The sequence below is a fragment of the Nyctereutes procyonoides genome, unplaced genomic scaffold (assembly GCF_905146905.1).
Source record: "Nyctereutes procyonoides isolate TBG_1078 unplaced genomic scaffold, NYPRO_anot_genome, whole genome shotgun sequence".
NCBI lineage: Eukaryota > Metazoa > Chordata > Mammalia > Carnivora > Canidae > Nyctereutes > Nyctereutes procyonoides.
Window position 1 is genome coordinate 39,857,207 of NW_026575030.1, and position 72,089 is coordinate 39,929,295.

The following is a 72,089-nucleotide window of genomic DNA, read 5'->3' on the forward strand; positions in this document are numbered from 1 at the left end:
GCTGTCAATAGTCCTTTGAGTTCTTAGAAGTGCCGTTATGGAAACTTGCCCAGAATGCTGAGAAGTGGTTGCTTTGTCAAATATAGAGTTATAAATAAATAAATAAATAAATAAATAAATAAATAAATAAATAAAACAGTGTGGCCTTCTTATAAATTAATGGAAGAGAACCTACTAAATTGTTTTTTGAAGTATTCACTTTCAGTGTTCATGAATTTACTTTAATAGTAATATTTTTGCTCAAAATAATTTTAGAGCTCCTTTTAGTAACTGTCTTCAAAACAAAGCTACTAGACTCAGAGAAACAGTTTTTATTCTACATTCACCATGTTCTCTCCTAATAGTTTATTGATGATTTTTAGGGAACCTGTACTTTGTAGTGATTTTCTAAAATACAATAATAAGAAAGTTGTTCTTTCAATGACCAAATTAGTGTGAGGAAGCACATGCAGCAGGGCAGGTGCATGGAATCCATTTTCAATAATTTCCCAGGAGTGAATGTTTTCTAAATACTTCCTAAGCACCATGAAGTGTGGAATATGTCTTTTAAAAAAAAATATTTATTTATTCATGAGAGACACAGACAGAGGGACACGAAGACAAAGACAGAGGGAGGAGAAGCAAGCTCCATGCAAGGAGCCTGATGTGGGTCTCGATCCCAGGACCTCAGGATCACACGCTGAGCTAAAGGCAGATGCTCAACCCCTGAGCCACTCGGACGTCCCTGGAATATAAGTCTTATGCAAAGTATAGCTTGTATCCTTTATGGATTCCTTTAAAAAAGGGGCTTTGGACTAGAAGTTATGATGTGTGTTCAAATTCCCATTCTACAAAAATATAAGAAATATATTTATTTCACTCTTTCACAGGAATATTAAAAATAAATATATAGAAGAGCATGGGAGAGCTAGTTAAATGTCCAACTCTTGTTTTCACCTCAGGTTATGATCTCAGGTTGTGTGATTGAGTCCCGTGTCAGGCTCTGTGCTCAGGAGACAGTCTGCTTGAAATTCTTTCTTCCTCTCCTCTGCTCCTCCCCCCTCAAATAAATAAGTAAATCTTTAAAAAAATAAAAATAAATATGTAAACTCATATCACAGCCTATCATATAACATACTATATAACTACCATACAACAGACAGGTTGACTATTCTTTTAGGTACTCCTACTTTCCATATCACAGTTTTTTTGTTTTGTTTTGTTTTGTTTTTCCTGCTGTTTGTTTTTGTTTTCCCCACCATAAGGCAACAGAGAGTTATCACGTACAGGCCTTTATTTCAAAATGAGTAAAGTGTAATATGCCATTATCTTTTTTTTTTCTGATTTTAAAATCAATTGTTGAATATTCTCTGAGATTTCATATATCTTGGAAACTAGATCAGGGAAATATTTTTTAATAGATTGGCTTCCACGTAATATGTCTTCAAAATGACGGTGATCACCATCCCATTTAGTTTATGTTCTGTCCTCCTGAAGGAGGATCATTTACATTTTAAGTAAGGTGATAGGAGCTGAAGTGGGAAGAATATAAATAGGCTTATCCTGTTTCATACAGCAGAAAGGATAGCATACTATGCAATAGCTTTTTTTTCCTTTCCTTCATTTTCTTTTTCTTGCTCCTTCCTGCCTTGCTCTTTTCTTCCCTCCTTTTTTCCCCTTAAAGTTTTTAGATGAAGGAAATTTGCAATCTTAGCTATCCACTTGGGGAAATGATATAAAAATAATCAAGGATAAGCTATAATCTTAATCAATAAATCTTTCTTTGAGCTGAATATAGGTGTGGCTGAAGAAAAAAAATCTAAGATAAACTAGAGAAGTAGAACAAAGGTCTTATCTACATTGAACATGAATTTATGTAGAGAAAGGACGCTTACTCTCCCTTTTTAAATGAAAATCCTATTATTTTTGAATAAAGATAAAGTTATTAACATGATATATATGGAGAGATATAGATCTATTTACACATGTGTGTATACATATATATGGATCTATTTATCATTCATTAAATCTGTTGAAAAAAATGACCTTTATACATTTACATGATATCATTAATTTATATCAAACTGCATTTATAGATTTAAGGAAACTCTATTTGATTTTAAATAGCATTTAAAGAGGTGTTTTTGTGAAACATGGAACTTCAGATTATCTTTATAAAGTCAAAGGTAAATAATAGTGGGTCAGCCCCTTTTTTTATCTTAAATGTATAAGCATCCAATTTAGTTTTCTAAAGAGAAAACTGGTTTGATCCCTAATAGGATTATAATGCCTAATAGGATTATAAGCAAATCATTCATTTTGCTTCTCTCAAGTTTGATCTGTCTGAGGATCTCCAGGTTAAGAGATGTGAAGTGATTCTTTTTTCGCTTAACTGTTATGAAACAAAACTAATGGAAGATTTTATTGCTTGAGTCTGAAAAATGGTAGATAGAATTAAATATTTGATCAAAGTTTTATGTAAGTTTTTTTTTTTTAAGATTTCATTTATTTATTTGAGAGAGAGAGAGAGAGAGAACAAGTAGGGGAGAGGCAGAGGGAGAAGCAGACTTCCCACTGAGCAGGGAGCCCAATGTGGAGCTTGATCCAAAGACCCAGAGATCATGACCCAAGTCGAAGGCAGATGCTTTAACCGATTGAACCACCCAGGCACCCCAGAGATAAACTTTTAGTAAAGTACCCTTCCAATGACATTTTCTTTTCTTTTTTTTTAATAAATTAATTTTTATTGGTGTTCAATTCCAATGACATTTTCGATTAACAATACATGTGTTACATGATCTGGTTACACGTATACCTCTGATTATCTGAAATAATTTTCTTTTTAATACAATAATATCTCTCGCATATCATTATCTGCATATTATTATTGAATAGGTATTCTTACTCCTATACTTAGTAGATAATAGAACGTGTATACTTATCTAATTCTTCAATTTGCTCCAATATTATAAAAGTTTTATTTTATCCAGATAGCATAACTAGAAATACTTATTTATAATCATGCAATTTTAACAAGCCGTTGTGTATATCATCATAGCTTTAATGCACCAGTAGTTTCCCAGAAAAAACATATATTAGTCACTCTTGTTATCATATGTATATTTTAGTAAAGGATGTGAAGTACTTAAAAAATTAAAATTCATTTGTCTACTGAATTTCCTCATCTTGCCCCTGCATGACTCACCACAAGAGTTGCAGTGTTCACATTTAGGGCCTATCAAAAACATTTGGGTGAGTGTTTAGAAATAAAAATATTGGTCATATTGAGAGGAATGTGAACCTCTCAGAATAAAAAAGGAGGAGAAGTGGGGCAAAGGGGATGTGGAAGAGGATAGGGAAGAGTAGCCAGGGGAAGAAGGAAGAGAAGAAAGAAAGAAGGAAAGCAAGCAAACAAGCAGTCAGGCAGGCTGGCAAAAAAGGAGGAAGGTAAGCCAATGTCTGCTTTTAGAGGGGAAGTTCATTTAAGTCTTTAGCTGCTAGACCACAAGAAGTCTTCCCCTTTCTACTAGACTATAATGATGTTGTCATTATTCTAATACAGAAGCTGTTGTAAGAAGAAGATGTTGTAAGTATACAAAATTATTAAATGATGACATCTCCTTTTCTAAAAAAAATCCCCAAAAGGTATAATTTGTATTAAAAAAATTCTATACTGTCTCCTCAGCTATATTAAATTTACTATGCTTTACTTTCTTTGCTTCGTCAGTATCCCAAGGTTAATATCCCTGAACAAAATGGATATGGAGAGTAGCCACATTGCTTCAGGCTGTACTTTACTGAAAGAAGGATAAAGCTGAGGCACAATTTACGTTCCTTTTGAGTAGTGTGGAATCTTTTCTCCATAGAGAATCAATTTAATCAATCATTGGTAGTATTAACTGAAAGACTAAAAGTGTCCTCAAAGAGTAAATGTTAAAAAGGATAGCAAGTTAGGTGTGGACACACTAAATACTGCTATAGTCTTGTCCAGAGAGTGCTTACTTCTCAGCAAATATAGCATTCTTCTTTTGTGCAAAAATGTTCAATGTCCTAGAATGTGAATTGTTTTAACTCTAGGTGAGTCTACTTCACTGTATGCCATTTTGTCATTCATTCTGGTGAGCTAGTGCTTTTTATGTGTGTGAAGTCTGTGGAGACATCCATTTAAAATATTTATGGATGTAGGATCATGTGTTTATTTTTTATAAACATTCTAAAACACAGAGCCACAGTCATTATCTAGTACCATCTGTACTTTTAATTATCAATTTTTCTGAAAATACAAAATCATGAACTGCCTAAACATCATGGATTGACCTGAGAAAATAAGATACATTTCAATTCTGTGTTCCAAGGTTGAATCTCATTGCTTTTATAAGCGATCTTTAAGTTTATTTGATTGTCTGAGGGTTAGAGTCTCAATACAAAATATTTCACAACTAATTTCATTTCTATCTTATAAAAGAGAAATAGGAAAAAAAAAGTCAAGCCAAAGGCAAAGATTTAGTGTTTCTCCAATTGCCATTAGACCTAAATGCTTGTAAATCATTCTAGGTCCTTTATTTACATTCATAACTTTCCTATGTAAATACCTATCATTTTAAATAAAATTATAAATTAATTTGGCTCTATGCAGCTCAAAACACTTAAAACAGGACCAGATATTCACTGTTAATTCTAATAAAAATATTAGGTACGTAACCAAACTATTAAAATGCATTCTTTTGGACATGGGGGTAAAATCCCAGTTCCTCTGGGAAATTTTCCGACTTCAAATAGAATTACAGACAGAAGTACATAGCAGTGTGGAGCCTCGCTAACCAAATTTTTTGCAGTACTTTAATAGTGGGGTTAAAGAGGTAGAGTGAAATGGCAAATGCTATGTAGTACCTAAGCTTAAAGTATTACAAGTAGATGCAACTTATTTCTGTAACAGATCTCTAGTTACGCAAATACCTTATAAACCACTACAGCTGGCACATCAGGGACTTTTTCTTTTTTGGTTCACATTATTAATTATGAGTGAAATGAAAGTGCAAAACCCATATTCCATAAATCGTTAGTTTTAGCCACACGGTCAGAGGAGATTTAGCAATCATAGTAGGTTTTAGAAATTTGATACATAGGAATATGGTGGAACAATTTATCATTGAAGAGAATCCATGGTTTCTTTTTATTTGATGCAGGAAGAGGGTGAGATTTAGTAATTATCATTAGAATTATGAATCATTTATAAAAATTTGAATTTTAATGACTGCAACTACCACATTCATCATTCAGGTTGAAAATATTTTATTATTCAATTATTAAACATGTTATGCAGTATTGCATTCAAAATGAGAAATTATCCTGTGTGAACTATTATGCAAGGATATTCGTCTATATATGTTTATTTATGCTAGATTATGCACAGTCTTGCACTTTATTTTCTCAAAATATAAGAATTAATACAAAATGTTTCACATTATGAAAATTCCTGCTGTTTATCCAACATCTGCAGAGTTCTTATCAGTATATCCACCTCATAAAGATATGATTTAATCATAACTCCTTTTTTTAAAAAAAATTACCTGTTCAGATTCGTATCCTCTATAATGGAGACCCCCCCACACACTGAGGGGTCATAATACTGAGTTCTGTCAGAATTACAGAGATATGCTTCAAAGTCATGCATTGTTTATTTTACTGTGTTGACTCAGTGATGACCTGGCCTTGAATTTATATATTTATAAATGAGATTTTATTGAGTATCCATTTACCCGTGGTAGACAAAATAATGGTCCCTTACAGATGTCCACCACATTCTAATTACAAAAGTTATGAATATGTTACTTTAAATGGCAAAAGAAACTTTGCAGATGTGATTAAGAATCTTGAGATGGGAAAACTACCCTGGATTATCCAGTTGGGCTTGATATAATCAAAATGACTCTTAAAGAAGCAGGAAGGTTAAAGTTAAAGAAGATATGACACTAGAAGCCAAAGTTGGAACTGTGCCGTTTCTGGAAGGGACCATGAGTCCAAAAATACAGACAAATTCTAGAAGCTAAACAAGAGAAGCATAGACTCTTCCCTATAGCCTTACCAGCATGATTTTAGCCCATGGGACCTATGTCTGACCATCAAAAGTATAAGATAATAGATCTGTTTTTGAAGCCACTAATTTTGTGGTAAATTTATGATAGTAGCAATAGAAAATGAATACACCCAGATTCCATAAATGATTTTTCTTCTCATTTTCAAATTAAATATATTTTTTACATTTTTTAATTTAAAGATAATTCTTTATACTTTTATAATATCCCTTACGCCTTTTTAGTTACTTATAGGAATTCAGAAAATTAACATCAGTTTGGGCAAATACCTAGTAGTAAGATTTTTTTTTAAATTTTATATCATTTACCTTGATCCCTTTCCATTGTGAAAGAAAGAGATGATCAGGGTAGAAATAACAAAATATGGGTTCCATTTTCTTTTCATCCCTTGGCAACTCTGCAAAAATTGACAAAATAATTTCCCTTATATTTTATATTTTAATTTTAATTTTAATTTATTTTATTATTATTTTTTATAGGAGATAGGGAAGGCAGAGGGACAGGAAGAGAGAGAATCTTAAGCAGGCTCCATATCCGGCATGGAGCCCGATGCGGGGCTCCATCTCACCACTCTGAAATCATAACCTGAGCTGAAATCAAGAGTTGGATGCTCAAATGACTGAGCCACCCAGGTGCCCTGACCCTTTAGTGTAATTTTAGATTCACATATACTTGTAGGAAATAATGTAGACTCACTAGGTATAACCATCCCCAAATTGTAAATGCTTGTCAAAGAATTGGCATTGATACATCCATCAATCTTACTAAGATTTCAGGAATCTACTAAGTTGTATATGAACCATTTGTATGTTCTGCATAATTTTATCACATTTGTAGATTTGTGTGATCACCACTGCAGTCAAGATGCAGAAAAGTTCTGTTACAAGGATCCTTCTTGCTACATTCTTACAACCACTATTACCATTCTCCCCTTGCCTCATAAGCCTACCACCAAGTTTTGTAAGACCCAGTCAGCCTAGTAACCTGTTGAACAATATGTCAAGTATCACTGTAACTTTTTCTATACCTTTGTAATGTGGGCTGGTAATAAACAGTAAATAGTCTTTGAACAGCCCTGGTTCCAGTGGATTCTCTTATCTAACCTAACTCCCTCCAAGCCCTGTGGCAAAGCAACAGCTAAAGACATGTGATATAATTAAAGGATGTGCACATCTTAAACCTAAGAACCTCTCCAAACATCATGGAGTTCTTTAACAGAAATTTTAGTGTTCATGTGTGCAAAATCACTGGCATCCCCAGAGGGGTTTTCAATTATTCTCTTGGGATCCAAGCTATCTCAAAGTAGTAGGTCAGTAGACACTTTGAGTTATACCAATTTTGTTAGAAACAGAGAGCATATTAGTGGATCCTTATGACCATGGTAGGTCTGTGGACTTATACAGTGAGTATAAAATAATTTTCTATGTTTGTGGAATAAATAGATATCTTTGAAATTACATGATGAAAAGGTACCTCTCTAGGTGTGAAGAATAGAAAATCTGAATATATGAGGATTATCCTAAATCACCATAAGTAAAATGATACCTACTCAAAAAATTGAGGGAAAAAAAAAAACTGAGAAAGCTGAAGCCAGCGTAAGAACATCCAGATCCAACATATGTTGGATCAGCTGTCCCAACATATCAGCAGAGCTTGTCTGTCAGTAACTACTTCAATGGTATTCAACTGAGGAGTAGATTTCTTAAAGGTGTCCAATTTAAGAAAGCCAAAACCAACACATCTAGATAGATTAAATCTATTACTGCTCCTTGAGCCTTTTACACTTTGTTCTGTATCACAGAAGATTAAATCGCAAAAACAGGTTTATTTTTACAAAAATGATGCCATTTTATTTCTTTCTAATTTTCTGGTCATGGAAACAATATTGAATTATATTTTTGTCTTTTATTTTTAGTATAAAAACTGAATAAGTTATGAGTACTATTACAATTGTGGAAGTATAAATATCTGTTATAATCTCTAGTAATGATTTTAGAATAGATACAGAAGTAAAAATGCAGCAGATACATTCCTCAAATGCAAGGCTAATTGCAATAACAAATATGAACACTGTGGAGAATAGTCAGATGACTGCTTATCACCCTGCAGGGGACAGATCCTATAGACAATTAATAGGAGGTTAGTTCTAAGAGAGAATGGGCATCAATTGCAAATATCTGATCATATTTCTTGGAAACATTTGATAATATTTCATTCAGAAGATTATTTGATGGATATTTTTTATGCTATCCTGAATTAATTTGGATATTTTAAAAATATATATGTATACATATAAATATAGGGCTTTCTCAATCCATAGAATTATTTTTAAGTCTAACAAAATTTCTTAACCAATCAATTCGTCATGAATTGTGACTTTATACCCTAACAGTAAATCCAGAAATCTTTAAATAGTAGAAACTGCCTAAGAGTTTCATTCTTTTAATACTACTTTTTCTCTCTAACATTTATCAAAATGTTTATTTATTATTTTAGAATTATCAATTTTCTAGGGGTGCCGGGTGGCTAATTAATTAAGTGTCTGACTCTCGATTTTGGCTCAAGTCATGATCTCAGGGTGTAAGATTGAAACTTGTGTCTAGCTCCCACTCAGTGGAGAGTCTGCTTGAGATTCTCTCTCTCTCTCTCTGCCCTCCCCCCACCCCGTGCTCTCTCTTTCTCTCTAAAATAAATAAAGAAATCTTAAAAAAAGAATTATCAATTTTCTGTCTACAATATGGTGAATTTAATGATATAATACTCATACATACACATGTTCTATATTTGTAAAACAAATTTTTACTTTTATTGCTATTGTTATATTTTTTGGTATATGAGATTAAAATGAAATAGAGAAAAAGATAAAGATAACGTATGCAAAATTATAGAAATTTTATTGTTCTTTTCAGGTAACTACATTTTTGTTTCAAATTCATATATTCTAACTTTATTAAGAGATTTTTAAGCTTTAGATATATGTACATACATGTCTTTCACCCTTTTACCTTTTAATTATTTTCTCCCTTTATAGTGATACCTTTGATATGTGCTTTCATTTACTGACTAGTGAACTTTTCATTAACCTGTAAAGGTGTTTTTGTGACTGTGTAACTCTCTTTAAGTAATATGCTAGAGATATTTCAGACTTCTATGTTGCTAATATCTACCCAATTAAGTACAATTTCTGACCTCTCAAACATTTATTAATTCTCTTTCCAAATCCTAAACTTTAGTAGGCATTTTAATTTCAAATCAATTTAAAATTATCTCAAATTATATTTCTGAAGTCAATATCAATAGAAATGTGAAACACAAGAGTAGTAAATATTTTTTTTAAATTTTGTGTGGAGAGTAGAGAACTCTTTTCCTATCTCCGAAAGCATTTAAAATTGGGATCAGTTTAAAGACAGAAAAGAAGCAAGTGCTCAACTGCAGTAGAAAGCTTAAGAGAATAGAAGTAATAGAAAAGAACAGTTAATTCAGTTTATCTGACTATTTTAACTATATCCATTAGAGGAGATTAATTCTTAAGAGGATTTTTTAAATTATTACTACTTTCAAAACAGCTAATTATCTCTGCTTGATGCAAGTTTAATAATAGATATACAGAACAACCTTATTTTAGTCATTTGGATAGTAGAATTGATCACAGAGAATTCCAAAACACTTATTCTGATTCCTGCTGAGGGGCTGGATGTTTAAAGTGACTATGCAAAGCTTACTATTATTATATTCAATTTTGGTGTTTCTCCTTTTCATCCCTTTATATTTTATATTATGCCTTCTTCAACTCATGTTTAAAACTTCCACATCTCAGAAGCAAAATTATGAATCATCTTACATACCTGAGATGACCCTAATTATGGATATAAAATATGGACACTTCTAAATAAATAGATTGTAAGATTCTATGATGTGTCCAGTAACATGTCTAGGTTACAGAAGACAGTTGAAACAGGACGCCAAATATAGGAAAATATTTGATACAATATACATAATATTTTGTTAAGGAAATAACCAAGAAGTTTATAGTCTTTAATGAGGCCTAACAGGCCCTTCAGAGTTAGGTTCCAATGGTGTTTCTCAATAGAACTTAGCGTTTCGTTCAGGATAGGTTTTCATTTTGTCAGTTGATACTGCATGTGGGAAGGTGTGCAATATTTCCTAATTCAGAAATCAAATACAGTAGCATCCCCAGTCAAATGACAATCATAAATTGCTCTTGCTTATATCTGAATTTCTCTGGGTGGGGGGATGTGGTTTAAAGTTGATTGAAAATCACCGGCTATGAAGGGATGTGCATATCTTCTATTCCTCAAAGTTTCAATGATGAATAGTTCTCCTTGTCTCTCCCATCTCACTCATCCCTTCTTAATGAAGAAGGAGTTGGACAAAGAACTGATCATGTACTACTCACTCTCTTGATTTCTTTCTTTTGGAGTATCTTGTCCTCACTAAGTGAATTTCTCCATTTCTCTGAGTAGTAAGCTTTTAGGGGGTAAACTCAAGGTCAGCAAAAGGTTTCATCTGAGACTGAGAGAATAAGTTTACTTCTGGAGACAAATGCCAGGATAAATAGCTGCATATCTATGTTATTTTAATCTTCACCTCTCTGGCAAATTTGGATGGGGAGAAAGATGAATTAGTAATTTAAACTTTCAAGTCTCATCCAGGCTGAGAGCTTGGCTATCAGAAATCTACCTGAGAACACCCTGTGTCCATTCTGTAGGAGGGTATGAGCTTACGCCACACCTTTAGCTTTGCAAGCACATAGGACACACTAATCTTACCCCAGAGCCCACAGATTTCATGGTCATTCCCAGTCTCTATGAATGTCTTCTTTGGCTCCTAAATTCCTAAAGGTATTTATTGCTTTTGGTTCTTAATAACCCAAAAAAGCTGGGAATGTGATTCCTGAACAAATGAAGTATCTTCAATAGTCAATTAATAATTATGTGAAGTAGACGGGGGTCAACTAAAGTAAGAAATAATTTTAATAACACATTTGGGGATAACGTAAATTTATAAGGAATCAAGAAAAATTTAGAATATGCTTTACTATAAAAGGCACATTTAAAGGGGATAAAATGTAATCTCATTTTTGTTCCTTTTTTATTTTTGAAGTTATTAGTAAAACTTCCTCTTATGTGTTTATAGATAAAACACATCACAATATCTATGCTTTCTTCTAATGTCTTCTTGCACTTATTTATACACAGTTCTCAAACTTTAGTCAGCTGGTTTTAGTGACTCCATTTTGTTCAAGCTTTTATTATGTATAGTCTGAGTAATTTGCATTCTACCTCTCCACTCTCCATTCCACCATGTGTACTTCTCCTTGAGTTATCTTCTAAAATATAAAGCTAATAATGCCACTCCATGCTTGGAAAATGTTTATAACTCCTAATTACCTATAAAGTAATACTGAAACTTTTTAGTTTCTTTATGAGCTGGCCCATTACCATCTCTGGAACCTATCCTCCCCTTATTTCACAAATGTTGTCTTGGGTTCTAGCAATTCAGAACTGATGTAGTCATTGAATATGTCCCCCTTCCACTCCATTGCACATGCTCTTTGGTGTACATTGAATATCTGCTCTTTCAGAATTGCCTGGGAAGGTCTTAATGATAGCACTTAAGCGTTCCTTTGTCTGTGAAGCATTCCCTGGCCTTCACCAGGTAATCTTTAACATCCCAATGTTGTGTACATCCGCTGCTCCTTATTGTAGTGTCTGTGCCATATTTTAATCACATACATGAATCATGAAACCTTGAAGTCACATCATTTTAATTGCTTTTTTCTTTATGTCATAAAGTTTATTAAAAAGGAACAAAAGACAGAAGAAGAAGAGAAACCCAGAAAATACTGCATGATCAGAATAATACAAAGTAAATGAGCAACTTCTAGTAGAAAGTGAATTGGGGTTTTTGCAGAAAGAAACATACTCTCATGTACTTCACCTCTTCCCATTTGTTCACTCCATTCTACTCCACTCATTAATTTGCTTCTTTATTCAACAATACTCTGTGCCAGACACAGAAAAAGAGGTGTTGACAGAAATAGAACTGTGTTACTATTCTCCATGGAGAAAATTATCGTTAGTGACACTATTTTATGCATAGAATGATTGAACTGTGGCCATGACCAGAACCTATAATTGGGCAATATTGATTTAATTTCTTATGTGGCATTTTAGGAATGCATTTAGGAACACATCCTAAAAACAATATAAAGAAATACTTGAGATCCTGATATGACATATTGACTTTCAAGGACCATAGAATTTTAGAAATTATTAGTATGTTCTGAGACTGAGGGATATACAAATTAGAGTAGGGCACAATTTATGATTACAAAAATACTTTGCAGTTAGGTAAACTGGTAAAGAAAAAACAAAACCATAAAATGAGAGCAAAGTAAGATAGATATTTGAAATGTTTGTTGTCATATGCATGTCTCTATAAGCTTGGACATAATCAGACTTCGGTTTTAGAAAGATAGATCTGCCAGTAATGTAGAGACTACACATCAGAAACACAAGGCTAAAGAGCTAGAGCTCATCACACTTTTTGAACACAACCAGTGTTATTGTTTTGTATGAAAATCAAGACCAGACAAACTTTGAAGTCCTGCTTATGTATCAGAAGACTTTGAAACCCATGTAGTATTTTTCTCTCTTCCTTGATTAATGTTTTCAGAAATGAAAACACATAAATAGTGCATGAGATGATTCTATAAATAAGTTTGGATTCCATAGATTCTGATATCAAAAAAACGAGCTCCATATAAAATATGGATTATGTAGTAAGTATGAAGATTAGAAACATATATTTGAGTAGAAAGGTAAGACATACCCAGACTTAAAAGAAAAAAAAAAGGTTAATGGATACTACATGCATGCCATACATGCATGCATACATGCATACATGCATGCCATAGAATACATGCATACATGCATGCCACAGAAGAAGGACAATGATTTTTAGTAGTAAAACTTAGAGAATGGGAGCCAGGAGTATTAATTGTGAGTGCTAGAGAGAAAGAGAGAAGTACATATTTTAAAGTGAGAAGGTGAGTAGAATTTTGTAGGTATCACCTAGATCTAGGGTAATGGTGTTTGTAACTAGGATACAACATTAAAGAACATCTTCTTTAAAGAAACAAATCTATGTTTGAGTCATACTTAAATGTGACATGCTTAATATAGATGCATTGTGGAAAGGATATGAATTTATGTAGAATTAAGATTTGGCAGAATTATTTTGACAGTGTACTATAGTTCTGTTCTGAAATAATCCCAGCTTTTATTTTTGGGAACATTCTAGAAAAAATATAAGGAGAAAGCCAAGAGGGTATCTTTATGTTTTAAAGGAAATTTGAAAAAAAAAAAAAAGTAGGAGCCTAAATGGGAAAGTACAAGGAATTTTCACAAAAGTTTTAAAGAAATTTTGATAATGAAAACAAAGGATTGGTAGTTTTATTTGATTTGTGGCTTAAATAGTTAATTTGATATTTTGTCAGAACCCAAGATTAAATAATGGCTCTACTTTATTAAATCTATGTCTAATGAGTAAATCATATTGTTTGAAAATGCACTAAAATATACACTTTGAAAATATACTAAGGTCAATCATATTGGTAAGAAATATATCTTGGATCATCAAAAATGTAGTTTTTACTTTTGTGCTACAGTTTTCAAAGAGTAAGTGAAAGATGTCATGCAGATATTTGGACACAGGAAATAAATCCATGGACTTAACAACAACAACAACAACAAACAATTTGGGAAAAGGATTATGTACAAATGGCTTGACATTTATAAAAAAAATAAAATATATTCCTAGGATTTTCAAGATTAAAACGTAAATACATAGATAGGTTATAATTTTGGAATCTTTTTGCATTTCTATTGCACCACATAAAGGAATGCCCTAATTTATGTCAGATGACTTTGAAAACATACTCTATAGGGATGTATACACTTGTGCCAAGGAAAAGTAAACTTCAATTGAGTATCCTACTTCTTATTGGAAGAGACACTTATCAATTTTTATGTACTTTCTGTCTCTCTTTTAAGATACAATTTAAATGATTTATCATAAGCAGTTTTTCTCAAAGTTTATGAATGTAAGCCCTGGTGTGTGACTAATTTGAAAATTATCCCAGGTTTTATTTTTCTCTCCTGATATTTTAAGAAGAAATTCAATAAAGACTTAAATTAAAAAATCTAAAAGAAAACAGAAAAGAGAATTTAATAACATTAACAGTGTATACTCAGGAGATTGAAAAAAAACTCACAGGAGAAAATTAAAATGAAATCAAAGAGAAATGACAAAAAATATAAATGTGTCATAGAGTATTAAATGAAGAGTCAATTGAAGGAAATATGACTAAAATAAGTTGGAGAAAACTTTTAAAAATATATATAAAAAAGTATAATATGAAAAAATAGAAAACAAATGTCTATATCAAGAAATAACATAAAATTTGAGCATACTTTCTGAATTTATGTAGAAAATTAACTTGATTTTTCCCTTACTTCCTTTCAATACAATCTTATTACCGTTTTTCTCATTGGAAGAAACCATTACTATAAACTGGAGTTCTCTATTTAATTTACATTTGATACATTTTTCCTATGATATATATATATATATATATACACACACTCAATATATATATACACACTCAAATATATATATATAACTCATAACATGCATCAATATTTAAAATTTACATAAATAACAAGTTGTATGTATTGTTCACCAACACCTTTTTCTCAGGACACCTGGGTGGCTCAGCCGTTAAGTGTCTGCCTTTCTCTCAGGGTGTGATCCTGGGGTCCAGGATCCAATCCCACATCAGGCTCCCTGAATGGAGCCTGCTTCTCCCTCTGCCTATGTCTCTGCCTCTCTCTCTCTCTCTCTCTCTTTCTCTCTCTGTCTGTCTCTCATGAATAAATAAATAACATATTTTAAAAAATACCTTTTTCTCATTCAAATCTGAATTTAAAAATATATATTCTTTGATATATACAAATGCAATCTATTTAAATATAGTACATTCATTTTAACTGTCATGTAATAAGTATTCCATCATATCAATATACATAATTAGTTTTATATTCCAAGATTGATTCTGACACTAACACACATGCACATTTCCTGTGTAAATAGAAAATGTCTCCCTTACAAAAATAGTGATTCAAAGAGGCACATGCACCCTGATGTTTATAACAACAATGTCCACAATAGCCAAAATATGGAAAGAACCCAGATGACCATTGACACATGAGTGGATACAGAAGATGTGGTACACACACACACACACACACACACACACACAGATGAAAATGGGGAAGGGAGGGAAAAATAAAATAAGATGAAAACAGAGAAGGAGGCAAACCATAAGAGACATTTATGCCAAGAAAACAAACTGAGGATTGCTGGAGGAGAGGTGAATGGGGAGATGGGGTAATTGGGTGATAAGCATAAGGAGGGCACTTGATAGAAAGAGCACTGGGTGTTATATCCAATTGGTGAATTACTAAATTCTACCCCTGAAACTAATAATACAGTTTACATTAATTAAATTGAATCTAAACATAAATACATACATACATACATACATACATACAACATACATACATAAGAAAATGTCTTCCTGGAAGTAGAATTGCTGGACAAATATTTTTTAAAGATTTATTTATTTTAGAGAGGGAGAGAGAATTCTCAACCAAACTTCCCACTGAGCATGGAGCCAGACCCAGGGCTGGATTTGAGGACCCTAAGATAATAACCTGAGTTGAAATCAAAAGTCAGTTGCTTAGTCAGCTGAGCCACCCAAGTGCACCTAGTCATATTTTACACATTAGAATATTAAAATTATATATTATAAGTATCAAATATACATATTTCACTTGGCAAAAGTGTTTTCCAAAATAATGCCAAAAGCTTATAATATTATTAGAAGTGTAAGCAAGTACCAATATCCTTCAATCTTTCTAGATAATTGCTATGAGAGATTTAATTTTTGACTCTCTTTTTAGCTGTGCAATAATAGTTTTAATCTACATCTCTTTATTAGTCAGATTGAACATATTTTCATATATGTATTATTCAAAAATAGGTTCTCTTCAATAAAATGCTTACTCTTTTCCTCTTGGTATATTCCAGTTTTTACCATTTTCTCTGTTTTAGGATCACAAATATCTTCTATTAGTGTCTGTCTATTATGTATCTTTTGTGTTTATACAGGTTTTATTAGGTTTTGGTTTTAAGTGTTTATATCTGTTTCTATATGTTCTTTTCTGTTTTGTTCTACTGACCTGTATGTCTAATTCTGTACTAGTGACCATTATTTTTTAATTCGTGTAGTTTTACAAACATGGTTACATATGATAAGAACAATTTCCCTGTCTTGTTCTTCTTTCCTTGAGAATTATGTCTTTATACTTTTATACTGACTTAAAATAGTATCTTGATTTCTATGAAAAATAATGATGATTATAATTGAAATTGCAATAGCTTTATTCATGGCTATAAAGCACTGTTATATTTTATAATATTGTAATTTCATATATGCATGAGTCTAGTATTTCTTTCAATACTTAGGTCTTTTACGTCTATGGGCAATATTTTTTAGTGTATTCAATAGGTTCTGACAAATTTCTTCAGTTAATTCCAAGAAACTCTGAAAGGTTGGTTTCTGGCTATTTTTAATGGTGTCATTTAAAAATATTCAATTTTCTACTTTTTTATATGAATGATACTAATTTTTGTGCTTTCAACCTATATTCAGCAATTTTGCCTAATGTTTTAATACTACAAATAGATTTTCTTCGATTTCCTGAGAGGATGTTGTGAGAGATAATTTGGTCCTTAGAAAATCATATTCTTTGCAAATAGGACAACTTTGCCAAGCCCCCCCCCCATTATGTAGACCTTATTTCTTTTGTAGACATCTTGCATTGTCCATAGTATCTAGTTGTTAAGTGATTGTGATGTGAGAAGTTTCTTGGTTTGTTTCCGGTATTACTGACAAGGTCCTTAAATCTTCACTATAGGTGTTACATATGCAAGAGTTTTGGATAGTTATGCTTTATGAGGCTAAGCAATTTTCCTTCTAATTTTATTTTGCCAAAGGATTGCTTTTTGAAATTATGAGTAAATGTTGGATTTTATAGAATTATTCTTCCACATTTGTTGAGATAACCATTTCAGCTTTTGTCCACCAGTCTGTCATTCTGAGAGCCAGTATTTGTTGATGACTTTTTGCCTCATTTCCATGTGGTCATAAAGTTTTCAAATATACAGTTGACCCTTGAACAACATGGATTTGAACTGTGAGGGTTCACTTTATATGTAGATTTTTTAGATAAATGCAGTACTGTACTGTAAATGTATTTTTTCTTCTCCGTGATTTCCTCAATAATATTTCCTTTTCTCTAGTTTACTTTGTTGTAAGAATATAGTATATAAAATACATATAATATACAAAATATGTATTCACTGACAGTTTCTGTTACATTAGTAAGCTTTCTGATCAACAGTAGCTATTCGTAGTTAAGTTTTGGGGAGCCAAAAGCTATATGAGGATTTTCTATTGTGTATGGAGGGGTTTGCACCCCTAGCATCCACTTTGTTTTAGTGTCGACTGATACTTCAGAAAAAATTTTAAATCTAGGATCTTAAGTAAGATTGGCATAACTTTTTTCATTTTATCCTTACCTTGGTTTAGAATCATAGCTTTGCTCCTGTCACCTATTTATTTCCTATGGCTGCCATAAAACATTACCACAATTGGAGTGGCTTAAAACAACAGAAATGTATTTCATTACACTTCTGAAAGTGAAAATCTGAAGTCAAGGTATGAGCAGAGACATGTTTCCTTTGATGATTCTAGGGAGAAATTCTTCTCCTCTCTTGCTAGTTTTTAGAGGTTGCTGGCAATCCTATGTTCATGTTTTGTACCTGCATCACTCTGATCTCTGTCTCCATCACCCCATGGCTTTCTTTCCTCTGTGTGTCTATGCTGGCTCTGTGCCTGGATGTCCCTTTCCTTTCTTTTGTAAAGACACTAGTCATTGGATTTAGGGCCTATCTTAATCCAGTATGACTTAATCCTAACTAATTACATCTACGAAGACCCTATTTCCAAATAGGTCCACATTCTAAGCTTTTAAATGGTCACGGGATCTTGGAAGGACACTATTCAAACCACTAAAATACAAACCTCATAAAATGAGGTGCATACATATCTCAATTTTTTTACGTTAAGATGTTTGAATTTTCATAAACTTTAGGTAAAGTCATATGAGTTTGGAGTCTTCCTCACAAGAGTAAGAGGAATATTTTTTTTCTAATTTTGATAGCCATTTCATAGTTACTATGGTCATTTCTATATTCATGATTTTTTTCTTCCTAACAATTTGAAAATCCATTTTTCTTCAATAATTGGTCGTTTAATCTACACTTTCAGATTAGTGGTATAATTATATTATACCATAATGATTTTAAGGTTTTTGGTATTTATTTTGGTAAAAATGCATGTGTGCATTTTTTTAAAGATTTTATTTATTTATTCATGAGAGACACACAGAGAGGCAGAGACATAAGCAAAGGGAGAAGCAGGCTCCATGAGGGAGCCCGATGTGGGACTCGATCCCTGGACTCTAGGATCACACCCTGAGCCAAAGGCTTATGCTCAACCACTGAGCCACCCAGGTGTCTCATGTGTGTACATTGATGTTTGTGTTTTTTACTTGTATATTCCGTATTGCTCTTTATTAGTCATTTGGCAGGTATGCTTAAACAATTAATCTTTAAAAAAGATTTTTGTGGATCTGTACTTGCTACAGCATAAGTTCTTAATATATCTTACTTATTATAGAATTATTAATGATGATTTCTATATATCTCAAACTCATTTCAAAATTTGGTCTTCTTGAAGCATAAATGCTTCTGAGACTAGCACATTAAAAGCTTCAATAGTGCTTATGAATTTTAATTTTTTACATAATTATATCATTTCTGCTTTGTATCTATCAAGTTTGTATTTAAATGCCTTAGGTTAGTGATTCTTATATATATTTATGAATATATAATCTTAACTAACACGCTTGTCCCTCCTTCTTTATTATTATTGCCTTCTTTTTTTATTATTGCCATCTTCTATATTACATTTTAGTTTTCATATGTTAATATGACTCTGTAAATTCATCTTAGATAATATGTACCTAGTACATTATATTTTTTTTTGTTTTCATATATGCAATTTTTCTAGTTTCTTGTCTTAAATCTGGCTTGGGTACTTTCACTCAAAATATTCAGTTTTTAAATCCTTACCCTGGAAACTGTAGATTTTTGGCCTTAGTCTCTGTTTATTATGTTGCATTTCAATTTCATTTTGATTCACATAAATGCTTTTATGTATTACTATATACAGTATATATATATTTATTTATGCATTACTGTATATATTTCATATTTAAATATATTCTATCATTGTTATATCTTGGAATGCACTTTTCCCATAGTACCCTGTATATTTGCCTGTAACAGAATACTTAAAAAGACATAAAAATATTTAAAATAGTTTTAAAGCTCTAAAATAATTCATTCTGGGGCAACTGGGTCGCTCAGTCAATCATCTAATTCTTGATTTCAGCTCAGGTCATGATCTTAGAGTCCTGAGATCAAGCCCTGCTTCAAGCCCCATGCTCAGCAAGGAGTCTGCTTGAGATTCTTCCCCTTGCTCTGCCCCCCCTTTTCTCTCTATAAATAAATAAATAATTTTTAAAAATAAAATAATCCATTCAAAATGTTAAAAATGTGTTCTGTCTTCTAAGACAGTGATATATATATTAATTTTGTTCTGGGTAGATTTGTTCTCCAATACTTTTTTTCAGAAAGAGAACCATTTCCTAACTTTTCTTCTAAAGAAAGCCTTGGATACATGAAGGAATCCAATTCTTAGATTAAACCATATGAAATAGTCTTATTTGGCCGTTATATTAGTCAAGGTTCTCCAGAAAGATAGAACCAGTGGGGGATCGGGGGAGAGAGAGAATGGGAGGGAGAAGAGGAGGGGAAAGCAAGAGAGAGAGAGGGAGAGAGAAAGGAGATGGCTGTAATATTTTATATTATACTAAATATATAATATATTCCGGAAGTTGGAGACCCAGGAAAGCCAATGGTGTAATTCCAGTCTAAGTACAAAGGCTTGAAAACCAAGATTGCTGATGGTCTAAATTTCAGTTTAAGGACAGGAGGAGACCAGTGTTTCAGCTCAGCAGTAAGGCAAGAAGCAAAAGGGGTAACTTTTCCCATTCTCCACCTTTTTGTTCTGTTCTGATCCTCAACAGATTGGATGATGCTCACCATATTGGAAAGGGCAATCTACTTTATTAAGTCCACTGATTCACATACTAACTTCATCTGGAAACATCTTTACCCACACCCAGAAACAGTGTTTAATCTGGGCATCTATTAGTTCAGTCAAATTGACACATAGAATTAACTAACCATCACACTTCTATGAAGAGAAAAATAAATTGAAAATCTATATCTTAGTTTCATGTGGTTCAACCTAGTAAACGTGAATGCTTTAGATTGAGTAGTTCAATATTCTATTTAGAAAATAAACTATGCCATATTTTGATTTTTGAGAGTACTTTGCCTAAAATGTATTGCTTTATTTTTTTATGGTGAAAGAATTTATATTTAGATTTATAAATCCAGCTGGACTCAGTTTAGATGATGTTGTTGGCAACATCCAAAACATCATAGTCAGGAGCCAGATGAACATATGCTTTCTTCTCTCCATCAGGCCTGATCAAGGTGTTGACCTTGGCCATGTCAATGTCGTAGACCTTCTTTACAGCCTGCTTGATCTGATGTTTATTGGCCTTGACATCTACAGTGAACACGAGTGTGTTGTTGTCTTCTATTTTCTTCATGACTGACTCAGTGGTGAGGGGGAACTTGATGATGACACAGTGATCAAGATTGTTTCTCCTGCAGGAGCTCTTTCAAGGATATTTAGGCTGCCTTTGGAGATGCAGGGTCTTGGGTCATCAGAATGTAAGTGATGTGCGGATCTTTTGTGTGTGTGTGACTGTGCACACCTTGCAGCCCCACTTTTTTTAGCTTTCAAAGCCTTGCTTTGTCTTTGGCTTGGGAGGGGCAGGGGCTTCCTTCTTGTCCTTCAGCACCACATTCATGAAAAGGGCTGTATTGCTCTATTTTTATTTTCCCCACTGTTTTAATATATGTGAATACATAGATATGTGTCTAGATATTGTGTTTTTGGATCAGAAAATTGCTAAGAGGTTATTGGTAAAAAAAAAACTGAACTAAAAACAAGTAGGATATTGAGACTTACACTTTATTTGCATTTTACCAAAGGAAAGATGGTGATAAACCAATGCTATATTATTTGAAATAGAATTATCCCAGATCCTAGGCACATATTATTATTGTTTAATGGTTGAGCTATATGTCAGGCTTATTGGAGGCAGAACACATTATTAGGAGAGAGAAAAATAATTCTCTTCTAGAGGAAATAAATTCATTAAATCAGGCATTCTGGTAGAGTTTAATTATTTTGTAAAAAAAAATGAAGCAGGTCTTAGAAGATGAAGTGTACATAAGGAACCATTTAACCTTGGAAATTTCTTAGGATGTAAAGGAGTCAGAACCAACCTGAAGATTACCGGTACGGTTTTAGCTATTACCAGGCTTTTACAAAAAAAAAAAAATGTCATTATTACTGACACTTGGACTCAGCTGTAGTGTAGGGAATTATGACAATGTTCTTCTATATCTTAGAGTAGCACATGTAAAAGAAAAAAATTAAAATGCCCATGGAAATTATAATGGTGGCTATTTCTAGTGACTAGATAAATGGGCCAACTAAATTGATTACAGAATGATAATATCTGAAACACATGTAACATAATATTAAAATTTGCTAATCCAAAGTGGTAGTTGAAAAGGCATTTGTTTTATCACGATTTGTACTTTTTGTATTTATGAAAAAATTAATTACTAAAAAGAAGTGTAAGTTTGTTTTAGGATATAGGCAAGGTTATAAAACCTTCATTACAGGACATATCACTTTGTACTAAAATTATTTACATGGTCTCATGTCTGTGACTTCAGAATATAGCAGAAATCATGACTTACTCATTTTTGTATGCACAACACCTGTAATAAAATATGAAATCATAAATAGTGATTGCATACATAACTAAATGATATAATTAATGAGTAAAACAAAGGTGGAGCAGAATGTTATGACACATTTGTTGGACTTGAGTAGAAACAGTCATCTAAGAGAAGTGTTGAGTGGGGACATAAGGAAAATGTAAATCAGTAGAAATTAGTCTGATCAATCAAAGGTCTTCCCTGAGACATGTAGACTTCATAGTGAGAAAATAATTGTTAGTCCTGAATTTCTTTTTTTTTTAAATCTGGCACATTAATGTATCATATGCAAAATTAATAATGTGTATGTAGCAGTGATATATAAGATGAACGTGAATTTTAGAGGAAATTCCTTTTTTCTACCAAGGGACGCAATGGAAAACAATCAGAATAATCCAGCTTTGAGAAGTTGGAAGTCTAGAATAATTACATACATAGAAGAATGGAAAGGAGTATGCATGTATAAGTACTTTGCAACTATTAACTCAGAATAATACCACAGAGTAGGTACTATAATTGTTTTCATTTTAAAAGGAAGAAACTGAAGTATACAGAATTTAAGTAGTTTGCTGGTTGTTTTATAGCCAGGACTTCTAGCCCTGGAGTCCATGTTATCTTTTGGGGGTCAAATAGCATATTATATTCAGTTGAAGAGCAAGTAGATAGAGTAAAAGAACACATTATTGAAAATTACCAGATGAGTTGAAAAATATCAAATGCAATTTAAAGAATAGAGGATAGACCCATAAAGTTCAACATGTGACTAAGAGAGGTTCAAAAATTAGTGCAGAAAGACAATGATAGAAGGATACTTACTGTTTAAAGAGATAATAACTAAGAATTTCCCAGAACTAGAGAAAGACATGAGTAATGAGGTTAATTACCCAGTAAGTGCCAAGTAGGATTGAAATGAAGGAAAAAAGAAAGAAAAAAACAAAAAAACAAAAAAAACAAAAACCTCTACACCTAGATATACCATCATATTTTAGAAAATAATATGTAAAAGAAAAAAACCCAGCTAAACCAAGAGAAAATCGGATTCTTGGAAAAAATTTTAAAATTGGCAGTGAATTTACCATTGATAGTACCAAATGTTAAAGGAGGAGGAGGGATATCTTAACTATGATGTGAAAAACTAGCTTTGAGTTTATAATTTTCTACTTAGCCCAACTATCATTGAAGACAGAAGGTGGGAAATATCCTTCATGATGGGGAACAGAAAAAAAATGTGGAATCTCCCTTTCCACTCCATACATTCAGTGCTGTTAAAAAGAATTACAAGTTTGAAATATAAAAGGAAGCCCAGTAGTGAGAAGAAGTGGAAGACATCCTGGCCATGGAGTAACCAACCCTTAGTCCTAAAGGGAAATCTGCAATTGAAGGAATTGAACCCACTGGCAAGGGCAAGGCAGGTGGGTATATAACTACTTCACAAAGCCAGGAACAGAACAAGAACAACTGTTGCCAGAAGAGCTGTAATAAAAGTTAACACATGAGTTTTATGCCTTTCTTTATTTACCTGTTTATTTAAAAAGTTACTACTTAAGAATCATGACATCACTGGCATTATCATAATTACTAGAAAATAAATGCTTTAAGTGTATCCATTGCCACTTAAAAATTAGATTTAAAGGGAAGATTGACTTGTAAAAACGTGATTTTTAATGTACTGTCTGATAAATACTCGTCCTTGTTAGTGAGGTGGCAACATGGAGCTCTGTCTCTATCTAGAGCCCTAGGAACCTCATCAGAAGTGAATACCTGGAGTGAGGCATCAAATTGCATAGTGCAGAGCTGGCTACTCAAAACTGTCCAGCAATGAAACTGGATTAAGTAAAACTTTTTGTGAGAATTTGGAGAAAGTTACTCTATAAGTACTATAAGGAAATAGGTTGTGTATGGAGATTTCTGGAGATATGATTTAAAGCATAGCCTAAGAAAAATGGCCTGAATAGATTTCTTAGGTCGAAAAGCAAATTTTGTTTTGTTTTGTTTTGTTTTGGCTTAATTGAGCTTCTTCATGTGTAATTCTGAAAGGATTAAAGTATCTATTAAAGAATCACTGAAAATAAAAGAACCGATTCACCTAGGATGTCTACAGTGTTGTTCATGGGAAGCATCACAGAGGAATAAGCATTCAAGCTGTTTTGAGTTTACCAGTAAGTCAAAGAGAGAAAAAGGAACATACTAAGACTTGGAGGTGTGATGTTGCAGCATGTTTATGGCAGTGCAAAATTTTGATAAAACTGAAGCTTAGCCTGTGGGAATACAAGTTATTTGGAGGAAATAAATAATGAGTCAGTTTTGAATTTGAGATAGCCATGAAACATCAGAAGGGGCCTAATAATTCACAGATGGTTGAGATACAAGTGTTATAGTCAAGAAGGAGATTTTCACTATTTGGAAAGTGTAATATGTAAATAACCGATATGCTAAGTGAATGAGGTTACTTGGAAATACACACACACACACACACACACTATATATATATATAGTATATATAAAAATATATATACACACACACAAGGGGAGAAAAAGAAACAGAATTTTGATACCAACTGAGCACTAGATATGTATGTCAGTAATGTCTCATAATATTACTATGATACAAGTATTTTTTTTTTATTTATGATAGTCACAGAGAGAGAGAGAGAGGCAGAGACACAGGCAGAGGGAGAAGCAGGCTCCATGCACCGGGAGCCCGACGTGGGATTTGATCCCGGGTCTCCAGGATCGCGCCCTGGGCCAAAGGCAGGCGCCAAACCGCTGCGCCACCCAGGGATCCCTGATACAAGTATTAATGTAATTTTTTAATACCTGAAGAAACTGAGGATCAAATAGGTTATGCTTTTCCTAAGATCACATATGTTTGAAACATGAAATTAAAATCAACAGTTGATGACTTGAATGCTATTAGTCAATTCAATTCTAAGAGTTTTGGAGAGGAAAATATGAAAGTAAAGTAAACTTAAGAAACAAATCTTAGGGGCAGCCCAGGTGGCTCAGTGGTTTAGTGCCACTTTCAGCCCAGGGCGTGATCCTGGAGACCCAGGATCGAGTCCCACATCCGACTCCCTGCATGGAGCCTGCTTCTCCCTCTGCCTGTGTCTCTGCCTCTCTGTGTGTGTCTCTCGTGAATAAATAAATGAAATCTTTTTTTTTTTTTTTTTTTTTTTTTTAATATTTTTTTTGAATTTTTATTTATTTACGATAGGCACACAGTGAGAGAGAGAGGCAGAGACACAGGCAGAGGGAGAAGCAGGCTCCATGCACCGGGAGCCCGACGTGGGATTCGATCCCGGGTCTCCAGGATCACGCCCTGGGCCAAAGGCAGGCGCCAAACCGCTGCGCCACCCAGGGATCCCAATAAATGAAATCTTTAAAAAAAAAAAAAGAAACAACTCTTAGAGATATTTCTCTTCAGCACCATTAGCGCACTGACACACCAACTCCCCTTTTTCCTAATTTGTTTTCCTTATTCCACTAAAAGTAGCTTAGATATCACCATACACCATTTAAATTGTCCTCTTCCAAGTGTCCTGGACTTTCTTGCTTTTACAACCACCTGGTAAAACTTTGACCTTTCATGAACTGTATCGATCTTGTCAAATTTATGATTGCCATTCATATATCAATGGGTGTTTCCCTCAATATCCCACCACCACATCTATAAACTTAAAAGGACACATTACGATTTCTTTTACTCCTTTACATGGTTGCAATGGGAATGATACCTTTCTCTAGGCTTACTCCTTACATTTCCAGAACTCAGGGAAAGAAAAGTCAAAATCACTAGAAAACTGTTAAACAAAGGATGCCCTCTCCTTCTTCAGAAAATGTAACTTTAGTAAAACCAGGAAACCAGATTTGAATCAAAATTTATCACACTCCTAAGAATCCCTTTGGGGAACTTGGCAATACAACTAGAGTGGCCCTAAAGCCCTTGAATGTTCTTAAAGCTGCCCCACCAACTTTGTCTTCTCACTCCCTTTTTTGTACCAACTTGCATTAATTTCTCACCTGAAGATCGTGTATGTGGAAAGATGCCTGCACATCCAAGATATTTCTATATCCCCACAAGGTCCCATCCCTTGGCTATACCTTATGTACTGGGTGGTATATGCAGGGGCACACTGGCAGCGCTGTCCTTTACAGGGAGGAAGGATGTGAGGAAGAAACATAAGCAGCCTTGGAAGTAGGTTTTCATCCATATTTGCAGGGAATTACAGTATCTTTGGTTTTAGAAGGGATAAGCATGGATTCCAGATGACCATATTCTGTTGATCCAAAGTACTCACTTCGTGCTGTTAAATATGGTCAAAGAAGGGCCAAAGATGGGCTTTCTAAACATATTATCAAGAAAAGTAGATGAGGTGTCTTTCATTTGGATCTGGTTTAAGGTTACCAAAAAAAAAAAAAAAGTAGGATGTCCAGTTAAAATTGGAATTTCAGGTAAATGATAAATATCATTTTAGTACAAGTTTTGGAGCCATACTTATACAAGAATATTCATTGGTTATCTGAAATTCAAAATTAATTGGAAATTCTATACTTTTATTTGCTAAATTTGGAAACCCTAATTTAAGAATCAAAATATCGCCATCCATTTAATGCCCATCTTTCCTCTAGGGCTGTATGTGACATCATGTATTGTCTTCCAGTAAACCTGACTTTATTGATTATTGCTGTCTCTTTTATATCTTTATCCTTCCTACTCTATAAAAACGTTCTTATCATTCAAAAGTTCCCCTTGGGCACCTGGGTGGCTCAGTGGTTGAGTGTCTGCCTTTGGCTCAGGTCATGATCCCAGGGTCCCAGGATCGAGTCCCACATCAGGCTCCCCACAGGGAGCCTGCTTCTCCCTCTCCCTCTGCCTCTGTCTCTGCCTCTTTCTGTCTGTGTCTCTAATGAATAAATAATGAAAATCTTTTTTTAAAAAAATTCCCTTAAACACACAGTTTCTAGTAGTGAAATATTTTTTAAAAGCACACTGTAAATGCTCCTAATTGTACTCTCTTTTTAATATTATCATATTAACTCATTTTCTCTATCACTGCCAAGTTTTCAAAAGTGGTGTTTATGCTGCTTTTATTCCTCCTACCAACTCATTCCATTCTGTTACCATCTTTTGTCACTCCACAGTATTTTCCATGTTTTGTCAATGCCATTAAACCAATGGATGTGTTTTAGCCCTCAGATTTCTCAATGCACCTTATCTTCCTTCTTTGATTATATTTCTTTTGGTATCCATGACACCGCATACTTCAGGCATTATTCTTTCTTTTATAGCCTCTGCTTAGGGTTTTTCAGCTCATCTTTATTTACTTCATGTTTAAATATTTGAGTTCTTGAAGATATTGTCTTTTCTTTTACCTTTTTTCATAGTTTCCCTAGAAAATATGTGTATACTTCTAATGATTTCCAGAAAGAATATATCCTATCCAAATTGTCTTTTAAATTTGAGATAAGTTTATTCCATTGGTACCTCTACATATGTTCTTGATGTATCAAAAACGATTATTTTAAAACATCAGAACTCCAGTTTCCTATCCCTGATCCTTATTCACTATTTGATCTTTCAAAAAATTAGATAAGCAATGCCACCAATATATTCATGACAAATGTAGTAACCACTAATACCCATTATAGAATTTGTTAATGGGTTCATGATTGAGTGATGATTTGAAAGCAAACTTTTGAAATTATGTACTTTTATTTAGTTTTCCTGACAGTTTTAGCCATTATCAATTCTAGTTTCTTTACTTTTACTTTTCTATGTGATTGTTCTCTCCTACCCTAAAACTATTCAATATACATGCAATTTCTAATGTGTAGTGTCTTAATCTAGGAGCATTTGGTTTTAAGAATCTAGGATTGATTACTTTTAAATGCTGGTTTGGTTATAAGTAACCAATAAAATTACCGTAATTATTAAAAAGAATTTGAGAGGATTACTGAGATCCAAAATCTTAATGTGATTTGAAAATATTATCCAGACGACTAACACCAGGAAGATTAAAGCTACCAGAAGTCAAGACTCATTTATTTGGTATTTATCACTCTGCATGGTCTCTTTTTTTATTGGTTGGGGAAGGTAGATGGTAGAAAATGACTGCTCGGCATTATATTGCCTTTATATTTGTATGCTTAAAAGAGCCTGAGTGCAGTGACTGTATGTGGTCTTTTAGTAGAAAAGAGAATCTCAATAGTCTTGGCTTGGGACAAGTGAACACCTGTAGTTATATCAGTAATTACCAGAAGGTGGTATCAGGGGCTTCCTTGGAAAGTTTTCAGAGCAGACTGAAAAGGGCATAACCCTGTTCTTGAAGAAGGAGTGATAAGCAAAGGAAACGATTACCATCTCTTACAGAATAGCTGGAAACATATTTCGAGTTCTGTGATTTGGATTTCTTATCAGAACCTAAAGGCGCATCATAAAAACAGCCATTGACACTATTTGTCATTGAATTTATTTTAGATAATTCCTATCTTGTGTAACCTATAATGATTCTATTTATAGAAAAGGAAGAGTATTTGTATACAAACTAAAGATGGTATTGTTGAATCTACTTTTTATTTTCAATCTATAGGAATCCCAGTATCTACTAATGAACCTTGTTGGAGAGTGATTAGTAGACATAATAAATGCCTGATATAGTATAAGCCATATTCTATTTGAGAATGGCCATATTATGCCATATATTGCTATAAAATGTTAATCCAAAACAAGGCTGAATAATTCAATTTTTGGATCTTCACTTACACTTCAGATTAATTGACTTCAGAAGTCAGTATAAATGCACAAATTTGGGAAGGCTAACATTGTTCTAAATTTAAAATAATTATAAATTTGAAAGATGTAAATGTTATATAATATTTTTTTTATTTTTATTCCTAAAGAACATCTCTATTAGAGTGTCCCACAATCAAAAAGGCTATTATAGTAGCAGTATGTGGATCTTGGGCTTTGGTTTCCTGTGTGTTTTTTTTTTTTTTACTGTATTATTAAGGAAAAAAAAAACATTGCATGTGAAAAACTTTATTTTCCTCTTGGAGCACTATATACCACAAAGTTTATTAATAAAATACTATCCAGGTAAATTTACATGTATGCATTTTTCTATATAAATCGCATGTGTGCTCATTTTGGACAAAAACAATGTCTGGAGAGTTAACTAGCTATGATGTCTCTCTTTTATACATAAGTGATGCTTCATTTGCACATAAATGACTCAAGTTATTCTTATTAATAAGGGCAGAATTACAGTTGAGAGAAATAATCAGTATAAATACATATTTTGTTGTGTTTAGTATAAATAATTAGTAATTTTTTGCCCTTAATCATATTAATTTTGTATCACCGTCCCAGGTACTTTAAATATTATAATGTGTGATTTTCAAGGATAAAACCCTACATTTAAACTGGATGGTAAAAAGAAAAATAAAATAAAATAAAAATAAACTAGATGGTGCTTGAATATATATTTCCCTTCTTTAAATGAAAAGGAAATCTGGGAAATGACTAACAAAAGGTCACTAATCATAAAGTATATAGGAACTAAGATCAGACTTACCATTTGAAATGAGTAACTGGGCAGCCCAGGTGGCTCAGCGGTTTAGCACTGCCTTCAGCCCCAGGAGTGATCCTGGAAACCCGAGATCAAGCCCTGCATCCGGCACCCTGCAGGGAGCCTGCTTCTCCCTCTGCCTGTGTCTCTGCCTCTCTCTCTCTTTCTGTGTGTCTCTCATGAATGAATAAATAAAATCTTTAAAAAAAATGAAATGAGTAACTGTTCTTACTTGAACAATATAATAAATAATAAGCACAACCATAGTTAAATATAATGATGCTAAGTTTATAGAACTAATATATGCCCTACGTATATTAATGCATATAACCTTTGTTAAAATCTCATTAGCTCCATTCTATAGAAATGGTAGCTGAAAAACAGAAGTATTAAAAAAAATAATGGGAAGGCCCATATTCTACCCCAGGTGATTTATCCCTAAGGTTCTATTACTTCTAGAAAACTAGGAAAGGATCTTTTGCATATTTAGGCTGATGACTATTAGTTCTTTGATTTACCAGTTCATCTCTCAGCATCGCTGGGAATTAGTTATCTTTGAAACAGCAAGTGAATCACAGAAATGTCAATGAATATTCCCCATGGTTCTGAAGTCCCATTCCATAGAAAACACTTTTTCAAATCTTACAACTTGCCTGGTTTCATTTCATAAGTGTCCTGGAGGTCCCATCATTCTGCCTGGGTCCCATTACTTCTCTCCTGCTATGGCTTTTCTCTGGCACCCAGGATCAAAGCTACTGCTGCTGATGCATTGCTATCTTTGCCTCATTTATATCTGTTCCCTGTTCCCATAACTGCAGATGCTGTTGTAGAGGTTCTCAGCATCCCTCTCTTTCTTCTCCCCCCTTGTTCTCTAGTTGTCAGCGCTGTGTTGGTGGGAGAGGAGTCTCTGTCCATAAATATAATATTTAATTAATGTGTTTGTCCTCAAAGCAATATCACTTCATTAGTTTTCTATCAATCTTATAAACCTTTAGCTTCTTTCTACTACAACTTTTTATAAAATTGTAAAAATGCTCTTCATATTTACCCTGGTAATATTTGCTTGGCACCATCAGTGTTATATGGAAAAGCCCTTACCTATGTTAGAGTTCCCTAATTTTCCAGGTTACTCAACTTACTCCAGCTTACATTGACCCTACAAAGATCTGGGCCTTCTCTCCTTTTGTGTTTTGGAATTTTAACTCTTGGATCTTTTAAGTATTTTGCAGACTTATTTCTCATTCTTTCTAGTGTTCTTTTGTAAAGCAAGTGCGAAAAGAAGGTGATGGCATGTACTGAGTACTCGGTACTTGCCAAGCACTGTGTGCTTATCATGCATTGTTGTTACTTGCCAGGGACTTTACATACATTTATATCACTCCTATAGGAAAATGATACTATAGGACATATATTGGCATGCCAGTTTACAGATGAGGCCTAGAAAATTGATTAGCATACTTCATCTTAACTCTACTAAATAGGAGCACGAACTATTTTTGTGTACCTACAAAGAATGCATGCCTTCTTTTGTTTCCTACTCACTACGAACATGGAGAGACTTGCACACTTTTTTGTAGGTAAAAATTGCATCACCTAATTAACTTCTGTAGCCCAGCATTACTAAGAAGATAATAGCACTATGACAGATTGTTTATTCACCTCCTTCCCAAATTACAGAGAGCTGTAATTTTAATTCCATGAAGAAAATTCCCAGTGGAAACAAAGAAGACAGTACACTCAGACATACGCGTTAGCACTATTCACACTTTAGTAGCAAATGGGAACATGTTTCTAAAGCTCACCAAAAAAGTATTTGATTCAGGTTTATTGATGTGTGATAAGTGAATTGCAAAATCAGTTCTTAAGTCCTGTCTTTACTTCTTTTCTCTAACCCCAATGCCCTTTTACATCTATTTCTAATTGCAACCAAAACTTTCACTTTATGTAACTTGGTGAGCCTACTGTAATTTCTAAGGAAAAAGAATGAATAAAATATATGGGAATAATTTATAGACTATGAACTCAGTTTAAGTAATGTAGGACACTATAAGGAAAGTATCAAAAAATACCAAGAAAATAAGATTTACTTATTTTTCTTCTCTATTCATATGCATATATATGAAATATATTATCATTTTATGTTATGCACTAGATAGCTGATTTTTTAATGTTCAAGTGCATACATGATTATGTATAAAAAGAGAAAGGAATGTGTTACAATGTTAAGAAATGTGTGTTTTGGTCACATATTTATATTTTAGATCACATACCTTTGTGTGCTTTCCAATGTATCTCTATATTAGCAGTCATTAAGACACATGTATATGCACATATGTGCAAATGCATTTATATATGTTTACATATATAAGTAAGTATATATGAATTATATGTAACATATATATTTAGTCATATCTCATTTATAGCTATATCTCATTTTGGCCAAATGTAGCAGTATCCAACTTCTCTGCCAACATCAGCTTTTACTTAATTCTCTTCTCATTTTTAAAAACCCAGAATGACCATATTTATCCAGTTGTATTGAGTTATAATTGATATATAACACCATTAATTTAATGTGTACAACATAATGATTTGATATTTGTATATACTGCAAATGATTATCATAATAATTTTAATTAACATCTCTGACTCACATACTTGAAATTTTTTTTTCTGGTGACAAGAAATTTTATGATCTACTCTCTTAGCAACTTTCAAATATACAATACAGTATTGTTCACTGTAGTCACCATGCTGGACATTATGTGACCAAATTACAGTAAAATCTAATCACATATGACCTTTCTTAAAATAATCTCATAGATCCTTGCCACATATCAAAATAAAGCCTAATTTTTTTTAAAGATTTTATTTATTCATGAGAGACACAGAAAGAGAGAGAGAGGCAGAGACCTAGGCAGAGGGAGAAGCAGGCTCCATGCAGGGAGCCTGATATGGGACTCAATCCCGGGTCTCCAGGATTACTCCCTGGGCCGAAGGCAGGCACTAAATTGCTGAGTCACCCAGAAATCCCCCCTAAATTCTTAATATAGCTGTGAAACAGATTTCTCTGGCCATTTATATATTCATGCTTGCATAAACTTGGCAAAGGTACCCAGCCATACCTGGCCCTATGCTCAACTCCATGGTTTAATCCATCTCATTTCTCACTTTCCTTGGCTGTCTGCCCAATGGCACCTCCAATGAGAGGTTCCTTGATTTCTTTCTTCTCTTTAATCAATAGTAGCTTATAATATTTGATGTTGAATTTCAGTGCTTCCTCTTCAAACCCTTAATTATCCTTGTTTTTTTCAATGAAGTGAAAAAAACTATTGAGCACAATGGATTCTAATAATATTTGATGCATTTTTTCTTGCTTTAAATGTTTTATATATGTATTGTTGAAGTAAATTTCATATGTGCTACATTGCGTCAAATAAAAATATCAAAGCACTCCCTCTGCCTGTGTCTCTGCCTCTCTCTCTCTCTCTCTCTGTGACTATCATAAATTTAAAAAAAATATCAAAGCAACAATAATACAAGTAATGTATAAATAATCATAATATCTTAATGTATCAAGTGATAAGACTATCTTGAAATAAACCGCATATCCATAATTCATAATATGAAACTATAGAAAGTGAAAATCCTCCAGGGAATACCTTATTCCCTTCTATGAAAGATTATCTTTTTTAATAACTTATACAATATCCTTATAGAAAATAATTGCAAAACTCTCATTCTGAATTACTAAATAATTTGTTCTTTACAGAGTTACCATGAAAAGTTAACTGATACATTACATTGCAGTTTCTGATGTAAAATTTAGATACATACAGATTTTATTGTCATTAAAAATTAGGGCCATGAGATTTTCAGAAGGCAGATTTTCATTAAGATATAGAGTTACACAGAACTACTGCTGCTGTCAAATAGCCAATGTATAAAATACAAATTGTTGACCCAAGATGGTAAACTATATTTTGTTGTTTTTACAAAAAAACAAGATGGTATTTCTTTTTTTGGGAAGATTTTTAAATTTATTTCAGAGAGAGAGAGAGAGAGAGAGAGGAGAGAACACAAGCAGGGCGGGGGAAGGGAAAAGGGAGAAAAGCAGACTCTCTGCTCAGCCAGGAGCCTATCCTGGAGCTTGATCCCAGGGCCCTGAGATCATGACCTGAGTGAAATCAAGATTCAGAGGCTTAACTGACTGAGCCACCCAGGTGCCCCAACGTGATGATATTTCTAATATAAATGTAAGTATATTGAGGCTGGAACAATGCATTCCAAAGAGAATAATGCTATTGCTGCTGAATTTTCTTAGTTGGACTGAAACAAATCATTTTTCTTACTAGTCAATGGGCCACTTTTATTAACTGATCTATAATTTCATAGTATTTCCTTTAAATGAAATGATCTAAAATCACTGGATCTGAATATGCAAAGAGAAATAGCATTTTATGGAGCTATATTATTAAGGATGCTCCTTAGGTTTTCTGTTTTAAAATAAATACTGAAAAAAAAGAAACACTGCATAATATAAGCTTTATGTAATTTGAAATTTTAACTATTATATTTTTATTTATATTTTATTTTATAATATTCCTAATCAACATTAGTTTTTACCCTTGAAAAAAAGAAAACCCTTTTTAAAATTCAAAAATATCTCTGGGACACTTGGGTGGCTCAGTTAAGCCTCTGCCTTTAGCTCAGGTCATGGTCTCAGGGTCCTGATATCAAGCCCCACATGGGGCTTTGCACTGAATGTGGAATCTGCTTGAGATTCTCTCTCTCTGCCTCTGCCTCCACTCCTCCTCCCTCCCTCTCTCTCCCTCCCTCTCTCTCAAAATATATAAATTAATTATTTTTAAAAATTAAAAGTTATAAAAAATTAAAAATTATGTCATGAATTATGAAATGAGCAAATACATGAACGTAAGGCAGTTGACCATATACCTGTCATTTACATTTTCTATAACAATAGTCAAGGTTCTTATGAAGCAAATATCATGTATAGTTAGGAAAAATACCTCAAAGCTCTTAGCTGGGAAATTCCAAATTCTAATATTTTATAAGTTCAAAGTAATACAATGACAATTAGATTTCATAATATTTATATAAAGTTGTTATTTCTTCAATAAGGGCAAAAAAATTATTGTTGGATTTTGACCATCCTCCTTAACAAAAATAGTCAAACATTCTCTCATGAATATTTCACACATATGCATGCATTTCTTGTTACAACCCTGTGTTCCCACAAAATTCATGATAGTATTTAAGAAAAAAGTAAGTTCACATTTTCAGTAGAGGGGTAAAATGAAAGGCCTTCCTCTATAGGAGTGGTTTTCACAATTCAATAAAAGACAGCAGTACCCAAAAATTTATATTTCTGTATATAAATTCAGTTATTCAATGTTAATGTATAAAACTCAATAAAAGTGAAGTATGCCCTGCCTGCTTGGATTCTTTTGCACACTTTGGTCTCTGAGAAACCCAGGTTCTACAAAGCAATTTGAAAACGACTGTTCCAAAAATATTTGTTTTTTTTTTACTTGTGATAGTAGAATAGTAACTAAGTTATTCTCTGCTTATTCTGCAAACTGAAATGGTATAAAAATATATGCAGTATTGTCCCACTGATAAGGGGAGGTTTATCTCTAATTCCTTTAAAAGTATCATTGCAGTTACCTAAAAAGTTTTCATCTTGCCTGTCTTTTTATTTTCCTTTGATATTTTTTCTTTGTAATAAGATCATTTGTATAGAAATAAATTAAAAGCAAATATCTTTGTACCATGGCATTATTCTCATATTTCAAGGCAATTATTTTCATCTGAGTCACATTACTCTGAAACACTCATAATAGGGATTTGAGAGATTCTAAAATGGTGTTGCTCCAGCCACAGTCTTTCCTATCTGTGCTGACAGCAGCTGCGTCCTTCCAATTCCTCTGCTCAAAAACTTGGTGACATTTTTGACCACTTTCTCTCACACCTCATATACATTGCATGAGGAACTTTTTTGATATATCAAGAAACCAACCACTTCTCATCATTTTTGCTGTGTCCGTATACCAAGCTATCCCCATCTGTAGTATCAATTGTTTATTTATCTGAAATATATTCTTAAAACAAAGTCAAAGATTTATGACTGCTCATCAATCTGCGGTGGTTTCCCATTTTTCCGAGAATAAAAGCCAAAGTTCTTAAAATCCCTGTATTAAACAGGGTTCTTCAGAGAAACAGAATCAATAGGAGATTTTATCTATGTGTTTTAATTATGTCTGTATCTACATCACACTCTAAGGAATTGGCTTTTGTGATTATGGGGACTGAGAGGAACCACAGTCTGCCATCTGGAAACTGGAGACCTATGAAAGCTGAATGTATAGTTCTAGTCCATATTTGAAGGCCTGAGAACCAGAGAGCCTGATGGTTTAAGTTCCAGTGTGAGAGCAAAATACTGATGTCCCACTGAAATATGCAGAGAGAATGAAATCTCCCTTCTGCTTTTTTCTTTTATGTTTTTTTTCTATTCAGACCCTCAGTGGATTTGAGGATACTCACCAACATCGGATAGAACAATCTGCTTTACTCACTGTACTCATTCAAATGCTAATCTCATCTGTAAGTATTTTCACAGACACACCTAGAAATAATGTTAACCAAACACCTAGACACCTCGTGACCCAGTCAAATTGACACTTAAAATTAACCATCTCATTCATACCTTACCAGGTCCTATAAGGACTGTCCCCCATTACCTGAATACCTCTTCTCTTGCCCTTGCCCTGCTCAGTTATCCTTGTTTTTTTTTTTTTTTTCAGTTATCCTTGTTTGTTTGCTGTATCTGAACACAGTGCGCATGCTCTGACTTCAGGATTTTTGTATTGTTTACTTTTATGAGAACATTTATTTTTCAGATATCTACATTGCTAACGTTTTTGTCTGTATCAAGTCTTCTAAAAAATATGTTACCACTAAGACTGTTTTGACCACCATGTTTAAAATTGCAACTTTCCCCTCCACCCTGGACCAATTTGTACTGCCAATTCCCTATTTCGTCCTTTACTTAAAAAAAAAAAAGACATTTATCAATAGATAATGCTATATAATTACCATGATAGTTATTTTGTATCTTCATTTACATGGATGTAAAATTGAAGGGGAAGGATACTTGTCTAATATATTTTTTGATCATTCTAAGTACTAGAAAAAGAGAAGGCTGGCATATTGTAAGTGCTTAGTGAATATTTGTTGACAATAAATTAAAGAAATGAATGAATCCATATACAGGTAAAAAGATTAATTCCCAGTAGTTCTATGAAACTTCTGTAATTATATAATTACAGAAATGTTGAATCGGGGGTGGCTCAGTTGGTTAAGCATCTGCCTTAGGCTCAGGTCATGATCTCAGGGATCTGGAATTGAGCCCAGCAGCCAACTCCCAGCTCAGTGAGGAGTCTGTATTTCTACATTTCAACATAATAATTTTTACATTAATCACTTTTTAAAAAATACTATTTATTTATTTATTTTTCACAAGCAGGGGGAGGAGCAGCGAGAGAGAGAATCTCAAACAGATTCAACACTGAGCATGAGCCCAACACAGGGCTCAGTCTCACAAACCTGAGACAACGACCTGAGCTGAAATCAAGAGTTGGATGCTTAACTGACTAAGCCACCTAGGCTCCCCTACATCAATCTCTTTTGCATCAAAAGTAATGTAATATGCTGCAGCAGTTAATAGTGCCATAGACTACCATTCACCTCAACATTTATAACATACTGAGAGTATGGACGAGTGAACATGTGGGTCATACACAACTTTTTCAGGATGATGGAATCTGCACATGGTCCATGGGTATGTGAGTAATAAGACTAAGCACTAGGAATAAAGAACAAAGTATAAGGAGTGATTTTCCATCATTATGTAGTAAAAGCTATTTTAATAACCTTGGCTACTGTTAGTAACAGAAAATAACAGTCACTAACAAAATAATTTTTTTCATTTATTGATCTCTAAAAGAAACATCAAATAGGTTTAATGTCTTAGTATGTCACAAGTGAATGTAAAATCTGAATTGGTCTGAGCTGAACTTAATACAATGATCCCCTAGTATTATGACTGTTATTTAAACAACTGACTTTTATGCCATTCAATAATTTTTCTTCATATCATTTCCAAGTTGGTTATTAGTACTCTTGAGCTAATTATATAGTGGTAAAATCATGTAAGAAAAATTAAATGATCTATCCAAGGACAAATAGAGTGCTTCAGGAATAAAATAAAAGGGTTTTGTTTTGTTTTGTTTTTACTTTTTACATCTGTGAGACTCTGAGTTCTTTTCCTCATCTCAAATCTCTTAATACTGTGTGTAGTTTTTAAAACCATTATAAGTATTTATACCTCTATTCTCTCTCTATTTTAGCTGCTCTAACATGTAAAAGATAAACTAAAGTTAAAATGTGAGAAAAATTCAGGATTTGAAATATGGGAAATAGGTTTTGTTTTTTTTTACATGTTTTGGCATTTTTCACATGGCAACATTATTGCTCTGCTGTGAGGTTGTTTGTCATCAAGTTTGAAAAGGTTACCGCATGACCACTCAAAGGAAGTGTAAAACAAACCTCTGCTTGCATTTAGAACCAGAAGGCTATTCATTATGTTTCATATTCTCCCTCTCTACTTGTCTTCAAACAATAATCCTGATGGGTCCAACATCAGTTGTATTCTACAAATATTTCTGGAAAGCAAGTATAGCAGTCTAGGCAATTGCTGCTTAAGGGTGACTTCAGTTTATCTTCCTTCCTATTACTTCTCTTGCTTTGGGACTTAGATATTATTTTATAGCAGGCCTCAATATAAAATACTATTACATGGGTACCAAAAGCAAAAGCTCAATAAAGCTGTTTCATATTGAGTCTTACTGTGCAGTGCAGGAGGCAACATGTTATAATTTCTTATTTCTTGTTAGCTGCAGAAATCACTCAGTATGTGCCCCTGACAGATCTAATATTTACCTACATACTGGTATGATTTCTGCTCTGTTTCATTTTCTCTTGAATTTGATTGATTGTAAATATTCTGATTCCCCACCTCTACACAGCAACCCATCATTACTTTCAGTTGGTTTAACTGTTTCAGTTTTTGGCTTCATATCACCACTAGTCCTCCTTAGTCATGATCCTCGGCAACTCATGGCATACTTTTTTATCTGGCTTTTGAAATGGTTCTAACCCATATTTCATTGAGACTTCTTTTCCCTTCATGTGTTTAGCAATAGTTTCAAGGTTTCCAATCACATAAGAATGTATATTATTAGAAAGTATTTGCTGAGTTTCAATCTTTTCAATAAGTGAAAAGAATAAGATTTTACCCTTTATAATAACGTGGATGGAGCTACAGAGTATAGAGCTAAGTGAAAATTAATCATATATAGAGAGACAAATACCTTATCACTCCACTTATATGTGGAACTTAAGAAACAAAATAGATGAACAAATAAAGAAAAAAGAGGCCAAAAAGCAGACTCTTAAATGCAGGGAACAAAACAGTGGTTACCAGAGGGGTGGTGGGAAGATGGGTGAAATAAGGTGAAGGGGATTAAGAGTACATTTATCACAATGAGCACTGAGTAATTATATAATTACAGAAGTGTTGAATCGGGGGTGGCTCAGTTGGTTAAGCATCTGCCTTAGGCTCAGGTCATGATCTCAGGGTCCTGGGATTGAGCCCATCATCCAACTCCCTGCTCAATGGGGAGTATACTTCTCCCTCTGCCCCTCCTCCCGGCTTGTGCACACTCTCTGTCTCATACTCTCTCTCTCAAATAAATAAATAAATAAATAAATAAATAAATAAATAAATAAAATCTTTTAATTTTTTTAAATATGTGCTTGATATTTTTTTAAAGATTTTATTTATTTATTCATGAGAAACAGAGAGAGAGAGAGGCAGAGACACAGGCAAAGGGAGAAGCAGGCTCCATGCAGGGAGCCCAACATGGGACTCAATCCTGGGACTCCAGGGTCAGACTCTGGGCTGAAGGTGGTGCTAAACCACTGAGCCACCCAGGCTGCCCTAAATAAAATCTTTTAAAAAAAGAAATGTTAAAAAAATAAATAAATAAAAAATAAAGAAATAAAGAAATGTTGAATCATTATAACACTGATAATAAAGCACTTATAGGAATTGTATTTCAATAGAAAATTAATAGATTTTTAAAAATAAAATATTTTTAAATTTATTTTTTAGAATGTTTTTTAAAATAAAGGCTAAACATTTTATCAATAAGTGAATATTCTTTATTTAAAATCATTAAATTATAATTAGGAAACCTTTGTCATCTTAATTATTTAAGGACAAACAGTGTATGTTCTCATTCATTTGGGGAATATGAATAATAGTGAAGGGGAATATAAGGGAAGGGAGAAGAAATGTGTGGGAGATATCAGAAAGGGACACAGAACATAAAGACTCCTAACTCTGGGAAACGAACTAGGGGTGGTGGAAGGGGAGGAGGGCGGGGGGTGGGGGTGAGTGGGTGACAGGCACTGAGGGGGACACTTGACGGGATGAGCACTGGGTGTTATTCTGTATGTTGGTAAATTGAACACCAATAAAAATTAATTTATAAAAATAAATAAATAAATAAATAAATAAATAATCCTTTTTAAACACAGTCTGTCAAAATTGATAACAAAAATGATAACCCCATAATTTGAATTCTATAATGAAAGTTAATCCTAATATTCCAGTGACAATGAAGTAAGAAATAGGTTGTTATTTTCACTCTAGGGAAACTTACCCTATTTTTACTAAAATGTCAAAGATAATTTTCATTCCAATTCAACAATTCAATTCCTAAATTAATACAAAATAGAATTCTAAAGCTGAAAGTGAACTTTAAAGGAAGTTACTATAGAAGTCATTAAGAGGGAGAAATTGAGGGTTTAGTGAATTAAAAAAAAATTGTTTCAAGTCATAAATACAAGGATCAGTGGTGGAACACAAGACACTTCATCAAGATTTCAGTTTGGGGATGTTTGTTGAATCATTACACTAGTCTTCCCTAAAATATTGTGGAATAATAAGTCCTGTTTTGTTTTTTTTTTCCCCCAAAGATTTATTTATTTATTCATGAAAGACACAGAGAGAGAGGCAGGGACATAGGCAGAGGGAGAAGCAGGCTCCCTGCGGGGAATATGATGTGGGACTCAATTCCAGGACCCCAGGATCACACCCTGAGCCGAAGGCAGACACTCAACCACTGAACCACCCATGTGCCCCAGTATGTCCTGTTTTTAAAACTAACATCAGTGATTTCAGTCAGCCAGTATATTAATTTATTGGGTTTTTTTAAATCTTGTATTACAAAATATGCTCAATAATGTCTGTGATTCTTATGTGAATAGTCTAACATTTTCACAAAGAGGACATCACAATGAAATAATGGATATTTGCCCTCATACTCCACCTCCCCTGCCACAGTCATAGTCTCTATACCCCTACAACCAAGAATAGTTTGCCTTGACTTCTGATATTGCAGATTACTTTTTCCTGTTCTTCTACTTTATATAAATAAAATAATACACTGTGTGCTCCTTTCTTTTTTTTAAGATTATATTTATTTATTCATGAGAGACATAGTGAGGCAGAGATATAGGCAGAGGGAGCCACAGGTTCCCTGAGGGAAGCCTGATGTGGGACTCAAACCCAGGACCCCAGGATCATGACCTGAGCCAAAGGGAGGTGCTCAACCACTGAGCCAACAATGGTTGCCCCTCTGTGCTGCTTTCTGTTCATCTCTTTATGCTTATGAGATTCATATTTTTGTTCTCATTGATAAAAACTAGTTTTTATAGTGTGAAAAATTCAAAATTTATTTACTCATTTTGTTTATGCTCATTTGGGTAGATTATATTTTGGAGATATTATGAATATAGTACTACAATAAATAGTACTACAATAATACTACAAATAAATAGTACTACAATAATCATTGTGTAGATTCTTTTATAAATATATATAGGTATCTCTGTTGAGAAATATGGGCTATTTTGTGTAAAATACAGCCCAAAATTCATGTATTGAAGTCTTAACTCCTGTACCTTAGGATGTGACTATTTGGAGATGATAAGATTTTTGAGAGGTGATTAGGTTAACATGAAGACATATGAGTAAATCATAATCCAAAATAACCGGTGTCTTCATAAGAAGAGGAAATCTAGACAGGCAGCCATAGGGAAGACAAAGTGAAGACACAGGGAGATCACATCTATAAGCCAACCTGAGTCCTAACAGATGATTCCTCAAAACCTTCAGAAGAAATCAACTCTAACAAAACATCTACCTTGGACTTCTGGCCTCTAGAACTGTGAGAAAAAATATACTTTTCTTTTTTGTTGTTGTTGTTGTTTTGTTTTGTTTTGTTTTGGCACAGAAGCCTAGTCTGTGGTATTTTGTTTGGGCACCCTTACTTAGCAAACGAATACAAGTGTATCCCTCAGAAGGGATTTGCTGAGCAAAGTATGTGTATATGTACAACTTTAGTGATTATACTTTCTGAAGTTTTTGTACAAATATATGTTTCTTTAAGCCATGTGTAAACTTTCTGAGACCTAAAATTTCTTCAATATTTTTTCTTAAAAAATATAAATAAAAATTAAAAAATATTTTTTTTCTTTTTCTTTTCTTTTCTTTTCTTTTCTTTTCTTTTCTTTATTTGAGAGAGGTGGTGGGGAGGGGCAGAGGGAGAGAGTCTTCAAGCAGACTTCCCACTGAGCACAGAGCCCATGAGATCATGACCTGAGCTGAAAGCAAGAGTTGGATGCCTAACCAACTGAGCCACCCAGGCACCCCAATATTTTGTATTTTCTTTTTCATTAGTATTTTCTGGTTTGTTATGAAATAGTATCTCATGATTGGATTTTGCATTCCCAGGATTACTACTATTGAGCACATTGCCATGTGTTTATTAGCCATTTGAATGTCTTCTTTGATACTAAGCCTCTCTCCATTACTTTGTACACATCTACATGTCTTAAGTGTAAGGAACACTGAGTCCAGCTTCTTTTCTTGCCTGAGCTTTAATCTCTTTATATCCAGCTTGCTGTCAGCTGCACAGCTTATTCTTTGCCAAAGGCTCTCATGTGGGAAAGGCAAGAAAGTCCTAGCTAATCACTTTTGGTTATGTTTTATCTTTGACATCACCTCTTGACTGTATTGTATTTTCTCCCTAAACCAAAGAGTTACTGTTGATCCTATTTTTAAAATTTCCATTGACTTTTACCATTCTATATACCATAACCATGCATTTCACTCTCATTAAATGTAATCCCTTGCACAAAATGCATTTTTCTTTAGTGTTACAATCTGCTAAAGCTTTCTTTGAATTGTGGTCACTGATCTTCTCTTTCTAGTTACAGAAGATTTGCAGGATTTTTTTTTAATCCTGTTGCATTCAGACTTTTAAAGAATCTAATCATTATTATGATTTGAGCTAAGTCAACTAAATAACTTCAAGATTAAAGATGGCTGTGGTGTGAAACAAATGTTTTTCTTTGAGGGCTATAGGTTTAAATTTTTATAAATAAGGAAATACTTATTTGAAGCTTTTGATATGGAATAAGAGTTAAAAATAAGGTGGAAAATCAAATATTTCTCACTCATCAACTATTCAATAGTTTAATAGTATTTATAACTTATAAAATCATTTTTTTACATGACATGACAACCTTTTAAAAAGGACAGTCTTGGAGAGAGTGCTTGGCTGGCTCAGTCAGTAGTGCATATGACTCTTGATCTAGCGGTTGTGAGTTCAAGCCCCAAGTTGTGTATAAAAATTACTTTGAAAAAATAAAATCTCAAAAAAAGGGGGGTCAGTCTTACTCCAGAGAATATCTATTCAAAATTAGACCACACACTCTGAACACAGAATACCTGACTAAAGCAAATGGTGTCTAATTTCAAAGCAGTACCATATTTTAAAAATTGTATTTATGTACTCATAACAAATAATTTATCATTATTACCCTAGTATTCAAAAAATACCAAGTCATACAATATCATTGTATTCGTAACAGGGTAAAAAAAATTGTGATGAACAAATTTAACATAAACAAAAAATATCTAATGGCCTTTGTAAATGGCCTGTGTGGTCTTTCTCTCAATATTGAATATTATATTCAAATGTATAAGGAAGGGAGTTTCTTAGGAGATCCTTCCACTCAGCCACCTTACCCCCTAATTCCTAGCTCTTGCATAAGGGTGAGGACAATTGAAATTGTCCAGATTCCAGAATACTGGGTAAAGAGGCTGTGCTTTATGAATCAAAATGGTGTATGGTGATTTTTGTTATGCTTCTCCCTTTTCTTCTGCTGAAATAGCAGGGATTTTATTGTATAAATAAGAGAATTACAGAACACCTTAGGGTGTTGAAGGAAATGCATGTTTTCTGTTGCAATTAAATATAATTCTTTGATAATACCTCTTGTTTTGTTATTGGGCATTGTTACAAACTGATTATTAACCATGGAATACCAAGTAATCAGGACAATTGATTTGCCCTTTAATAACTGAATTTTTTAAGAATCCATAAGGTGATAAATTTCAGTGAAAAAGTAGAGCCAAATCTTAAAGAAGAGCTATATTTGGTATCAAATTTGAGTGGTTCTGAACACTAAAGTAAATTTCTTGAGCAAGTTTTTCATATTTCCACAGTAACTATTTCTGCCATATTGCCATTCCTCCTTCAATTGGTTTTTATCCTCATGAGAAGTTTGCTATGATTAGGTAGCAGAAAAAGAGATGGTGTATTAGTTTCCTATAGCTTAGTGGCACAAAACAAAACAAATTTATTATGTTGTAGTTTTGGAGATCAGAAGTCCAATGGTTCTCATTGGACTAGAAATCAAGGTGTCACCAGGGCTGCATAGCTTCTGGAGGATCTAGGAAAAATAGCATTTCTTTGCCTTCGCCAGGTACTAGAGGTCTCCTGCATTCCTTGGTTCATGGCCCCTTGCTCCATCTTCAAATCCAGAAAAGCAGCATAGTGTCTTCAAACCTCTTCCCAAGTTTGATAGTCCTGCATCACCCTTTCTCTGAAAAGGATTACATTGTGATTACATTGGACCTACATGGTCAACCAAAGGCACTTTCCTCACCTTAAAGTTAGCTGATTAGGAAATATAATTCTATCTGCAACTTTAATTCTCTCTTGCTGTGTAACAATATATTCCAAGATTCCAGGTATTAATATGTGGACAGACTTCCGTGGAACCATTATTTTGTCTAACAAGTGGTTTTGCCCAGTCTTCTGGTGCCAAATATAGATATCCAAGATAATATAATTACTTCCAATTATAATCCTTAAAGATTATGGGAGAGAGCATAGCTGTGTTTCATGCAGTATATTTGTATGAATATACAAAGGACCAGATATATAGCTATATACATATACACACATATATATATGTAGACAGTGGCTAATAATTTTGCGGTATGATCATGGATTTGAAAATTATAGGACTGGAGAATTGGTAACAGGTTGGTCAGAGGAAGATATATGTAGATGAATCTTTCAAAATTGGCAGAGAGTGAGAATGCATGTGTCTAAGTTAAATAATAAAGTACTGCATTCTTCACAGAAGGTACTATCATTAATTATTTAATCAATCAATCTTTTTTTTTTCCAGACATGTCAGTGCTTTCTCAGTGGACTCTATGTATCAAGTGGTCATGGTAGCAGAAATGGCAAATTAGTCATGAGCTCAACAACACAGATTACCCCTAACCAAGTCTGATTGGTTTAATGCACTGCTAAATGCCCAACCTATGTATAATTCAGGGTAACATTAAACTTTGAAATAATTCTCTTCTGCAGTGGGGGAACTGGCCTGATAATTCATATCAGATTGATTATATTGGATCTATTAAAACACAGAAAAGGCAGCAGAATCTCAGGCCAGTACTAGACCTATTGTCCAATATCTGCATTCCATCAAATTTCCCAAGTGATATATATACTTTAAGTTGGAGAAGCTGTGGTCCAGAAAATAGGTGATCCCTACTTGTAAAAAAAAATTTTTATATTTATGAGTAAAATGCACTTTATCATATAAATGACACACATTAATTGTCTGCCCCCTGGAGGGGGCAGGGTAGGATTTTGAGAGGTAGGATATTGTGGATGCAAAACAAAACAAAAAAATAAAAAAACACACACCTTTTTAAACACACATTGAAGCTGTAAGATGCCAATCTGAGGGATTCTTACGATAGTAATAATGAAGATGATAATGATGATAATGAGGTCTTTTCAAACTTCAATGTAAATGAAAATTATCTGGAAATTTTGTTAGATTCAGAAGGGTATGATGGGACCTGAAGTTAATAATTTTTTGAAACTTCCAAGTATTATTACTATTACTAGTCCAAAGGCCATACTTTGAACAGCAAGGTGATAAGATGAAGACGCTGCTGCTGCTGCTGCTGCTGCTGCTGCTGCTGCTGCTTTCAGTTATGAAACATGGAAATTTAACTTTCCACAGTGGATAACAATTTTTGTGCTTTATTAATATACTTTTTCATGATTCAAACAAATATTTGCTCATGATTCAAAAAGTAACTCATAATAAAATATTTTACAATCATTATTAGTGACTTTTAAAAACCATTTATGGAAATGTTACTATAATCAGCATATATTAAACTCATGTCAGAAAATCACCATTCTAACAGGGTTTATTCATGGAAACAATGATGAGCTTATCCTCACATTAATTAAGCACAGTAGCCTACATAATTCAATATTGACAAGAATTAACCATGCAAAAATAGGAAAAGGGCAAAGCTATAAATTTAGTTTATCCATCCAAGCCTTGTCCTCATTTAAATGCTGTTACACTCTTGAACATTTTAGCTTTGATATTTCACCCCAATACTGTGGAATTTTTATACTAGTGTTCCCATTTTATTGAGTAAATATTTTATGCTTTTGGGACTGAGGGACAATAAATTGTCATATTGCATTGTTTGTTTTCCTGAAAATAATTCCTTACTTGGGATTTCTTCTGAGAAATTATTCCACTACCAAAGATGAGAGCATTAGAAGCTATTTAGAAAATTGCATCTCTGAGCAGTGCTTCTTAACTTTATAAAAGCCTAAGAAAAATATAACGGCCATAATACTCTGAGCCCTGAACTAGAGCAGAGTTTCAGTGAACCCATAAATAGACCATTTCAGTAGGTTTGTTTCAAAATATAATAAATTCCTAGGAGAATGCTGCATTAGAGATACAAATACTAGAAAGATTTCTTCAATAGTCAAATAATTAACCAATTAAAAATCAAACTAAAAAAACTAAACATATGAATTTAATTCTAAATTGAACTCCTTCTAGATCACTATATATCAAAAATTAATTGGTCCCAAGTATTCTTTACAACCCAAGAAAACAAAGACTTATAAAGAATACTTTTTGACCATTTCACTTTAAAGAGAAACTGTACAAAAGAAAGAAATAGTAATATCATCTTGAAATTAGTGTCACAATAATAGTAAGAGTTTGAAGAAATGAGAAACAGCTATGGACCAAAATTGTGAGGGAAGAAAATCAGATTCAAAAAATAGATTTTTCTGGGTAAAGAATGTGGAGTAGGTGTCTTTGTGTGTGTTCATTTCAAATGGAGAGAGCATTGAAAACCTAGTGGATTCCATATTTCATGCTAAATGCTGTGCCTATAATGATTAATCAGATCTGATAATACTAATTCAGACACAATGATTTATAATATATTGTGGTAAGAAAAGTGCTATGATGGAGGCAATGAATAAGACATAGTCAAGTTGTGAGTCATCTTATCTATTAAGTTGAAGGAATTCAGTGTAGCTGTATATCAATATATAAAATATTGGCGAAAATGAAATGTTAATATTTAAGTGTTGGGGGATAAAATAGGTAAGGTTGGTTGGGGTCAGATTTTGGAGGATATTTTAGTTTATCTTTCTCTTTTTTTGTTATTTTCCTTTTTTAGCATAACAAATGCTATGCAAAATTATTCTGAGATGAGTTGTGTATGTGTGCTAAAAAACATAATAAAATTTACCATCTTAACCAGTTTTAACTGTATGGTTCAGTAGTGTTAAGTATATTCACATTATTATGAAACAAGCCTTCACAACTCTTGTCTTGCATAATTGAAATTTAACATTTACTGAGGAGCAACTCCTCTCTCTCCCCCTTCCATAGCCGTGGAAAGCCACCATTCTACTATGTTTCTATGAATTTGACTATTTTAGAAACCTTATATAAGTGAATTGTGCAGTATGTATTCTGTGACTGGCTTATTTCACTTAGCATAATGTTCTTCAGTTCATCCATATTGTCACATACGACAGGATTTCTTTCCTCTTTTTTTAAGTCTCAGTAATTTTCCATAGTACATATATACCACATTTATCCATTAATCTGTTGATGGCTATTTAGGTTGTTTTTGTGTCTTGGCTACTGTGAATAAGGCTGCAATGAACATGGGAATGCAAATATATTTCTGAGATTCTGTTTTGAATCCTTTGGGATATATACCAGAGGTGGAAATGCTTAATCATACGATAGCTCTATTTTTAAGTTTTTGAGGAATTTGCATATTGTTTTCCATAGAGTTGTAACATTTAACAACCCCACCAACTGTGCACAAGAGTCCCGTTTCTTTACATCCTGCCAACACTTGTTATTTTCTTTTCTTTCTCTTCTCTTTCTTTCTTTTCTTTCTTTCTTTCTTTCTTTCTTTCTTTCTTTCTTTCTTTCTTTCTTCTTTCTTTCTTTCTTTTTCTTCTTTCTTTCTTTCTTTCTTTCTTTCTTTTTCTCTTTCTTTCTTCTTTTTCTTTCTTTCTCTTTCCTTTCTTTCTCCTTTCTTTCTTTCTTTCTTTCTTTCTTTCTTTCTTTCTTTCTCTTTCTTTTCTTTCTTTTTTTCTTTTCATTTCTTTCAATAGAAATCATCCTAATGGGTATGAGATATTTTATTGTGGTTTTAATTTCCGTAATGATAAGTGTTGTTGATGATCCTTACATGTGCATATTGGCCAGTTGCCAATCATCTGTAGATATATCTCAGTCAAGTCCTTTGACCATTTTTTTAATCAAGTTATTTGATTTTTGTTGTTGTTGTTGAGTTGTAGGTGTTCTTTATTCCAGATATTAACCCCTTATTAAATATATGGATTATAAATGTTTTCTCTCATTTGATAGGTTGCCTTTTCATTCTGTGGAGTGTGTCCTTTAATTTACAAGGATATGGTATTTATATGGTAGCTCACCTCACATATAAAAAGGAAACCACAGTGGCTACAAAAAATTTTTCATTATATTGCATAATCACCCACCATATAGCTACCTATTACTACAGGATGGTGATGCTCAAAAGTTCATATACATTCCTGAACTAGGGATGGTAGAAGGGGAGGTGGGCGGGTGTGGGGGTGACTGGATGATGGACACTGAGGGGGGCACTTGATGGGATGAGCACTGGGTATTATTCTATATGTTGGCAAATTGAACACCAATAAAAAATAAATTTATATAAAAAAGTTTATGTACAGAGGAAGGATCTTGAAAAATGATTTTTATTAAGTTTGGGGGCTGAGTTACTACATTTTTAGCAAGCTCTCAAGTGGTGCCAATGCAGTTAATCTTGGAACAATATTTCAAATAGCAAGACTCTATAAAATATTTGACTTAAACTTTTCATTCACATGAGTTTTAGTATTCAATGTGAATGAAAATTATAATAACAAACATAATTTTTATGTCTGTGGTTTTCTTCTACATGTGCTGTCAGTTTATGGATTAAAAAATATTCATATTTTAATTGAGCTTGAAGATGAGAGCCTATATTGAACCCCCTTAGTGAAGCCGGTATCTTGGTGAATAATGTGTTCATTCAGTATAATTCTCTGCAGATTCGTCCAAGCTGCGTGTATCACTAGACAATTCTTTTTCATTGCTGAGTGGTATTCTATAGTATGCATGTACCACAGTTTATTTTATATTCAACTGTTGAAATGCATCTAACCTGATTGTAATTTTAAGTACAAACAGAGCTACTAAAAGCATTCATGTACACATTTTTGTGTGAACATAAGCCTAAATTTTTCTGACATAAATGTCCAAGAGTGCTGGATCATGTGGTAATTACATGTTTAGTTTTCTCAGAAACTGCCAGTCTGTTTTCCACAATGTAAAGTTTCCAGGCTTTAATATTTTATATTTGTACTAACATGAATGATCCACTTTCTCCACATCCTAGACAGCATTTGGTATTGTCATTACTTTTTATTTGGCCATTCTGATCAGTGTGTGGTGATATCCTCTGTGGTTTTAATTTGCCTTTCCCAAATGGCTAATGGTGTTGAACACCTTTGCATGTACTTACTTGCCATCTGTATAACCTCTTTAGTGAAATGTCTGTTTTTGCCTCTTGCTAATTTTCTAATTGGATTATTTTTTAGCTGTATAGTGTTAAGAGTTCTTTACATATTCTAGATTCTGGTTCTTTGTCAGATCTGTAACTTGCAAAAATTTTATTCCAGTCTTTTTATCCACTTTACATGGATTTCCATAGAGCAAAGGTTTATAATCTTCATGAGGTCTAATTTATCAGGTTTTCATTTTATGGATCGTGCATTTGATGTCAATTTTGAGAACTCTTGTTATAAATGCCAATGATTTATCACATACTTTTTTCCCCAAAGGTTTTACAGTTTTATACTTTACATTTATCTTCATAACCCATTTTGAATACATTTTTGTATAAGATGTGAGATTTAGGTTGGGGGTTTTATTTATTTTGTTGTTATTGTTGTTGTTTGCCTATGAATGCACAATTGTTCAACAATACCATTTGTTGAAAGGCTATTCTTCCTCCATTTAATGACTTAGTTAATTTGGGAAAAATCTGCTGAGTATGTTGGTGTAAATCTTTTTTTGTGTTATTATTTTCCATTGATCTATGTACTAACCCTTTACCAATACCTTACTATAGATATAAAATAAGCTTTAATTTTAGATGGAGAGATTTTTTTCACTTTCTTTTTTTAACTATTAAAAATCTTGTGCCTTTTCATATATATTGTAAAATAAGCTTATAAGTGTATACATAAATCTTGTGGGATTCTGGAAGGAATTATATTAAATCTATAGTCAATTATGAAAAGAATTGACTTTTTTCCCTCATTGAATCTTTCTCTACATGGACAAGGTTTACTCTCCTTTTACTTAAGTCTTTTTTATTTCTTTTATTAATATTTTATAATTTACATATGGAGATTCTATACATGTTCTGCTTATTATATACTTAAGTATTTTTTCTTTAGTGTGATTATAAATATCATTTTGTATTTAACTTCAGTTTCTGCATGTTTATTTTCAGTGTATAGAAATGTGATTGATTTTGCTGTGCTCCTTATATCCTGAAATTTAGCTGAAATCACTATTACTTTAAATTTTTTTTTCTATATACACAGTTATACCATCTGCAAATAGAGTTTTGCTTTATTTTGTTTTTCTTTTCACTATGGCTTGTATTTATTTATTTAGCCTTATTTCTGTGGCTAGAAATCCTACTACTATGTGGATAAGATTGGTGAAAGTAGGCATCCTTGCTTTGTGCTCAGTGTTTTTTTTTTAAGATTTTATTTATTTATTAATGAAAGACACAGAGAGGGCAGAAAGAGCTCCCTGCAGGGAGCCTGATGCTGGGCATGATCTCAGGATCCCAGGATCCTGCCCTGAGCTGAACGTAGCCCCTCAACCAGTGAGCCATCTGTCCCCAGTCTGAATAAGATATCACTTAGTCCTTCACCACTAAGTATGATATTAGCTGTAGGTTTTCTGTAGATATTCATAATTAAGTTGAGGAAATTCCCTTAATTCCTAACTTTCTGAACATTTTCAGTGTAAATGTGTGTTGGATTTTTTTTAAATGATCTTTCTGTGTCAATATATTATTCACGGGGTGGATTGCATTGATTTATTTTCAAATGTTGAACAAGCCTAACATACCTATAGTAAGTTTCACTTTGTCATGTTGTATAATTATTTTTATACATTTTAGATTCGGTTTGCTTATATTTGGTTGAGGGTTTTTGCGTCTAAGTACATGACAGATAATGGCCTAGCAATTTTCCTTTCTTTCTTTTCCTCCTTCCGTGCCCCCTCCCTCCTTCTTTCTTTTATTCGTGTGTTCTCTCTCTCTTTCATTTTTCTTCCCTCTCTTTCTTTCTTTCATATTTTGTCTGGTTTTGATATCAGGGAACTACTAGCATAATAAAACTACTTGGAAAGATTTTTTTTCATCTTCAATATTCTGGAAGAGATTGTTTAAAAATTAGTGTTAATATTTTTGCTATTCAGCTTGGAAAGTTTTTTTGATCTATCTTCAAGCTCACTGGTTCTTTCTTTGGCATTGTTTAGTCTACTGATGAGTCAGTCCCTCAAAGGACTTATTTATTTGTGTTACAGTGTGTTTGTAGTGTTTCTGTGTGTTTGTGTGTTTCTTTAGGTTTCCAGGTAGCAATTTTCCTTCATCTTAGTTCTCTGATGCATCCAAGAGTGATGACTTCCAGGTACTTTCAGGTCAAAACCAAAAATTCTTAATTTTTCTGTAAAATTTGAGTACAAAAAATTGGTAATAAAATATATATAGTAGTTTATTCATCTTTATGTATCTTATAATTATTTTGAATACATATAGGATACACAGTTTTATTCAAACAAAAAGCTTGATAGGTATGTTCTAGGAAACACAACATGAATAAATAGTCATTATAAGCTTTCTAAATAATCCAGTCAGTTAAGATGCACAGAACTAATCCAAAAATTGTTTTATGAACTTTCTCAAAACTAATTAACAATACAATCCATATAAGCTAATATATAGTCTTTAGTTAAATATTGTGTAATACCATCTGCTTCATGTGTGTGCTAATTTATAAATTCCTTGAAGGGGAGATACCTTCCTATATTTTGTATATCACTTAAAACAACCAAATATTACCAAAAATCATATGTTCCATGTAATACTGTAAAAATAGATTAGAATATCATTATACCCAAGTATGTGTCTGTTGAGTGTTGGAGAAAATAATCATATTCCTTCTATTTTGTCTTTTATCTGTTCTCTAAAACATATAGTTGGTTCTTACTCAATTATTAGAATGCTGCTTAATAAAACATCAGTATTAGCTATGCATAAGAGTATCAATGGCTTCTGTATATATTTTAATGATGTATTTCTTTACATCTGTATACTTTGTTGTATGTTGACATTATCAGTCATACTTGAATATTGACTTGTTATATATATCCTGTGTAGAAAAAGACTTGATCATTCATTAATTTCTTCACTCGATTTCATACATCATTGAAGGTAATGATTTTATATGCTGAATTATGATTGTAATTCATTTGTAGTTATGTGGGGATTCAGAATGAATTGTCCCAAGTTGTGTCACGTTAGCATGCAGATATTGTGAGCTGAAAACAATAAAGGCCCAAAAGACTCATGAAGAAATTTTGACTTTTTTTCAACTGCCTAAAATAATTTAGATGGAGAACCTACTCCAGGAAGGGAGTCATCGACATAGATATCTACCTTATAATATGAATTAGGTACAATAGACAGGAAGGAATTTAGCAAAATCTGTTTGTTACAATTTCTCTTCCATTGTTTCTGTTTGGCCCAGCCAACATTTGTTTAACAAACACTACTTCTTTTTCATCTTCCTATGAATTGCTTTCCTTCTGTTTGAGGTCCTAGACCCCTACCCACTTCTTAGTTCAGAATGACATATATACCTCATTTTGCCTGGCTAATTGGTTTATTTAACACAAGGGTATAGAATGTAAACATGAGGGCACCTGGGTGGCTCAGTGATTGAGCCCCTGCTTTTGGTTAAAGTTCTCGTTCTGGGGTCTTGGGATTGAGTCCCATATCCAGCTTCCTGCGTGGAGCCTGCTTCTCCCTCCACCCGTGTCTCTGCCTCTCTCTCTGTGTCTCTCATGAATAAATAAATAAAATATTTTAAAAAAGAATATAAACATGAAGGATCTGCCTTGTTAAGTATAATAAAAGACAGTATGTATTACCAGGTACTTGTGACACTTTCAGCTCTGATATATTCTTGTTTTAAAGGAAGATATTCTTAGTTTCTTCTTTGAAAATATTTATTCTGATTATTAAAACTAATTAATTGTGAATTATTTGTGATGGTCCTTTGAGCTTAGAAAGCAAAAGTATTATTAGCTGTGCATTATAGTATAGCTAGGTTTATGTCCATGAAAATGGACATTTTTATAAAATGAACTATAATAAAATATCACTTAGTGCAATTAATGTCACAATTTTTAAAGAAATGAAGAAATAACCTTAAAAAATCATCTTGTAGTTCAACAATTATTTATTAAGCATTCATTATGTAGAAGGTAATAGATTAACTGCTGTGGAAATTTATAGTGATAAACCAGTCATGGACCATAAAGTAGGGGAAGATGATGGAAGGGAAATGCTCTTGCCTAAGTACCTAATAAGATATATTCTTCTAGATGCTTTACATAAATGTTTTTGTATTTGTTTTTGTTTTTGCTTGCATAATAAAAATGGTCCAAGTAAATAAACACTCCCATGGTTGTTACTTGATAAATATTTATTGACTAAACAGATTTTAAGGAAGAAAGCGCTTTTATTAAATAATGGCAGGCAGAATTTTAGCTGTATTCACAGGAGGGAAAGTTTGCTTCCAGAACAGGTGTGAATTCTAGGATGTGAATTGGCACTTAGTTGGGCCCTGGGAGATAGGTAGAATTTGCACGTGTCTTGATGGAGAGAAAGCCATATCAGTAATGAATGGAAGAGTGAACTATAGTGATTAGTTTGGTTTGCCTGAAAAGTGGGGTCTTTGGAACATTGGGTAATATTGATGAACAAGTATGTTTGTATCAGTATTTTGAAACAAATGATTCAGCCTAAGTATTTCAGTTCTAGGTTGTGGGGAAGTGAAAGCCCCTGGAATTTTTGAGCTGAGATGAGCTATGAACACAACTGTGCTTCATGGTGTTGAGTAGAGCAATGTGTGAAAAATGAACTAGGTCAGGAAGTGACTGGAGTTGAGATCAACTGAAAGATATTAAAATATTCCAGGTAATAGGTAATAATGGCCTAAACTCTGATAGCAGCATAGGAATAGAGAAGTGAGTGAAGGCAAGATATATTTTTAGACAATATTTCTCAGACTCCAGTCCCATTCATATCTATCCTGCTAAAATTCACGTTGGCTTTTTTCATACAACTGGGTGTGAAGGCAAATTTGAAGTTAATAACAATCCTAACTTTACACCTTTGTTTCTTCTCTCATTTCATTATAATTATGTGGACATTGTCTTTCAGTTCTCCATTTTTCTACATGTTGGCAGTTGTAAAACATAAATGGAATAACAACATTTTACAACAACCTAAGTGTGTACCACAAGCCACGCAGCATAGTTTGTAATGATAGTGATAAAATTCAATCTTATTTTAAATCTCTTAATACAGTTAATAGGGAAGCCTGGATTTATCTGCAAGTTTTGTAGGAACACCTGTCATTTCTAAATTCATTTTGCATCTTGCATTTAATCAGATTTATCAGTACAGATAATTGCTTTACTTTTTAGCCTCCTTATTCAAAATATCTATAGTTATCATCATAAAATGTTACTGAAAGATAATACTTTGATTCAAACATGTGAAGGGGTTATCATGAACATATAACTCAGACAAATAAAACAAATGTCAAACTCAATTTGGCATATTGGTAGAGTGCATTACACAAGAGGAATATTATCAGATTACGCTACTCATTAAAAATTGTCATAAGAAGATGTGTTACTTCTAACATGATTAATGAAAATGAGGTATTTGTCCCATGAGAGTTTCCTGGAGTTTTAAAATTTTGTATACAAGCTCCAAAGATGGCAAAAGGAAAGGAACTTGAAAAGTGATTCTCCTATGAATATTTTTGAAATGATTCAGTAATATTTAGATATTTCTAAATATATGGGTGCCATTCCTCCTCAAGATGTCTCATTTGTTACAAGGGGTGGCTCATCTCTTTTTCATTTTACTTTTCCAATTTTTTTCAGTATTTCATAACATTTCTTTAGATATGCCTTATATCAAGAGAGTGGTTAAAATGGTTAAGTCTCATTTAGGGGTAAAGGATCATAATTTTTAAAAAGATCAGTATTACATCAATTTTTGAACTACCAGAATCATACTCATTTAAATAACAAGAGTTAGAAACCTTCTAATGCTTTTACTTTATACAACTTCTTTTTTTTTAGGCTTTTTATACCATTTACATAGCCAGAGGATGAAATAGAACTTTCTGTGTATATGTATATATTAAAACAAGAGACATGGGGCCCTTGGGTGGCTCAGTGGTTGAGCGTCTGCCTTTGGCTCAGGGCATGAACCTGGGATCCTGGATCGAGTCCCACATTGGGATCCTTATGGGGAGCCTGCTTCTCTCTCTACCTATGTCTCTGCCTCTCTCTCTCTATCTCTCTCTCTCATGAATGAATAAATCTTAAAAAAATAAATAAGCAAGACACATAATTACCCTGTACAGGAATGTTACTGAAGAAATCTTTGCTTCAACCTAAATTGCTCCTGATCAGTGAGGCTCAAGGGCATTTTGCTAAGTGAAATAAATCAAACAGAAAGAAAATTACCATATGATCTCTTTTATATGTAGAACCTAAAACAAATAAAAAGACCCAAAGGAAAAAAACAAGCAAAAACCACCAAACTCATAGATACAGAGAACAGATTGGTGGCTTTCACAGGTGAAGGTTGGGGGTGGAATAAATGGGTGAAATATTGTTATTTATTTTAGTTTACATAAATAAAAATATAGATATATCATACTTAAATCACTTTAAATATTAAGTGTAAATGGCTATCTAAAAACCAAAAGAAGGCCAGACTTTGTTGTAATTCTTTATATGTATATGACGAGATTCTTTGCAAAGCTTATAGTGATTATACATACCGTGTTTCCTATATTTACTAAATTTATCTATTTATTTATTTGAATGGAAATATCCTCTTTATATTTATTCAAAGATAGTTCAAGGAGACTTAAATTAATTAATTATATCTTTATTCTCAAACTTTTTTTCCTGCCCAATTAGGCCTGACAGCTTCTGAATTTCTATTAATCTTATTTATAGGTGGGGGTATTAAAGTCAAATGGTTCCAGGAGTCAGGCATCAAGTAAGATGAAGGAGGTAAGATAGGGTTGTAGAGAAATTACACAAAAACACAAGTCCAAAACTCATGTTCAATGATTCTTGCCATGTTACAATTTAGGACTAGCATTACCTTATAAACTGTTTGTTCCGCAAGAATCCAGAAATTGAGATCTTTATGGGTGAAAAGTGATATCTCAATATTTTATTATTATTTTAAAATTTTAAACAAAACCTGCCGGTGACATATTTGTCTCCTCATGCTTAGACAGTCAGTTTTCCTACAATGTCATGGGTCACTGCAATTGCTGGGTATAAAATTCATGGGTTATTATGTAATGAAGGCGAACAATAGATATGCAAAAGGACAGCTACTCCTATTAAAATATTTTTTGTGTGTTTTGTTTTTCTGTTTTGTTTTGTTTTGCTTTACTTCTCCTTATTTTAATTTTGTGGTCATCTATCTGTCAGGCATTCTATAACTCTCATATGTTTGACTTGATGCTAAGGACTGAAATTACAGCAGTGAGCCAACAAGGACATGGTTCCATGCTTTTTGGAGAAGGTAGGCACTAAACAAGTAATTAGAAATCATAGTAAGTGTTGAGAAAAAAAGATCTGTAAGTTCCTACCACTCTCCCCACTATGTACTGTGGATTATTATTTGCTATATAGTTCATAGGTCAGTATTATTCTTGGAAACCTGTTATTATTGTTTTTGTGTGTATGTAAATGTATGCAATTAAATTTAGCTTAAGTATAGGACTTGCCATTCATAGTTTTGAAGATTATGCTTCTCAAAAAGGCCTGGAAGTCACTTAAATGCAGTTCATTTTCCCAAAAGCTAGTGAGAACTCTTTACAAAATCTTGGAAACTTTATCTTGTTGCTGGAATCATATTGAATTATAAAATATTCCTTGGGAGATAGTGACATTTTTTTGTCAAGCTATGTGGGGATAATAAGATAATTCCAAGCCTGGTTTTGTTGTGAGGATGGTCCTCAGCCTTTGAAACATATTGTTATCATATTGCCTCTCTTTTACTTTCATCTCAAGGTACTTGAACAAAATAGTCTGCACCAGAGTCTGGAGGGGAGGGGGTATTTGATCGGTTAGAATTAAACCTATGCCCTCAATAAGAAGCTCATACAGGGAGGAGGTGGGATAGGGAATCAGTTCTATTTTATTATTTTTTTCTAATACCTTGCAAACTTCACCATGGTCTACAAGGATTATCTGCTTCTTGAAACAGTTCTTTGCTGTTGTAAAATGCTTACTTCCAACAGGAACTTGATGAAAGCTTAGCATTTCTGCACATCATATTACTTTTGCTCATCCAGTTAAAATTCCTACAAGCCTGGGCGTGATATTGAGTTGGAGGTTCTATCACAGCTTTCTGTGCTCCTTGTGAAAAATGGGCAATTTTTTATGTTTTGTCAAAATGTTCTATGTCAGTGCTCTTCTCTTTAAATGTGCCTTCTTGGTGACTTTGTAACAGTTTGATTTGCTTTAAAGAGTCACTCTTAAGAATACCAAGAAGAAAAAGAACTTATATATCATTATGTCTCTTATTTTGGGGAGTATACATTGCTATTTCCCTAGAGGGGCAAGCAAACAAATACTGAAGATATTTGCAACATGAAGCAGAAGTGAGTTTGCTGTTATAGGCCACTAGGTTACTTTGGTTAAATTCTCTAACTCATCTGAACCCTGATTTTCTTCCCAGTAAAATAAAAACAACAAAATATACTGGATTGTTGAAGTTGATGCCATTTTAAAATGTGCATGAAAATACTTTTTACAAAAGTACTGAATTAAGTATCAGGGAATTCTGAAATATTGCTGTAAGTTTTTATTAACTCTTTTGGTCTCTGAAAATGAAGGTTTGGGTATTGGGCAGTAGAAGAGTCAAGTTGAAAAATATACATATATACACACACTTACAAAAAAAAATGGTTAATAGGGATTCCAAAAGAGATCACTGGGATACTGGGATTACATATAATTAGCTTTCCCATTTCCCAGATTCAGTTGTCTCTAAGGGATCTTCCAACATAAGTCAGTTTAATGTGAAAATTTTGGTGGCTTTTCTTCTCATTTTTGACTCCAGGACACTCAGAAGCATAATATCAATGGCATTTGGAAGAAGCTCTAAGACATTGAGTTTCATTTAAGATGATCACACAGCTATTCTTTCTGAATTGTAAAATGTCAGCCCACACATTCTTCATCAGTATATATTTAGGGCTACTTGCTGCCCTTTAAAAAAATAGATTAGAGTTAGAGATAGTGACAGGTCTTGGTATTATATGCAACACCGGAGCATCTCTTAGATTATACACATTCACTTGATTGCCTCTTGCTCTCTGATGACACTGGACAATTCTGGGCTTTCAGAACTGTACTGAAAGGCAGTCAGGACACGACCAACATTTAGAGATATTTATTCTTTCACTGTACTGGGTTCCTTCTTCATTGCCTGCTGAACTCACCAGGAACAGTATTTATAACCTCATAGTACATGATTCCATTCTTCAATATGGGTAGCCATTTCTCAGTAATTTATATGGAATGGTTCTATCCTAAACAGTTAGAGTTGTGTTCTGACATAGACCACAACAGGAAGAAACTAGAAATAGTTTCCTACTGTGGCATCATGTGCAGCCTTATTAATTCAGCACTTTAGAAAATGACACAGCTTCAATTTTCAGAATAAAAATAAAAGCTAAGAGTAAAGGAAGGGTATCTCTATAATATCTGAGGATTGTTTGGCTGTTGTTATTGTTCTTATTGTCAAGCATTCTCTCAGTGTTTAATCTGTGCCTAGTCCAGGACCCAATGCTGTGGTAAATCCTAGGGGGAAAAAAGAGAGAGAAAAGAAAAGAAGACAGAGTTCTTTCTTAATACTATTAACAGATTCCTATTTTCATTTGTTTTATTTTGCCTGATTTGTTTGTTTCACTTTCCTTTCACATCACTGAAAGCTAGGCTTTTTCAATTTTTTTTTGGCAGTGGAGTATAAGTAAAACAAAGAACAACATGTGATATCTCCAAAAGAAATTCTGGAAATTGCAGAAATAGTCTAAATGGAAGCAGGTGCTTCTGGTATAAAGTTAATATTTTGGTAGTGTATTTTACAAAAACCGAGATACTATGACAGCACAAGCAGTTTATAGTCATACTCTGTGTGTATGTGTACATTTTGATAACAAGAAATATCACATCATTCTTTGAATTACTGGGGTTTTCCTTCACCTGGATGTATCCAGCCGCTCAGAATTAATCCAAAATTTCAGCTGCTTGAAAGCCTCAGCTTTCTCTTCAGCAGAGAATTAGCATGTGGGTGAAGTTCACTGCTCTCCAAATCTCAGCGTCCTCCACCTCCTCCTTCCTGTCTCATTTCTATTGTAGGACCTGACTAATAAACTCTATAATTGGGAAAAGGAGGAAGCAGTTAACTAAACATATAGATGGATTCCCCAATCACTGTGGGAAAGGATAATCATGATCTTCTCTGGCACTTGAAAGAGTAATTATTTGGACAAGTACAGAACTGAGGTGGGGAGGTTTTGTGGAATGCAGTGCAAATAACCAGGACCAGGCAGGTACCAAGTCTAAATCCAAGTGGACTGTAAATATTGTTAGCTAGTCTGCCCTTGATGACTGTCCTGATCCCATCATCAGTGTCCCTAGACAACTTCCAATTATTTAGTTGGTTAAATGGAATTTAAATAACTAGCTAAGCAGAACAAGAATTTTTAATAGGTTGAAAATTTATAAACTAGTCTATTTCCAGAGTGGGTCTTAAACCATAATTTTCCTTTCATGTTATTGCACTCTCTTGTTTGTAGAACTTTTTCTTTATTTTTTTTATAATCTTTCCCATGACTCAGGTGGTTTCAGATCAAGGGCCATATGAATTCATTGAAGGTAAATAGGATTTGCATCTTTTCTTCTTACTATTATTGTTTGCTTTACAATGATTGATTCACATCAATAGGAAAATGGTGTTGGAACACTGATAGCTTGGGGCTGAAGAAAGAGCCAGTAAAGGCGATTACAAGAAAAGATGGAAAAGTCTCCAGAGCGGTGGTAAAAGAAGTCTAGGTTGGTTTACAAATATCTGAATGAGACAGTATAGTGTGGTGAGTCAGATTAGAAGAAAAATAATAGGCCTAGTTCTGGTCCTGTATATTCTTTACTTAGGAATTAAATGACCTTAAGCAAAAAAATTGCCCTCTTAGAGACTTGTTTTCTCTTGGATGCTAACAGGTGCCCAACCAGTCTCAGTAATGATTTATGACAATCTAATGAGATAATGTGTGCTGTAGAGCAGTATGCTCTCTACCTACATGTATAATTGCTCTCATTATGGGTAAGCCTAGATTGCATAGGGTAGGTAGGAGTAAAGGGTGTTTGCAGAGATAGGCTTGGCTTTCATTTAAGTAATAAAATTTCCTCTACTTGAGTGGTATGTGAACTAGAAGCAGCAACTCTAGTTCTTTTAAGTCTGAGAAGAATGTGAAAATATAGAGATAATTTCTGCCCTAGTGCCTAATTTCTTAGAGTTTCAGCCTGTTATTAGTAGAGAAAGAAAATTCCCCGAGATATTAAAATACAGTGGATATAATTTAATTTAACAATGTTGTGAAATTATATTTTGTTCCTAAAATTTATTTCGGAAAATCTTACAGACTTCTTTCTTCCTAGAATACCCTTGTGTAGCATGATCATATAATCAAGTCAACTTCCCACTGTGTGTGCGTGCGTGTGTGTGTGTGTGTGTGTGTGTGTGTGTGTGTGTGATATTTGAAAAGAAGGCTCACATCCTTCTGAGACAACTCTAGGCCAAGTTTAAAAGTCCATGCACTCTTTAAGGGAAACTCTCCTTTACCCCCTTTCCCTCCAGGTGCTTATGTTCTGTATCACTCTCCTAGAATAAGAGACTTAACCGATTGTCCTCTCTGTGTTTTCACATATTACATTAAGATTCCTCATAGTTTAATGAATAATTCGTGAAGAATAACTATCTCTTGAGACCCTGATGAATTCCCAGAGGCAAAATTTAGAGCTCAGTTTTAGCAGTTCAAAAAAATTTTGGGAACAGAAAATCCTCTCATACAAGACTGAAACTATATCATTTGTATATCCTAAGCCTCCCATTTGCTAGCTTACCCTGACAGCCAGCTTGTCATTTCTTATAAACAGCAAGGTTTTCCATCAAGAAAATGAATATTCTTGAGATGGTTCCCTCATATAGCAGTAGATATTTATTGTTGGCATTGATATAAATGATAAAGGGATGTTGGTGTTTAAGAAATGTTATTTATTACTTAATGCAAATTGAATTTAACGTCAGAACTAATACCACATATCAGAAATGCATTTCGGTTGAGATTTAATCTTATTATTTATGACACCTAGCATTTGTTCTTGCTCAGTTGCTTGTTTTTATAATATGACTTCTTCCTGCCCTAAGCAAAAGTGCAACTTATGTATAGAAACTAAATATCCTGATTGGATTCATGTAATGATTTTTGTCCAACAAACTCTAGAGGGCCTCATCCATATTAAAGATGCCCTGACTCCACGTGAGCCACTCTCAGTAGAAAGTCGGCTGGCTGCCCGCCTTAAAAGTAGGGTAGAGTGCTATGACCTTGAATTCCCAATTGAGAGTGCAATTATTTCTATTTAATTTGCTCATTTCCTTTTTATTCTCTTGTAGTAATTGGATGCATGAGGTGGTATAGGCTGCTTTATTTACTTGACAAAAGCTGTTTCTCTTTCATGACTTAAATATGTACTTAGGATGTTCCATCAAATAACATTTCCTCAGGCTATGATACACATTGTAATATATTTTTGAAAAGCTTATTTAAAAATCACATCATGGTTTCTAATTTATCACATGCTTCTGGCTAAAGGAAACCTTTGGGTGCTCACTTCCTTTAAAAATGAGCACAGCTTCTCTCATAATTTCTGACAATTCATGAACTATTCAGGATTTTTATATTATTTTTAGGGGGTAGAAATCTAGTTGGAGCAAGGATGTAGGGATTTTATCTTAAAGCTATGTTTATATGGGAAAGCACATTATTTTTACTTAGAACACATGTACATATCACTTTAAAAATAGCAACATTTTTCTAAAGATGTTTTTATTATCACTTGACAAAAGACTGAGAAAAGTTACTCTTCATATAGCATATCATTTTATTTAGGTTAGCTTTGACTAAAATAAGCAAAATTGTGGAAGAGCTATCTAGAGTTCTCCCACTCACCCTATTCCCAACTAGCAATGGTTATGATTTCACCACAATCCAACTTTGACATTTCTAACGGATTACATATCTAGCACAAATCGTATTTCCAGTTATTCTACACACCCCCACCATGTCTTATACTTAGGAGAATTGACTCAGAAGGTATGTTGAGAAACACTTTGGGGGGGGTGATTTAAAACAAGTTGTTATTGTTTAAAAAGGTATATCCGTGTGTATGCACATTAAGTTCTTAGTTTTAATAGTTCATTACAGGGAGTATGTGGATATGGTCCAATCATTATCATCTTTTATTTTTAAATTTAAACTAATTAAAAACTATATGCTAATTAACATATAGTGTATTATTAGTTTCAGAGGTAGAATTTAGTGATTTATCAGTTGCATAAAATACCCAAGGATCATTACATCATGTGCCCTCCTTATTGACCATCATCCAGTTACTCCCATTCCCCCACCCACCTCCCCTCTAGCAACCCTCCATTTGTTTCCTATAGTAAGGAGTCTCTTGTGGTTTGTCTCCCTCTCTCTTTTCATCTTATTTTATTGTTCCTTCCCTCCTTTCATGTTCATCTGTTTTGTTTCTTAAATTCCACATATGTGTGAAATCATATGGGATTTGTCTTTCTCTGACTGACTTATTTCATTTAGCATACATAATACCCACGAGTTTTATCCACATGGTTGCAATTGCAAATGGCAAGATAATTTGGATGAATTATCTCTCCCTCTCTCTCTCTCTCTCTCTCTCTCTCTGTATCTCTATCTCTATGTATCTATATATCACATCTTCTTTATCCATTCATATGTTGATGGATATTTTGAATATTGTGGACATTATTGCTCTAACCATTGGGCTGCATGTGCCCTTTCAAATCATTATGTTTGTATCCTTTGGGTAAATATGATATGGTACAATTGTTATTGTATGTATGGTACAAATGTATTTAGTCATTTGGGGTAGTAACAATGTTTTTCATTATTTAACAAACAGCCTGAGGGGATAGTTTACATAATCTACATATTTAAAATGGACACTTTAGGGGCAGCTGGGTGGCTCCATCAGTTAAGCATCTAACTTGATTTTGGCTCAGGTCATGATCTCAGGGTTGTGGGACTGGGCTCTGCACTCTATGCAGAGTCTGCATGGGATTCTCTCTTTCCTTCTCCCCCCACCCCCTGCTCCTGCACACTTTCTCTCTCTCTCTCACATAACTAACTAACTAACTAACTAACTAACTAAATAAATAAATAAATAAATAAATAAATAAAATGGACATATTAAAGTCAAGTCTGTGTTGCTTTAAATAGTGTGTGTAGTTTAACTTAAATAACACTTTAATTTGAAATCAGTTTTGATTTTTTGAAATAATAATAATATAGGTAATCCTGGGCCTTTTGAATAAATTTTATAAGTTAATCTCTTTCTTTCTTTCTTTCTTTCTTTCTTTCTTTCTTTCTTTCTTTCTTTCTTTCTTTCTTTCTTTTTTCTTTCTTTCTTTCTTTCTTTCTTTCTTTCTTTCTTTCTTTCTTTCTTTCTTTCTCTTTCTTTCTTTTTGTTTCTTTCTTCTTCTTTCTTTTTTCCTTTTTTAATCATTGAATTCTTCTTTCCTAACAAACTAATCAATTGGAATACAGTTGATCCTCACAGTTCCTGGATTCCATATTTGTGAATTAGCCTACTTGCTAAATTTTATTTGTAACCTCAAAATCAATACTCATGGTGTTTTCAAAATCATTTGAAGACATGCACATATGTAGAGAGGCAAAAATTTGAATTGCTCAGTGTAGCTCTAAGGTCAAAAAAGGTATAGCTTTGCTTTCTTGTGTCAGTTCTCACACTACAAACAATGTCCTTCTTACAGTCTATTTAGTTACATTTTCTCTATTTTTGTGCATTTTGTTGGTAATTTTACCTATTACAGTGTCTTCCAAGTAGTGCTGATATACTATCCCATTTTCTGAAGCTCAACAAGACTGTGATGTACCTTATAAAGAAATTACACATATAAGATTAGCTTCCTTCAGGCATGAGCTGTAGTGCTATTGGTTGTGAGTTCAGTATAATGGATCAATAATATTTAAAATGATGTGTCTTTTAAACAGAAACACATAAAATAGGATTTTATATTGATCAATTGATGAAAACATTGGGACCAGAGGCTCAAAAGTACCTAACCCTGTATTTTCCTCAGGGGCAGCAATTCAGTATTCTTCAATTCAGCATTATAGGTAACTTTATAGAACATACTACTTGAACAATGAAAATCAACTGTATATGGCTTAAGCTTCTAAGCACCAGTGACTTATGTTGGCATTAGTGTTCTTTTCAGTACTTTGTACAAGGCCTTTTGTGGGAGCTTATTCAGCTAAATCTATCTGATATAACTGAGGCATGTGGCATTTCCATTTTTAGAGACAGAATAAATAAAAGGTTTTAGTCCACTTTATGTTTCTCACCTCTTTATATTCATTTTCTCTTGACTTTAAATGTTTCATTGCAGGCCAGATTGTAGATACATAGTGGGAGAATGGCCTCAATCCTATTAAAACAAAACAAAACACAACAAAACACAACAACAATAGTTTTACTAGGTAAAATGGGTTGTACCTTTGAGCATAAATTAGCCATCACCTGGGGTGAGAAAGGAGTTTGCTTCTGTTTCACTTCCTGATATACTTTGAACTAGTATGCATGCATGGGGGGTTTCTGCTTTATTTGAGGAATTTTTTTATCAGTCATGACGGTGATAAGGTAAAAGAACTTATCACCATGGTCAATATGAAGATCACATTTTTTGTTTTCTTTTTCTTTGCTCCAGGGCATTTCCTGTAGCAAAAACCTCTCTTATGGCTACATTTTACCATGGAAAAGGAATGAAAGATACCATCAAAAACCATGTATCTCATATGAGACTCAGCAATGAAGAGCTTATGAAATATAAACCTTAGAAATTCTTCATTAGCTTTGCTTTGGTGACCGAATCCTTCCAACCAACAAAGAGAAATCTTTTGCTGTTGCTACAAATAATTCTTAACTTTAAATCTGGAGGCAGATTTGTATTTGTGGAACTATATATGCAGTCAGATTTTATGCTTCCTTTATTGGTACCCAAAGATTGGTTTGTAATTTACTGCTACCTTTGCTCTCTTGCATTAGATGTCTGGAAAGAGGAAATAAGGATCTGGAGTCATGATTTCTTTTCTAAGATTTTGGAAGCTGTTTACTTACCCAATATCCTTTTGTTTGACTATAGCACTATAAAACTCCGAAAAAAAAGTATATAGTAAAACTGCTGATGTGGCCTCAACCTAAAACATTATGAACAGTGGCACTATAATAACTTCTATGCAGCTAGTAAACCACTCCTCTACCAATCACAGGAAATACTCTGATGAAACAGTAAGTCGCTGAGGTATTTGAACTGGCTGAACTGGCTAAGGTCTCTTTGACAATAAATATTGTTTTCTCAGTTGTTGCTAGATAAAAAAAATTCAGTGAGTTAAAAGTCCTTTATAACTCCAAGTTCAATAGAGCATGGAGCTATGTTGTATGATTTTAAAGATCCTTTCTAATGATTAGAGGTTAGGATTATATATTATAATTTTTTATATGTCATTAAGAAAACACCAGCAGAGGACTGAGGTAGTGTATGTCTTCTTATGATTTCTTATGAATACTTCCCCAGAATGCCAATAAACACAAAGGAAATGCTGACAGTTTTCAAACATTTTATTGTAACTTTATCTATAACCATTTGAAAAGTAAATATTCTGGTTTCTAGTTGTCTTTGGCATTCACAGATTACAGTGAAATAGTCTTTTGTTTCCTGCCTTTTGGGGGTAGATATGCACAGTCATCACAATTCACAATCATGTCCAAAATCTTACCAATGTGTTCAGGTAACGAGGACAAGAGTTCTTTATGGAAAAAAAAAAAGAGGCTTACAAAGACTATGTGAAATCTATGAATATTTTAACAAAGGTTGCTGTTAGTTACCTTCTGTAGTCAGTCATGTATAAATTTAACATGCCTATTTTTCTTTCATACATATGGCCTGGGGGCCGTGATGAATCTGAAGTAGACTCCTTGGCTCAAGCTCTTAGCCAATAAGACCACATTTCCTGATGATGAGACTGGATTACAAAATCACAAGAGGCCCTGGCAAGTTAACTCCTAGCTGCAGAGTCTGTAAATAAAGACTTTTAATCTTCAACACATGACTGCAGCTTTTCACACCAGCAATTTTCTTTTTCAAGTTCCACCTTTTCATAGCAGAGGCCCTTTTGTTCCCTGCTCTAGACTTTTGTTTGATATGTGAATAAGATTCAGTGTTATCGTGCCCTACAAGCCCTGGAGTTTGTGTAGCTCTTGGCTACTTCTTTGACATAAAGTTCTATCAATCTGCTCTGCCTTCCCTCTGCAAAGTGTCTTCTTTATTATTCCTTATTATTCCTCATAGCCTTTGTACCTGCTCTTCCCTCTGTCAAGAAATCCTGCTGACATTTTCATGACTTGCTTCCTTACTTCATTCAGCAACTCTCAGAGAAAAGCCTTCTCTGACCACCTGTTAGACTCATACCCTCATAGTGGCTTATTTTTTATTGATTGTACTTTTTACTAACTGAAACTATCATTTATCTCTTTATTTATTTTGATCACTAAAATGATATTTCTTACAAATAGGAACTTAGGGATTTTTGTTTGTTTGTTTGTTTTACCCAGTGCAGTCCACGCACGACATAGTAGGCAAAAAATAAATATTTGTTTAACAAATTAAACTGTTTCATCGCTATATTTTTCTTTTTATTCCTTCTTTTCATTTTGCTCAACATCAAGAAGCATGGAAACATTGCAAACTATAGTAAAGAGAAGTAAGCAAGTACAGTTAAAATTGAAATGGCAGCACATTGCATAGTGCTTAGGCTACAGACTCTGAAAGCAGAAGAGAGCATTACCTGGTTCAAATCCTGCCTGTTACACTTGCTAAGTACCAACGTGAGCAAGTTACATAACCTCTCTGTACCTCAATTTCTTTGTCTATAAAATAAGGGTAATCATAGGCTGTGTATCTACCCCCATTGAATTATTTTAAAATTAAATGCATTAATTCAGGTAAAGCGTTTGGACAAGTAAATAGTATAGAAGTATTTAGTGCTGGCTACTCTTGTTAGGATCTGGATTAAAATATTAAGAAAAGGAAAGAGATTTCAACTGTACACATAACCAGATAAGGTGGAATGGGATGATGTGGACTGGAAGGAGTTTGATTAGAACATAAAATTAGCTTTCTGCATTTGCTGGTCATTAAGCCATTGACCTAACAAATGCAACGGATTTTATTCCAAATCTCCCAAATGCCTCTTCTTGTGTCATGAACTAGCAACACCAAAAACTGACTGTGAATAAATGTCTGCTTGTCTCCTCTGGAGAGCTAAGATAGCTTTAGGATTTTTCCAAACACAGCACCCCAGGCACCCACTTCAGCCAGTCATAACTGATGTAAATTCTCTGAGAGCATTGATTTTTGTCTCCTTGATTTATTGCTATATCACCAGAGCCCTAGAACAGTACTGGCACAGAGTAGGTACTCAGTAAATATCTGTTGACTCTTAAAAAATGATTTTCTCTCTTTGACGTAGGTCTTTTGAATTTTAGGTAACAAAAGCATATTTTTAAGATATGTTGTGATGCCTCCGTGTACACAAGAAATAGGAGTGAGGAGATAATACCTCATTTTTCTTCCATTGTACCTAAGGTTGTAACCGAGATAAAGGACTTTTGTCTATCCACCTGTTACCCTAATCTGCTCACTCCTCTGCTTCGTTACTGACTTTAGCTATGTCCAGCTTACCATATGAAAATGAAAATGTCTTTTGAGAAGATTCTCCCAAGTATTTCTCTATGGCCATATCCCTACTCTGACATGCGTTCTCATGTTTATTCAGCCTTTCCAGTCTCCTGGTCTCATTTACATCTTTACTTTCCATTTGTTGCTATCTTTCTATCAACTGGCAAAATCATCCTGGACCATCTATGTGACTCTGATCTTGTACTTTATTTTCCTCTTTTCTATTTCTACTCCCTCAGCTTCTGGGAACCATGGTGCTGAGCTCAAAGTCAGGTGACTTGGGTAGGAGCCAGGCATCCTGGAAATTCTTCCTGGGGAGTCTCAAAGCTCTCAAATTCTGCCACTTTACCTGATGACAGAGTGAATAAAGTCATCCTTCTAGGACAACGCCTCACATATACTTTGTTTTTCATAATTACAACCACCTACTGCTCAATAATGACAGCAGCATAAGTGTTAAGCTCATGGATCTGATGTAATTTATATTCAATCTGATGTTTTGAGAATGATCTCTTATGAGGGGTATTAGCGTATTTAAAGGACTACAATGCAGGTATTTCATACATTTTCCAAATGCCCCTTTATTTCAAACATCCATTGAGTGTTAACAATCCATGCTGAGAAATAATGGCCCCTAGTACACATTTATTCAGCAAACTATTAAAAACATATATTAACATAGGATTTCTGGAAATGCTGGTTAGATCTTGCTACTTAGATATCCCATATGTTACTACTTTGGGGATTTATAAGGAAGACCCCAAATGCATAAACGAATCAGTAGCTTTATTAATTAAAACAAAAAGCGGAGTATTGGAAGATTTCTGTTTGTATTCGATCTAATATTGTGGTTTAAGTATGCCCTCTGTATAATGAATAACCTTAGATGCCAGGACAAGTGACTGCACTTCCATCTGACCTGGCTTCATCATCTAAAATGTCTGATAATACCTAACTCATACAGTTTTTGTGAAGATCAAAGGGATTGATATATACAAAACTCTTAGAAAAATGCCTGGCACTTAACAAATATAAATATATATATTTGATATTGTAGTTCTCATTACTACATACACATTCTAACCCATATTTAAGCTTTAATCAGTTTTCTGGAATTAAATCTGTAGAATATAGATTCGCAGGAGGTAATTTTCTCTAAATCATCATATATAATTCTGTTTCCCTGAGTATAACAAGTGTGAAGTGAGAAAGAATAAAAAAAAGGATCGAAGACTGTTTTAAGAGCTCCTCTAATTCTTCTCTAAACATACCATTTTGAAAAGAAAAAATAATCTTATTTTCTATAATTATACTTAATACAGAAAGGAAAACAAAAGATAAAAGAAGTTTTGTGATTTGAAATGTAAAAATGACACTCCTAGTATGGTTTTCCTTAGTATATTTAAAGTATGAGAGATGAGCTGTGCCATAAACCTCTGATTAAAGAGTTCTAAAGTAGTTGGCAAATAGAGAGTAAGAAAATATATACCAGATTCACCTGATGATTTCTAAAACTCTATCTTCCCCAGGGATTCTCATATACCTTTGTGTGGGCCAGAGAATACAGGCATGAAGTGAAAAACATGCAAAAAAGATGAGTATAACTCTTCAGCTACATTTTCTGTGTCATTAGTAACAGTGGAACATGGAGAGTGACTCCTACCATTGGGGTTTTTATTCAACTCTGACTACTTCTGAGGCAAGAAACATAAATGAAGCCCAACGGAAGTATAGAAGTCTTTCTAATAAGTCCTAAACTTGCTTTGATACCTAAACCAGCTACATAATTTGCAAGGCCCAATGCAAAATGAAAAGACAAGCTCTTTGTTAAAAAATTACTGGGTATTTCAATATGGCAATGGCAGAGCCTTAAACCTCAGGTGGATGCAACCCTCCAAAGTGCACAGTGGCTGTGCAGGACACCTAACTATGAAACCAGCCATATTGATAAACAATCTGTAAGTAAATTGGGCAGTAATTCCAGCATGAAAGACACTTGATCTTAAACTATCCTTGTGTAATATCAGCCAATACAATATATCAGTTTATTAAATGAACCGAACTGGACATCACATAATCATGAAGAAAGGGAACACTCTGGGCATTTGTAATTGTAAAGGAAAAGTGCAAAGGCAACTAAATATTCCTGATTCTCCTATACATGCCTTAAACTGATTAGATAATTTCTGCATACCTGATTTCCCTAGATGCAAATATTCCCCATATACACCCATGGAAATGTATCTTTTTAATTATTATTAATGATTTTATTTATTTATTCATGAGAGACACAGAAAGAGAAGCAGACACATAGGCTGAGTGAGAAGCAGGCTACCTGCAGGGAGCCTGATGCAGGACTCGATCCTCGGACCCCAGGATCACAACCTGAACTGAAGGCAGATGCTCAACCACTGAGCCACCCGGATGCCCCCATGGAACTATATCTTGAAAAGTGTGTTCTTAGTATTCCAACAACAGACACACTGGGTGCTTTTAAGATTTTCAGATTTCTGAGATTTCTCTTTAAATTTTAGAGATAAGATTTCTTGGGCTTGGTCTAGGAAACTAAACTTTACACATTTTTTTAGTAATTTTTATCTATACCAAAGGAGCCACAGATCCAGGGATGCAGGGAAATGACAAGGAGAGAAAACAAATAAGTAAACCAAGAACTAAACACAACTAAGAGTCTTAATGCTGACTCAGTGTCTGAGTTACCCAATCTATTAGTGCGCTTGGGCTGCCATAATAAAAGAATGCCACAGCTGGTGTCTCAAGCATCAGAGATTTATTTTGTTACAGTTCTGAAAGCTAGAA